Here is a 62,501-nt window from a genome sequence, read left to right on the forward strand (position 1 = left end):
CCACATTATAGCTGTTCCAAGCTTGTTCATTCTGGTCAAGATGGGTTTTTTAAACCTGGTTAAAACTGGTTTAAACCTGATCCTCTGTCCTACTCAAGCAGATTGAACCACCAACAACGTCCTCCAAAATGAACTTGACCTTCCATTACTTGTTATTTTCCCATTAGATTTTCACTCATTTTATTCAGTCTTTTAAATAAGTGGGCTGTTTTTCTCTCACAACAGCTATGAAAAATTATGCTTATTTCTTGGCCATTTCCAGTAGGACGGTCGCCTATAATCACTGCTAAAGTACATCCAAAGACTCTATTACCTATTGTCCACAGACACTGATGAAGGCTTATTAGAGATTATGAGAAGATGAAAGGTATACACAACCCAGCCGGCAGAGAAGGACGAGATCAGATGAAATGGCTGCAAAAATAGTTTTAGCAATACAACTGTTACAAACCATACAATACACTACTTTTCAAAAGTAAAAAAATATATTATTATTATTATAAAATTATACTTAATTCCAGCAAAGATGCATGAAATCACTCGGAAAAAAAGTCAAATAAATGCTGAACTTCTGAACTTCCGATTGAACTGTTTTTGACATTGATAATAATAATAATAAATATTTATTGAGCACCACGTTACGAAATTAGAATGATTTCTGATTTCTGAAGGATCATTTGACACTAACATTTTTTAAATATATTAATAGTTATTTTAAACTGTAATAATAGTTCACAATATTACTGTTTTATTGTATTTTCGATTGAATAAATGTTGCCTTGGTGACAAACAAACATTAAATAGTTTTACCAACCTCAAACTTTTGAACAGTAGTGTAACTTAAATGTGAAATGTATATTGATGATTGATTTTATCCACGGCATGTGAATTGACTTATTTTTGACAACCAAGACAGCTTATCGCCTTACAAAAATGGTCAGTATTTACTATGTCTGATCATTTATTAGAGAATTAGAAAACTAAACTGTCATCGGCACAGAAACAACATAACCAGAAATCTGAATTTTTGTCTGTGGCTGTTCACACCAAGGACGAATTTTACAACGAAAAATTACAACGATAACTATAACCATAAACTTGTAATAATCATGTTTATTCTATGAGAAGAGCCCACACAGTTACAATGTCCACAACACAAATAAATGACGTCAATGGAATCACTTTCAGAATTATTTCTTAGGATAAACGTAACGTTGTAGTCTCTGGATGCTAATATCGTTTTATAGTTTGGGTGTTTCTTTACATGTCAGAAGATTTATGCTACATGATGCTACATGGCCTCTTTCTCTCTGGAGTTGTGTTTACATTACACAATCATTTCATTACCAGCCCGTCCTTGGGTCATTTCACAGTTAATCATCACATAAAAAGCTGTTACTCTTGGATGAGAACAGTGTCCATTTCAGTTTCCTGACAACCTGTTCTGAGAATGGAGACGGATGACCGCTGTGGGAAGCGTTGGGAAATCCGAGGTTCAGTTAGCGCTCCCTCGACCACTTCTGAGCTCGGAAAGCTTGTTTGCTCTGGCATTCGTTAGTGTTGTTTGTTTTCCTCACCATATTTGCTCTAAAGGCCGACTCCAGTTCGAGGGATGAAAGATAGACTGTATATGCATGCATGCGCACATTCCCAAAAGATGTTGCTGATTGATTGCCAACTCCTCTTGCTATTTATGTGTTTTGGTATCATGTTAACTATTTTCACATTTAGTTGGCTAAATATATATATTTAAAAAGTTATAATGTTACAGGGATATTAAAGGTACAATATAAGAATTTACTAATCAAATATCCAAAAATCACTTTCACAGTGTGATATATTTCCTGCAGTTGTGTACTTACAATATCCCAAAAGTCTCCAAAGATTTTTTATTTCAGAGAAATTCCTATTTTAAATAAGTGGCCGTCCCGGAAAAAAATGTCGCCTGTCAATTACGCAATATCAGCGCTATCCTCGGTTTCCGTTCTGCCACAGCATGACGTAACCATGGCGACAGACGTGGACAACTGCGTAGTCCGTAACGTTTAGCGGCACGCAGTTCTTGTTTCTTTCAAACATAGACCATGGCAAGCAGACTTTGGGACAAACAAGGAGAACTAAAATGAGGATCAATATCAGCGTGGCGTTTTTGAGAAGCCGAGAGCTCCACGTCCGCGACTAACTTGGACTCGACAGAGGTTCACGAGTCACGACTTGACAGCTTTATTAGACAGGTGAGCAAATGTACATAAAACAAATCAATGTTATAACGTTAGCTCAACATGATGAAATGTTAGAATATGGTCAGTATGTTATTCTAATGTTGATCTAGCTTACTGCTAGTTTCGTACAGCAAACGAACTAACGTACACGTAGTAAAACATTATAACTTTTCAACACACATTTAAATGCTGTTTAGTGTGATAGTGTAACGTTAGACCAAGTGAAGCAGCGCTGCGTTACCTCACAAGTTTAATTCGTCTAATAAACTGACCTGTGTGAGTAATCCAGCACTTGCGGGTAGTTCGGTAGAATTAAATGTCCTTATTCCTTTATATCCGCAGGACTCGCGTGTGACATCTGTCTCTTTAGCAATCGCGACCTGCTTCATACCACTGTAATGTTAAAAAACATGAATGTTTGCACTTATCCATAAACATTATTAGATCCATCAGCTTGACAGCAAGTCCCATAATTCAGCTCATCACTGCGTCATCAACCTACGCCTTTGCTATGGTTGGAAACTGCGCCCTCTTGTGGCGAAAAAATCTTACATATTGTGGCTTTAACTAAAAGCACCAAAATAAATGTTATCTAATGTCATCAATGTATAAAGATATGTTAACTCTTTCCCCGCCATTGACGTAAATTTCCGGCTTTCCGTGTTTTCACTGTTATACAGTAGGGGGCGCTATGGCACATCTTCTAAAAGAGAACTGAATCTCCTGATCAAAACACAGGGGAAGAAGATGCAGAAATCAGCGATGTAATCATATGCATATGAAAAATAACGCGATCATCAACTTTAAACAGCATATAAATCAAAACTGTCTAATGTTACTGAACGAAATGTCGACCCAGGACGAGCTACAGGACTGTGAAGCTTTGAGGTGTTGATGGACTCGATCGACTCCATCTGTGTTTTGATCATCGTTCTGAATATGATCCATACGTAGACTTTCACAAAAACTTGTTCAGATATTCATACAACAAAAAATTCTGGAGGGCCATGAAAAGTTTGTGAAAATGTTCAAAAACGCTGGCGGTGGCTGACAACATTTACATTTACATTTTACATTTAGTCATTTAGCAGACGCTTTTATCCAAAGCGACTTACAACTGAGGACTAAACCAAGCGAGTCATCGTGAAGAGGCAAAAACAACGCAAGAAGTGCTCAAAATACAAAGTTCAGACATAGCTCGGAGTAGCATAAGCCAGGCAAGCGAGGATTTAGAGCAGGGGTGGGGAACCTTTTTCCTATCAAGGGCCATTTACAATTTTTTAACATTCTTTAAGGGCCATTGTAATGAGCTTCAGTGTTTGGAAGGAAGAAGAGAGGTTCGGCGTGACTGGGACTCGTACGTTTTATTCAGAGGTTGGTAAAAAAAGATGGGTAAACTATAAATGCTGGTGGACCACGACATGGTCACCCGGTAAGGTGGGCCACTGCCTACCGGTGTATGTGTATCCTGATGACATTGCTATAGGCAGGGCTCGACATTAAGCCTTTCATACGCTTGTCAAAAAAGTTTCTCGTCCGAATTTTTTTTATTTTTTTTATTTATTTATTCTGAAACAATATTCTCATCAGTGTTCAATTAGCTTTGATATTTAAATCGGCATATTGTAATATTTGCACCTTTAAAGGGCATCCCCTCCCCCAATATTATTAAATGTATGCTTCATCTTTCATTTTAAATTCCTAAATTTGATCAATAAATTAAATTATTTCGAATAATAAGACACTATAGGGCTGATCAAATTAAATCATTTACACTGAAAAATTACAATTGCATAAAATAATGTCATGAAATAGATTTAAATTTACAAATTAGAAACGTTGGAAAGAATGATCTACTTTTAAACATAACACAAACCGCCAGTAGGTGGCGGCAGGCGACCGTCTTAATGAGTGAGTCATTGATTCATTCATGATTCAAACGATTTGTTCAAACGGTTGATTCATTCAAGATTGAGACAGATGTTTATGAATGGGTCATTGAATCTTTGACTCAATCGATTCGTTCAAAACGCTGAATCATTCAGTAATGAAAACAGGTTGAGTGTTCCTGTGAGATGCGCCGTGGTTCTGCTGTGATTTTTGTTTGGAACTATTTTCGCTGCTGAAACAGAACAAAAACAGCCAATATTGCATCTAAAATGTAAGTGACTTAATTTTAACTGTTTATTGAACTGTTGTTGGAAATTAATGTCACATTTTCAATCGTGATGGTGTTCAGGAAAAATAATTGAGGTTGCTTAACATATGTTAAAAATATAAAAACTCCACATTTAGATTTTTTATAGGCAGTATGTTGTTAACTGAGTGTGTGTGCGCTCATGTGTGTAGATTTCTGCTCGAGAGGCTGCGCGAGCGTCAACAGCGCAACCACCGTCAGTAATAGTCAACAACACTGACAGTAATGCAGCGCAATATGAAGAGTTCGTCTTAGGTTTAACAACCTATGAAACTAATAATTAACAATATGAAACTAAAACGACATAAGCTTAATTTATAGCTATTTAGAGGTGGATAAAAGCACAAAAACCTGGAACCGGCATTCGGCAAACGTTTAAACCACTTTAATACATTAATACGCAAATGACAAAACGAAAGTAAAAGCAGTAGCTCCTCGTGGACGACGACCACACACACATAAAGTAAAGTCCATGCCTGGTCCTCCGCTGTCTTCGTTCCGATCCTTTTACGCGCCCCGAAGCTGATCAGTGAGAAACTTGAAACCGGTGCGGCGCGCGCGCCCCCGAAGCTCATCCATGAGAAACTGAAACCGGTGCGCAGGTGACTCGCGCTACTGGCCTCGCCCTGCTTGCCGCTTTGCCTATTTTGTGTTTTCTGTCACAGGAAAAGTAATGGCTGAGATTTTTGGTTCTGAAGGTCTTTTTTTTTTTTTTGGGAGGATTTGACTCGCGGGCCGCATCAAACTGTTTTGCGTCGGGGGCCAGACGTTCCCCACCCCTGATTTAGAGGAAAGGATTTTTTTTTATTTTTTTTTTATGTTAAGTGCTCCCGGAAGCACTCTTTTTTTTTTTTTTTTAAGAAATGCTGGCAGGGAAAGAGTTAAATGCCATATTCACACACATTATAAAAGCATAATTTGTAGGAAATATGAGCTGTGTGAAGAACCCACACAATATCTGTATAGTCTCAGTCTCTGTTGTATTCCAGGAATATTATAGGCTCTGCTCACTCACGGAGCGCTTCATTAATACTCGGCTTGTGTTAAGGTGGGCCTTGGGGCAAGTGTGATGGACTGAACATAATAAGTAACAGGTGTGTGGGCTGGAGGGGGTGTGAGGCTTCCAGCTGTCCCAGCAGTCTCAGGTCATGTCCTCCCCATCTGCCGCTTCAGCTCCCGGTGTTTCCCAACACCTGAAGGGTGATGCCCTCGTTCCTCCAGCCAGGGGTCAGATGCCCTCGAGAGGGAGCCGGAAACATGATCGTACAACGGGTCTCTCTGGAACATACAGGTGCAACTCGAAAAATTAGAATATCGTGCAAAAGTTCATTTATTTCAGTAATTCAACTTAAAAGGTGAAACTAAGACTCATTACATGCAAAGTGAGATATTTCAAGCCTTTATTTGTAATAATTTTGATGATTATGGATTACAGCTTATGAAAACCTTTTCACAATATTCTAATTTTGAATTTGGGGTTTTCATAAGCTGTGAGCTATAATCATCAAAATTATTACAAATAAAGGCTTGAAATATCTCACTTTGCATGTAATGAGTCTTAGTTTCACCTTTTAAGTTGAATTACTGAAATAAATGAACTTTTGCACGATATTCTAATTTTTCGAGTTCCACCTGTTTGAAACTTCTTCCGGTAACGAACACGGCACAATAATTCTATTGTGGCATATGCAAAATAAATGGACGGGGCCTGGTTGAGTTAGTTAGTAGTGTGTTGAAACTCACGGTTTTGATTAGGGGCGTGTCATTTCAGAAACACACTCGAAGCAGTTGACCAATCACAACACACTGGTCCAGCCGACCAATCAGAGCACATTGCGCTTTTCGGAAGGAGGGGCTTTTAACAAACTGTTAAAATTCAGTAAAATTCATCGCCTTCAGCTACAACAACAGTCAGACCAGAGTAAATGAATGAATCTGTCATCTGTAGCGCTCTATTAGTCTCACAACCTTAATTCAAATCGTGCCTGTTTGAATGAAATCGATCCAAAGAAGCATCATTTCAGACCTGACCAGAAAGCAACCCCTAGCAATGCAATTATGTTCTAAGGGCATTTGTTCCCTTCTTAAACACAGTAATTGCATTGCCTGGTCGCTCTGGCCAAGTATTTATAACAATGCAATGACTGCTTAGGGAGCTATTACAATGTGGAGCCGGCTGTGATTGATGGGATATCAAAGTGACCCCACCAATACACCAATAGCCTTTTGCAATAACTGCAGGCTTTGTTCATGTGACCAAAACTAAGCAGCATTCCCACCTGCAAGTCACAAAACACTGAATTTTTTAAAACGAGGTTAACAGCAAAGTCCCTTTCATTGCGAATTTAAATGCGTCCGTCTCAAAACAGAAACCGGAGCCTTTAACGGAAGCTGCAGTGACGTGATGACTTTATCAATCAGCGATTGGCTATTTTACTTAGAAGGCGGGAATTATTCCACCATATCCACGTTGCACTTTCTCCTGTTCATAAGTAATATCAGTGCACCATCTTTGTATGGCTGCATCCGAAATCACATACAGGTGAAACTCGAAAAATTAGAATATCGTGCAAAAGTTAAAAGGTGAAACTAATATATTATATAGACTCATTACATGCAAAGTGAGATATTTCAAGCCTTTATTTGTTATAATGTTGATGATTATGGCTTACAGCTATGAAAACCTTTTCACAATATTCTAATTTTGAATTTGCGGTTATTATAAGCTGTAAGCCATAATCATCAAAATCATAACAAATAAAGGCTTGAAATATCTCACTTTGCATGTAATGAGTCTATATAATGTATTAGTTTCACCTTTTAAGTTGAACTACTGAAATAAATGAACTTTTGCACGATAATCTAATTTTTCGTGATTCACCTGTACTTTCCTATAGTAGGAGAAAAACAGTATGTGACAAAAGAAGTATGTCCGAATTCAAAGATGTCCTACTACTTCCGGCGAGATTTGTAAAGGCGCTGTGTGTAACTTTTTCACTCTACTGAAGCATAAAAATACCATAATATGTTTGCATAAATTGAGGAAACATGCTAAGTTCACATACTCGTTTCTCTGAAAAACAGTGAGTTGTTTTACTTTAAAAATGTTTCCAGGTTGGAATGTTTTTTTTTTTGGTCTGTGATGTTGCCAATTAGTCAATTATCATTGTCAATTGCGCTCGTTCCTGTTGCGTACGCTCAAACTGGCAACCCGTGTGTGCGCCGTCGAGTCTGAGGAGCATGTGGCGGGAGAAACGATCTCTGATATTTTGAATTTGACTGCAGTACTTATTTCCACCACTAGCTGTCATTCTGACAGACTGCACCTTTAAGTGTGCACATGATGGACACTTTACTATCCCATAAGGCCACGGGAGAGGATTTGTGAATGGCGGTAACGTGACGCAACTGATAGGTCACATTATATCCTTTATTTAATTTTTTTATTTAAATGCTTGAAGAAAAGAAACGGAAATTATAATCATTGTCATAACATAATACATGGCGAAGTATGTCCGGATTACATTCATACTACTCTATATAGAACATAAATTGTTTGCAGTTGTGAAGTAATTACTTATTCACAATATCTACTCAAGAGAGTATGCGATTTCGGACGCATCCTTTTAAAGTCTTTGGTTAATAGACAGGAAGAAACAATTAGTTATAGCACTTGAATATACAAATACAGTGTAAAATATACTTACCATAAATGTGCCATATACAATAGTGCAGATTACTCACTGATTTTGGGCATCGTAATATAATATAATGTTATATACAATTTTATGCAAATCAAATGTCTCCTAATTTTATTCAACCTGTTAGAGAATTGATGCAAATGTAAGTGATCTTATTTTGATTTACAACTGCCTTTCAGAACTTCCAATTAATATTTACATATTTCCAACCAAACAATTTACACCGATCATCCTGTTTACGAACGACTACATCCTCTTGGTACTTAATATGGTTTGTGTGTGTGTGTTGCCTTCTTGAGCATCAATGAATGTTTGCACTCTTTGTACACACTAAGAAAAGTCTGTAAATGTATGTCCCAATGTACCATTTTAATACGAGGGAATTTTCCATATTGATCTTTCATTTCATTTTCTACCAGGACGTGTGTTTCTATGGATATTTTTCTTAAGTGTAACAGTACTATACGCCTCAAAAGGTACCGTTGGAGTCATAAAATGCACTGTCTCATATAGATAAATCTCAATTTCTCATCTTTTTCATATTCGGAAACACAAGTTCTCTCTATTTTTCTGTTTTGGAACAGATTCCTTGCACATTTGTACTCGGATGCCCTGTGAAGAGGAAAAAACGCTGAATGTTACAGTGTATCAAAGGAATCGTGTGCATAATGACACATATTAAAGTGTGTGTGTGTGTGTGTGGTAAATAACTGACTCGGTCTTGGGATCTGCAGGTACAGTGACAGATGTGCAGATGAGACACTCAGCGTGGGGCAGAGACTCGTGCTTTCACTCTCATTCCTCATTTACAACACAAATTTATTATGACTACAAAGCCGGAATGAGTGATGGAAATGAATACATCAAGAAACTATTTACATTTTTACTGTATTTTTCCATAGAACAGAACCTGTCACACATTACATGGAACAGTCTATTATAGCAGGGATAAATGCTACATTCATCTTCAGTATCTTTTTATAGAATTTTTTATTATAGAATCTTTTTTACAGAATCTTTTGTCTTGTTGACAGATGCGCGTCTTGTGCACGGAGAAATACTAAGTAGAAAGCAAGTGTACACAAAAATATCAATACAAGACATAGGCTGCATAGAATAAAATATGTACATTTATGAAAAGGGGAATGTAATGTACCATAGAGTAAATGTATGCATAAATAAATATGAGTTTTATTTTGAGTTATTTACTGGACACAAAATATGTTTATTATGAAATATACCACTCGTGAGGCAGTTTTAATTGTTGATGTGAACTAATTTTTTAATAAAAAATAAAAAACATAATGCTAATATGCTGTTTATTTGTGGCATGGTTGTGTGTATATAACGGTTATATAATATAAAAATTTGAGGCAATAAATGTACGATTTTTTACCTCTGATTTGTGATATTTAACCATTTTAAATGTCAGATATTTAACAACATTTGAATCAGCAGAATCACTGAATAAATTCATATAGAAGATCCACACAAACTTTTCATCTTAAAATTTAAAGTCCCCCATGTAGTAAATAATTGTATCCCTTAAAACATCATCAAAATTACATATTTAAATGTTTTTTCCTTGAAAAAAAATTCTTCATGCCTTAAAATATCTTGAATGTAATGTTCTATGAATATGCAAATGAGCCCCGCCTCCACTCACTCACTCAGCTTAGAGATCCACTGGTTGACGATCACTCGTTGATCTGATTGGTTACAAGGTCGTTTGTGACGTCAGAAACACCAGCGATTTCACACCGTGTTTTTGAGACTGTCTTTGGTTCACTGCAGTTTTAAGGAGAAAATACTCAGCAATGCTGTCGACTTATGAATTTACACATGGATTGTCTTAAAGCATATTAAAAACACCACATAGACATATAAACAACATTAAAAGCTGGATTTTCACCTCAGGGGGACTTTAAAAAATGGTTCAAAACAGATATATCATGTATTCCATATGTACAGGATACTGCTTGACATCTGTTTTTTCTCCTAATGAAACCATCAGTCTGATACTTCCCTCTGCTGGTTACTGGTGGTATTGTATCTTTTTTATCTTAACAGAAAATATTGTCTCCTATAAAGCTAATAGGCTTCAGTATCTCTGTGGAAGAAATTTGATCACATTAACAATCTAACTAAACGCCTTTGTATAAGTAGGTAACAAGAATAGCCTATTAATGTTCGCAATAAGTGTATTATCAAATGTTATTCCATGGTTATTATAAAGTGGGACCAAACCATCATATCTGTTTGCGAATGTCATTAACATCGTGTAACAGATTAGCAAATTTAATTTCAGGTGATTTGAATTAAGCTTGTGAGACAGTGACATGAACGGATTTATTTTTGAGAAATTATGTTTGGATCATGGGATGATGCAATGATTGCACATTGAAATATGTAAATGCTTAGCCTGTAAGGCAACCAATTGTCGTTATTGAACAATTAGCACACATTGCATGCATTTTATTTTATCTAATATTTTTTTTTACAATCAAACTGGTTATCTTTCATGACAGCTTAACAGACGTGGAAGAAAAGAAAGACTTTTGGAAAATCATTTTTTAAGTGAAAAGTTTTTAGTTTGTATGTAACTTACTTAAAGTTATAACCAGCCTTAAAGACAACAAATTAGAAGACCAAATTGTGAGCCTAGTCTATGTAGTTTATGCAACTCTTGACTTGTTGTGAGCGATGAAAACACCCAATGCGAGTCAGTGAACTGAAGATGCAAACTGAACTTCATGCAGAAACACATTCAGGGAATAAACCACAGAAATAGAAATATGTAGATAAACGAAAGAAGATGTTTAAGCTGTGAAGGATGAGAGTCTGTTGATCCTCCACGCTTTTTTTATTATCTGACATTCATGATGTGAACAATGCAAACTAAAGAGATAAAGTCGTTAAAAACTTAAAGAAAAAAAATGTGTCAAGCTAAGCAAACTTTTCGTGGTGAGGCATGAGTCGTTTGTGTCTCCATCGGGGAACCTGAAGGTCTTGTTCCCTCCTTCGTTGTCTTTGGATTATGTTCCTGTTTCTTTATGTGGACTCTGTCAGTTTCCAGGATTGGTGTGTGTGTGTGTGTGTGTTTGCCTCTTGTTATTAAAACTCTGTGCATTTGGATTCTCTCTCTCTTCCTTGTCTATTCAAAACGTAACATCGACGGGTGAACCGCATACATTTTATGTAACGGGTGGAATAATATTTACATTGTCACGGTGTGGTTTGGGAATCAATCGGGACGGGCGAACTGCGGGTCCAATAGCCAAGACTATTTCGACTCAATTCGGTACAAGCTGAAAGGAAGACGCTTTTAAATGGTCCCGTGCTTCTTTGTGTTCGCAGTCTGAAGACCGTCAAAGGTTTCTCTTAAAGGAACACTCCGACTTTTTGGGACTTAAGCCTATTTACCTTATCCCCCAGAGTTAGATAAGTCCATACATACCTTTTTCATCTCCGTGCGTGCTATAAGTCTGTTTGACGCACCCACCGCTAGCCTAGCTTAGCACAAAGACTGGATGTAAATGGTTGCAGCTAGCATACTAATCCAAATAAGTGACAAAATAACGCAAACATTTTCCTATTTACATGTTGTGATTTGTATAGTCACAGAGTGTACAAAAAACAAAGTCACATGAGACACAGACATATTTTAACCGTATAAATACTGGGAACTATATTCTCTGAAGGCGAAGCACTGCTACTTGGGCGGAGTGATAACCGCAGCACCTGAGACGCGGCGTGGTGAGGAGCAGAGAGCGCGTCTCAGGTGCTGCGGTTATCACTCCGCCCAAGTAGCAGTACGGAGATGAAAAAGGTATGTATGGACTTATCTAACTCTGGGGGATAAGGTGAATAGGCTAAAGTCCCAAAAAGTCGGAGTGTTCCTTTAACACACGATCACACACACTCGTACTACGTCATCACCAGCAGATCAAAGTTCAAAGCATTACTAATATTATTATTTCTAAGGAATATCATACAACCAAGAAATTTTTTTTAATCCATGTTTTAAGATTATGTTCTATTGTGCAGTATTTGACAAAAAAAGCAATGTTTTGTTGTAAATTATTTGTTACATTTTCATTTGATTACATTTTAAAAGCTTGATTAAATTGTTAAAGTTTATATAAAGTTGTATTAAATCATAAAACACAGAATTCACACTGGTTGACGATCACACTTGATCTGATTGGTTACAAGGTCGTTTGTGACGTCAGAAACACCAGCGATTTCAAACCGTGTTTTTGAGACTGTCTTTGGTTCACTGCAGTTTTAAGGAGAAAATACTCGAGTATACTCGTAGACTTACACATGGTTTGTCTAAAAGCATATTAAAAACACCACAAAGACACATAAACAACATTAAAAGCTTAATGTTTGAATTACCTAATACAGTACATGATTAAATCATCTAAATCCAACACATTTATTTTCAGTGCGTGAGACAACCAACTCCATGAGGTTTATTTTACACTGTTTGTACAATTAATTTAATTTGTACTTTTAGATGTTATAATATTTTACTATTTTGATGTCTTTCTAATTATTCTATGTATTCCAAAGCTTTGGCAGTAGGCAATTGTACAGTCATGCCAATAAAGCAATTTTGAAGAGAGAGAGAGAGAGAGAGAGAGAGAGAGAGAGAGAGAGAGAGAGAGAGAGAGAGAGAGAGAGAGAGAGAGAGAGCTGGAGAGGGCGGAGCTTAGTGCTCTTTTGTTGATGCTGCTGTTTGAGACTCTATCACTTCTGCCTGTGAGATGCCGAGAGATTCTTTACCACAGACCTAAAAAATAAATAAAAAAACTACATCACATAGATAATAAATTAATTTTGATAGAAACATGGGAATTTGGGAATATACTCTTTATTTGACCACCACAGCCTGCCTATGGAGTGGTAAGAAACCTAATGGACATTTGAGTATATGTGAGCTTTGTAGAATTATGTTCAATAATAGTTCCTGCTTACTTGTAAGATTACAGAGTTACAGTAAATGTCTGCTGAATTTGTATTATAATATTTCAGCTGTGACATCAAATAAGGTTGATGTTTTTTTATGCTTATTTATATGAGGATACAAGCCAGAATATTGACCGGTCTGATCAAGTGTAAGGTCACAGCTTTATGTTGGCAGTTCATTTGCAAGTTTATGTGTGTCTTATATAATGATCAGAATGAGAGTTAGTTTATCTTTATTTTTCTAATTGCAATGTCTTTGCTGTATAATTAGGTTCTCGTTCTGTTACCATTTTTCAGCAAGTCTTTAAATGCGCTTCCATTAGTGCCCGTGAATATGCGGTTACACTGGACACTTTGTGTTTGTGCACAATATGTGTCTCTGATATTGGCAGATCTCTCATCTCTGGTGAATAACAGGTGCATCGTGGAATAAAGGAAAAGCCTGACGTAATCTGGATGTCCTCGGTGGAATTACATTATGAATGGATGTGATCTTAAGTGAATTACACTGGGAGAAAGATCCCTTAGCTAGATGAGAGATGGCGGCGAATGAACTTTAGGAAATAAGCTAGAGTTAACTTTGCTTTTTACTTAAAAAAAAAAAAAAAGAATATCTTGATTAACTTTGCTGTCCAAATCTGGCAACAAAAATAGCTAAAGCTTACTTAAAGGGATAGTTCTCTTTGAAATTAATTTTTGGTATGTTTTAGCTTACCTCAAGGGCATCCAAGATGTAGGTGTCTTTGTTTCCGCAGTATTTTCAATTTTGATATTTTTAGGTCAAACCGTTCTTGTCTGTCAGTCATATAATGCAGGTCTATGGTCACCACCTCAAAGAGCATGACCAGAGAAGTCCAAATTAAACATGATTTAATGACTCGTAAATGTAAGTACACATTGATGGCCTAAGACACGAAACGAGCGGTTTGTGTGAGAAAACGAACAGTATTTATATCGTTTTTACCTCTTGTAAACACAGCCAGGTCCAAGTGATCTCTAACGCGTGAGTATGTCACTCATTGTTTACACAGAGATTTCGGAAGTATACCTTTCACTGTGAAGATCTAAACATATTTAGATATACAGGAAAAATCACAATGGAAGACGATTTCGATATATCAACAGACAACATTGAATTTTTTCAGAGAGATCACTTCCGGCGCTTGCCGGAAAAGGCCGAAGCGCCGGCGCCCTCAGATCACTTGGACGTGGCTGTGTTTACAAGAGGTAAAACCGATCATTTTCTCACACAAACCGCTCGTTTCGTGTCTTAGGCCATCAATGTGTACTTACATTTACGAGTCATTAAATCATGTGTAATTTGGACTTCTCTGTGCATGCTCTTTGAGGTGGTGACCATAGACCTGCATTATATGACTGACAGACAAGAACGGTTTGACCTAAAAATATCAAAATTGAAAATACTGCGGACACAAAGACACCTACATCTTGGATGCCCTTGAGGTAAGCTAAAACATATCAAAAATTAATTTCAAAGTGAACTATCCCTTTAAGGAAAGTGCTTGAGTCTGATCAGTCAGACGTCCTGCTGGAGATTTAATCACTGAAACCCAGCAGAAACGCTTTGCTGAGAGTTTCAGATCAATACGAGTTCGTCTGAATGTCTCTGTTGATTCGCCAGCACTCTCTCTCTTTCTCTTGAACGTCTCACTCACTCGCAGTGAGGGTCAAATCTGCAACCGTGTCACATTGTTCGTTCTCTGGCAGTGTCACTTCAGGGAGAGCATCAGAGGAGACTCTACAGAGACCTGATGAAAGACTATAACCCACTGGAGAGACCCGTGTTCAATGACACACACTCACTCACTGTGTATTTCACCTTCAGTCTCATGCAGATTATGGACGTGGTAAGTTTATTCATTCAATAATAAGAGATGAAACACTGAATATTCGGCGGATAAAGCATGACCATGAACGATGCTTTCGGTTAATCCTAGTAAATTTGTTCTGCCAGCAGGTTATATATCACAAGTCTGTTTTTATTGAATATTGATGGAGCAACAGATTTAGTGTGAAAATAAATCATAAAAGTTGTTTGTTTGTTTGTTTGTGTGTTTGTTTAAAATCTTCTAAATGTTTGAGGTGGTGAGGAGGGCCTTTTACCCGGGGTAAAACCAGCATGGGGCAAAAGACACACAGTATTGATACAAATACTAGCCAAAATAATACGCGTTTAATAATGTTTAAGTTAATACTTAAAGGGTTCCCAGATAGCACACGTGGTACGTATGCAACATGTCTGTTAAAGATCACTTCATCTGGAAAGCATCTGCTGTTTACTAACATCTGATAGACATCTTTAACCCTCTGGGGTCCTTCATTTTAGAGTCACACTCAGGACCTTCGGGTCCAAATGGGCCGGAAGGGTGGGACTAATATTTATTTTTAAAAAATCTTTTTTTTTTTACTTGTTTTTTATAATATTTTTTCTTTTCTTTTTTGGTGTTTTGAGATAATTTCAAAAATAAAAATGATTTATAATTAATATTAATGCAATAATTATGACCCATTTTTTGAGATGGTCCTCACTGCAGAACATGAAATCCACGGGGAGGAGTCGGATCCAGATCCAACTCCTCCCACCTTACATAGACCTAAACCTACCCATCTCCGCCCCCTGATCCCTAAACACACCCCTAATCCCTAAACCCACCCCTAATCCTACCCATCTCCGCCCCCTGATCCCTAAACACACCCCTAATCCCTAAACCCACCCCTAATCCTACCCATCTCCACCCCTTGGATCATGATCCGACTCCTCCCCGTGGATCTTATGTACTGCATTGAGGTGCTACTGCATTTTTTCCCCATTAAATATAATAGAATTTTTTTTTTTTTTTTTTTTTAGCTGTATTTCATTTAAGAGTCAAGCCTAGGCCTCATGAAAGCAATTTTTGAAATGAGATGGATGCCATCTGGTGGACAAACTGAGCATTTTAAAAATTCAAAACCCATATGTAATCTGAATTTATTAGTGTGTATGTGTATAAAAGTGTGTTTGTGTGTGTGTGGATGTGTCTGTTTTGCACTCTTGATGTTTTATAGATTCACCCCTTCACTGTTGTGTGCTTTTTTTTTCTGGATCGTGGCTAATTTGTAGATTGTACGCACAAAAAAACTCTGTATTTTCACATTTTTGCCAATTTCCCATTCATTTCCTATGCGGGTCCATTTGGACCCGAAGGTCCTAAATGTAACCATTTTTTTAGAACCACTTAGACTATTCAAATCCTGTCCCCAATTTTTTTGGGTGTTCATATACCAAGTACCAACAAAGTCACCAAATTTCGGACCATTCCGAAGTGACGCACACACGTCAGCAGCGTCTTACGTCAGCGGCGGCACTGAACGCGGATCCACAACAGAACCGGAAGACAATACAATGCTGAATAAAGTCCTAGTTTTTGTTATTTTTGGACCAAAATGTATTTTCGATGCTTCAAAACATTCTAACTAAGCCACTGATGTCACATGGACTACTTAATAAAATAAAATATTTAAAAAGTAAAGTAACGATTCTGAAAGCATTCCAATATGATGGTTTCATTATAAATGTGGTGATTATCTCTAAGGTAGAAACCCAACTTAATATATGATATTTCCCATCTGAATCTGTCATGTCAACAACTGGAAAAGTCCAAAAAAGGTATTTTGTGCCTTTTACCCCAAATACCATACTTTAACATATTCTTCTGTTATTGAAAAACTGTTGCTTTTATTACCTTGAACAGAACTGAAAATCATTAACAAGACCTTTGTCTCAAAATATAGACAACAATTTTTATGTCACACAAATCTAAAATATTTTTTAAAACATTAAATATTACATCAAATTAGCCTCAGAATCAACTTCGCGATCGCGTATCAGTCAAATTTCAAAAGTGATTGTTAAGAAAAGTGCTGAATTTTTGTGCCATGCTAATTTAAAAGAGATTTATAATATGTATAATGTATAAAATTAATACCCCGATGTACCATTGAATTGTTTCTGATCACTTCCACATAATTTTCCCCATCATTCAACTCTTTCATGGAGTTTTTGCCAATACTGAAAGATGTTTCATCAGCTAAACAACTGGCATTTTCTTAAACAACAGTACAATCCATATTTGTATCCCTGACAGCCTGTTTTTAATTCCTGTCAAAAATTAAATATGATGCTACCCTGACTTCTATAATTTCAGTTGATTTTAATATCTTTCAATCTGTAATCCAGATAACTTAAAACATATAATATAATAAACTATAATATATTTTCATTTATTTGCAGTTAATGTGCAATTTAGTGTGTGAAAACATTACATCCAGTTCTCACTTATATATTTTATTAAGTATATTATTTCAGTAAAAATATGCTAAAGTGTACTCTTCTTGACCCTTGTCTGAAGAGTTAAGACTATGTAAATTATGATTTTAAAACATGTCTTGGAAGCGTTTTTTCTCAGTTTTTATCTTATCGGTGCATCTTTGTCCATCTACAGGATGAGAAGAACCAAGTACTTACAACCAACATTTGGTTGCAGCTGGTAAGACAACAACACACACGTCAAACGCTTTCACAATACACATCTTTCAAAGCAGCTTTCAGAAAGTCATGTTTAATGTTCATAAAATCTTAATGCCTTGTAGTCACACTTAAGCGATAATATTCTTTACATTTTGTGATGATACAAGCAATCAAGCACTTGAGATTCACATGCTGTTTTACATGACTATAATCTATGTATGTGGATATACTTGTGTGTGTGTGTATATATACAGTATATATATTCTGTATGGTGTGCCAATGAATTTGAATACCTTATTAACGGTGTTAGAAGATCTCAGCAAGTTCTTGACTTTGCTCCATAAAATAATTCTTAACAGAATTTATGCATTATAATTCGTGGTCATGTTTCCTGAATACAGTAATATATCTGCCCTAAGCTCTTTAGATTCTGAAGGGCATTTGACATTTGATTCGGGTTCAGATTCAAGTTCACATGCCTAATTCAGTTTGCACCAATCACACATTTTAAAGTTTGACTTCTGTGCGTTATGTGACCTGCAGTTTGTCTCTATATCTTAGTACTGGTATGACTACTATCTTCAGTGGAACTCCTCTGAATATCCTGGAGTGACGAATGTGAGATTCCCTGACAGTCAGATCTGGAAGCCTGACATCTTACTTTATAACAGGTTTGTTCTTTACACAGGGAGATATCGAAAAATTCATACGTATCATTAGCAAGAAAAGGGTTCCATAAAAACCAAACGTAGCTTTTCAAGTGTAAATCCTGTACATGAAGGACTTCTTGAAGAGTGGTAAATTGCCTGGAAAGAAGTGCTGGGAATGGACACTGAGTTTGCACTGTGTCATGGAAAAAAGGTTTGGCCTCATTTGTTCCTGTCTGGAAAAGCAGGAGTAGATGTAGTAGAATCTGCCACAGAAAATGCAGAATTCGCCTCTACTTTGAGGTCAAATAAATCAGGTCGGTGAATCACGAAAATGGAAGCTAAAATGCAATCAAATTTGACCACTGGTGCAAAGTTGCAATTTCATTTGATTTATGTATTGGTTGTGTTGGTCCGGACAATCATGGTGTTTTCCTCAGGGATTTCTGAGACTGAATTCTTTATTCTTGAACATGCCTCCATTACCTGAATGAGAATTAATGTAGACGAACACATTTGTGAAATTGAAACTGCAAGGCAATTTTAATTTGACATTTTCCAGAAATCCTGTGCTTAAAAATTGCATTTACTTTGCATTGGACTTATCAGAAGTGTTTCTAAGTGTTCCCCTGAGATGTTCATGTCTCACACTCTTGTGTTAAAATGAGTCTTGTGTTCTCCACAGTGCCGATGAAAGGTTTGACGCCACATTTCACACTAATGTGCTGGTGAACTCCTCTGGTGCCTGCCAATACCTCCCACCAGGTACTGTTCAGATGTGTGTGGTGCCACATGTCATATTTACCACTTGGTCTAGAAAAAAAATTATATTCTACAACAGTTGGATTGCTGTGGACGCCCATTTCAAGCACAGAATGAACAAATAAAATGGGTACTTGTAATATAAAATTTAAAATAAGGGGTAAAGTCACAATGAACAAAGTCACAACTTAGGATGTGTTCGCAGTTCGCACTTACAGTTTGGTTCTCTTGATCCGGACCAAAGAAGAAAATAATAGGATATACATTTAGTGCTGGTTCACTTAACATTCACAGTCATTTTTAACACCAACCCTAAAGATACAAAACAACTTTTTTTACACTTTTTTTTTTTTGTCCTGACCGAACCAAGAGAACCGAACTACAAGTGTGAACACACCCTTAATCGAACACCCAAGTTTGTTTTAGTGGAACCAAACTTGACGAATGTGAACACACTAAAATAGGCTAAACTGTGTAAAGTCACAATTACCTGGCAGAAACGCATCACTACTCAATCTCGATAAGCTTATTCAGGGGCGGCCTGACCTATATGTTTCACCCGTTTCTATTGAAACAGGCCCCGCCCTCCAAGGGGGTCCCCAACAGACCAGCAAAATCCCATTCATTTTCTCCGTAGCGTAGGATATTGATTTTCAGCCATAATGTCTAAACCATTCAAGGTCTAAACCATTCTAAACCATTCTGCTCCTATAAAAGCCACAAGGTATGAAATCAACCTTGTTATTTGCAATCTTCTGGAGAAATACTACACTACCCACAATTCTAAGCAAAACACATGACGTCTCTGATTGGTCAAACTCGCGGTTACCATGGCGACGTTTCCCACCCCCGCGAACGGCTTAAGCGATCTGAACTATAATATTGGTGCCTATTCCTTGCCTTTTTTGCCGTTAGGTTAAAATGTTATTTTGAGCTGGAAATGAAACGTACATATGCCAGTGGTGCTGAAAAACAAAAGATATCGGACAACAAAAGAAAAGCTTTATTCAGTCTACCAAAAGTGAAGTGAAGTTGCCCTGCGTGAAAGGGCGAGGCTTATGCTGCGTTCCAGGCAACCTGTAACCCGTGTTTTTTCAACTCGTAACTGGGAGTACATCGATCTAGTACGAATTCACGGGTGGGAAGTCACGGCTTTGACTGCCGTTCCAGTGCACTTTCACGGGTATAAGGTTGGAAAAACACGGGTTACAGGTTGCCTGGAACGCGGCATTATTCCAACGTAAAACGCTGTATAATTGTATATAGTTTTAATCAAATAAGGTTGGATTATTTCTATGTTGAGCTGCCTGTTCATGAAGCTGAAAGTGCACGTAATAAAATAATATACCATTGATGCAAACCAACAGGAATCCTTGCTTAAAGGGATACTCCACTTTTTTTGGAAATAGGCTTATTTTACAACTCCCCCAGAGTTAAACTGTTGAGTTTTACCGTTTTTGAATCCATTCAGCCGATCTCCGGTTCTGACGGTACCACTTTTAGCATAGCTTAGCATATGCAGCAGCAGGCGCAATTATATGACGCAGCGCCTGAAAATAGTCCCCAGCTCGGTAACTTCCAACGTGACCGGGACTAAGTGCCTGCGCCTGCTGAACGCATGGTACGGCAGTAAAGTTTCTTGATTATTACGCAGGAATGAGAGTATAGTTCCTAGCCATATCAGCCTAGAAAATCGCAACTTCACATTTTCCGTCGGTCTTAGTGCACAATGTAGCTACAGAAGTTTTAAATAGGAAAAATATCGAAACTCTTTGGTCATTTTTTTTTTAGAAATGCTAATGGTCTTGTCCACTTCAATGATGTATGCTAAGCTATGCTAAAAGTGGTACCGCCAGAACCGGAGATCGGCTGAATGGATTCAAAAACGGTAAAACTCAACAGTTTAACTCTGGGGGAGTTGTAAAATGAGCCTATTTCCAAAAAAAGTGGAGTATCCCTTTAAGGCCACCGCTGAGCTTATTATAACACTTTTTTGTTGTGGAAATAAAATAGTGACAAATAATCATGTATGACAAATTGGATATTTATGCAATAATGCTTTGCTTTAGCATGATGCTGCATCCACATCAGTAAGTGTCAGAAGAATGAAATCCAAAACCACTTTTGTATTGGCCAAAAGTTACGTAGTTGTGATAACCTCTTTGATGTGAATGTAGATTTGCCCGTTCAGCATTCGCCTCCACTACTTCATTTAGTTTTCTCCTCTTGTTTCTCGCTGTGAAAGCTGGAGCCGGCTCTATCCCGAGGTAGACATTTGATTCATGAGGAGATGTAGTCCTGGCAGTGAGTTTGCAGTAAATTCTCGATGTAGTGACATTAAAGAGATTGCCTTCTCCTGAACCTCCACAAAGCTTTATCAGAAGCCTAGTTATGCTTTATGGGAATGAAAGCACTGAGGCATCCATGCTAAATTACATGCGTATGTCTTTACTGGCACCTTCAATTTATGTTGTGGCAGCCGCCTCATTGAACAGTTCCCCAAATGTTCATTTTCATCACTGTTATGGTTCATATAAATCGAATTTTCACATTTTTGCATGAGATGTAAATTTATAATAATAATAGTAGTGATGATCAATGATAAGCATTTGTTTTTTTTATTATAGTTAGTACTATTATGGCTTAAAGTGCTCTCAGATGAAGATTTCCCTCCACTGAAAATCACATTTATGTTCACAGGGATATTCAAGAGCACCTGCTACATCGATGTCCGCTGGTTCCCCTTTGACCTTCAGAGGTGTGATCTGAAATTCGGCTCCTGGACGTATGGCGGGTGGTCTCTGGACCTGCAGATGATTGATGCTGACATCACAGGATATATCGCTAATGGAGAGTGGGACCTTGTGGGTAAGGTGATGTACTGTAAAAAAAAAAAAAAAAAAAAAAATGATGCATGTTGTTATTGGTATTTTATTGCTTTCCTTACTGAGACTTCCCTTGTGAAAAAGAAGTGCACTTGTGCCATTAAAATCTATTTCAAAAATTATACTTGTAGATAATATAATATTAATCAAATTAAAAGTTATGTAAGAGAGTACACTTTCATAACTGTTTCTTTAAAAAGTGCACTTTTGTAATAATGTTTTAAAATGAAAAGTTTACTCTAAAATGCATTTTGTTTAAAGACGCTTGACACTTTCTTGACACGTTGACTAACATGCCAAAGTACTTGATTCTAATTTTAACATGCAATACATCAAAAGAAAGAACAGCCCCTCTGCTTTAAAAAAAAAAAAAAAAAAGTTTTATTCTACAGTAGATTCATGCATTCTTTTTTTTTTTTATCAACACTTATGTGGGTAAGTTTCATTCAGCAAAACGTCTAGTGGTTTAAAAGAGAATACAGTCGAATGTGCCTTTTACCCTGGTGCGCCTTTAGCCCTGTTGTACCCTACTCTTTTTTTTTTTTAAGTTTGCTAAAGTTTACTTCTTTCGGGGAGGGGTTGGGTTGTTTAAAGGGTTAGTTCACCCAAAAATGAAAATTATGTCATAAATGACTCTCCCTCATGTCGTCTCAAGCCCGTAAGACCTCCGTTCATCTTCAGAACACAGTTTAAGATATTTTAGATTTAGTCCGAGAGCTTTCTGTCCCTTCATTGTAAATGTGTGTACGGTATACTGTCCTTGTCCAGAAAGGAAATAAAGACATCATCAAAGTAGTCCATGTGACATCAGTGGGTTAGTTAGAATGTGTTGAAGCATCGAAAATACATTTTGGTCCAAAAATAACAAAAACTAGGACTTTATTCAGCATTGTATTGTCTTCCGGTTCTGTTGTGGATCCGCGTTCAGTGCCGCCGCTGACGTAAGACGCTGCTGACGTGTGTCTGGTGTGTGTGTGTGTGTGTGTGTGTTCAGGTTCTGTTGTGGATCCGCGTTCAGTGCCGCTGCTGACGTAAGACGCTGCTGACGTGTGTCTGGTGTGTGTGTGTGTGTGTGTGTGTTCAGGTTCTGTTGTGGATCCGCGTTCAGTGCCGCCGCTGACGTAAGACGCTGCTGACGTGTGTCTGGTGTGTGTGTGTGTGTGTGTGTGTGTGTGTGTATTCGGGTTCTGTTGTGGATCCGCGTTCAGTGACGCCGCTGACGTAAGACGCTGCTGACGTGTGTCTGGTGCGTCCGTGTATTCGGGTTCAAATAAATATGGTCATAAAGTCTTCCTCTGTGTGGAAATCCTTAGACATGTTTGGGAAGATTGTTTTGTTTCCAGCGTGCGTCTCCCTCAGACTGTGAACGAAGCTCAGGCGCACCAGACACACGTCAGCAGCGTCTTACGTCACACACACACACACACCAGACACACGTCAGCAGCGTCTTACGTCACACACACACACACACCAGACACACGTCAGCAGCGTCTTACGTCAGCGGCGTCACCGAACGCGGATCCACAACAGAACCGGAATACACACACACACACACACACACACACACACACACACACACACACACACACACACACACCAGACACACGTCAGCGTCGTCACTGAACGCGGATCCACAACAGAACCGGAATACACACACACACACACACCAGACACACGTCAGCAGCGTCTTACGTCACACACACACACACACACACACACACACACACACCAGACACACGTCAGCAGCGTCTTACGTCAGCGGCGGCACTGAATGCGGATCCACAACAGAACCGGAAGACAATACAATGCTGAATAAAGTCCTAGTTTTTGTTATTTTTGGACCAAAATGTATTTTCGATGCTTCAACACACTCTAACTAACCCACTGATGTCACATGGACTACTTTGATGATGTCTTTATTTCCTTTCTGGACAAGGACAGTATACCGTACACACATTTACAATGAAGGGACAGAAAGCTCTCGGACTAAATCTAAAATATCTTAAACTGTGTTATGAAGATGAACGGAGGTCTTACGGGCTTGGGACGACATGAGGGAGAGTCATTAATGACATCATTTTAATTTTTGGGTGAACTAACCCTTTAACTATGACATTATCACATTACACTTTCTATTTATGGCGATATTAAGTATTGGTGCACTGACCTTAAACCTTGTGACAGTCACAGCCCAGAAACAATGTGAATGTACAGTAACAAGTTTGAATGGTCATTGCACAAAACATTAACTTTATAAGGTTACCACTTATCTGTGACTCAGAGGTTCCAGGTCGAAGGAATGAGAAATTCTACGACTGCTGCAAGGAGCCGTACCCAGATGTGACGTTCACCGTGGTGATGCGGAGACGGACGCTGTACTACGGTCTGAATCTGCTCATTCCCTGTGTGCTCATCTCCACTCTGGCTCTGCTCGTCTTCCTGTTGCCGGCCGACTCGGGAGAGAAGATCTCTCTCGGTGAGATAGACACTCTGTCATCATTTTAAAATGTTAATGAATTGTGTTCATTCAAGTGTGGATTTACAACTCTGTAATTAGTTTGAGATGTCATGCTTTCCTAAACATCCTTGCCTTGAATTTTTGGGAAGGAAAAACAGAGTTTCTACAAGGGACGCAAGATATATCGGCCACCATATCGGTATCGTCTGTTATCATCCCGATAAGAAAATTTGGCTGATATATTAAAGCCGATAAGTAATGTATTATTTCCTTCAGCTGAGACGCCTCAGATGCGCACTGTTCAACATGATGGTTTTGCATTGCTTGAAATATGATTGGAATCACGTAAAAAAAGGAAAAATGCAGTAAAGTGCAACATGTGCAGCGCAAGTCTGTCATATCGGCTGTATAAAATTATAATAAGAACATTGTAATTGTGTGTTTGAGACATGGCTTTTAATGGTGAGATTTATGTTTTTGTAATTAGGCTGTAAAAAAGATTTATCAGCTAATATATCGGTTATCGGCTTTCAAATCTAAAGAATTATCGGTATCGGCCAAAATGTTCATACATGCGCATCTCTAGTTTCTACCTTCCACTCCACGTGGGAAATCATCAAGACATGAGCCGCATTTCCACCATCAGGCCAAACCGTTTTCGTTGCTTAACCGTTCCATTGCGTTCGGTTTCAATTTCCTCCTCCTTTGGTGGAAAAGCAGCTTTTAAAAGAAATTACGCACTTCACCTTTAAAGGGATACTCCACTTTTTTTTGGAAATAGGCTCATTTTACAACTCCCCCAGAGTTAAACTGTTGAGTTTTACCGTTTTTAAATCCATTCAGCCGATCTCCGGTTCTGGCGTTACCACTTTTAGCATAGCTTAGCATACATCATTGAAGTGGACAAGACCATTAGCAGTTCTCAAACAAAAATCACCAAAGAGTTTCGATATTTTTCCTATTTAAAACTTGACTCTTCTGTAGTTACATCGTGCACTAAGACCGACGGAAAATGTAAAGTTGCGATTTTCTAGGCTGATATGGCTAGGAACTATACTCTCATTCCTGCGTAATAATCAAGAAACTTTACTGCCGTACCATGAGTGCAGCAGGCGTAATGATATGAATGAGAGTATAGTTCCTAGCCATATCAGCCTAGAAAATCACAACTTTACATTTTCCGTCGGTCTTAGTGCACGATGTAACTACAGAAGAGTCAAGTTTTAAATGGGAAAAATATCGAAACCCTTTGGTGATTTTTGTTTGAGAAATGCTAATGGTCTCGTCCACTTCAATGATGTATGCTAAGCTATGCTAAAAGTGGTACCGCCAGAACCGGAGATCGGCTGAATGGATTCAAAAACGGTAAAACTCAACAGTTTAACTCTGGGGGAGTTGTAAAATGAGCCTATTTCCAAAAAAAGTGGAGTATCCCTTTAAAGGGGTTTATTATGTGAGCCTCACTCTTATACGGCTGTAAACATAAGAGCATAAATGTCACATTTGCCATTTTAAAAATCATTTTATTTCTCACATCGGCAGACTTATCCTTCCTTTTTTGCTGACTTAGTGAAATTTCCACATTTAAACCAACACCAAATGAAATTCACTTTGGCACAGGCACACGATTTATGCGGCCATCGCTGTAAGCTACTGTAAGTGGCGTGTAGTGAGATTGATGCAGTCGGAGAGCTCTGAAGGACCAATGCCTCTGTTTATCAGGCCTGCTGGATTTATTGTAAAGGATCCTGCCACAGTGAGTGAGGGAGCGCTCTGGAAGAGACTGAACCTCAAATCACAGCAGAACACGATTTATTTTTTTCATTTTGTCATTCCTAAATGGTATTAGTGTGATGAAGCTGCCAACATTACTTTGCACAGAGTGAGTCGTTGGCCGTTGCTCTGAGAGTTATTCAAGATCAATACTCTAAATACCAGCAATAACGACAGTACATTTAAGTTTCATCTGATATAGCTCTTCTTATTTTATCTTATCTACTGTGATTAGGACACTAAATTATGATATTTTATAGTAACCAAAATATGATTTAAGCCTGACTGCTTTTTTGCATTCTCTTGGATCATCTTGACAGTAATACACTATATGGGACTAGTTGTCACATATTTCCTCTAATTGAATATTTCTCATAGTGGGTCTGTTTTTTTTTTTGACAGTTACTGTATAGACAAATATTATAGTGTACACTAGCTGTTTCAAACTCGCATATTAGATGCATATGTATATACATACATGTATCTAGTTCAGTGAAACTCTAGATGGCACAGGCTGATCGGTCCTTTACATGCAATCTGCAAGCAATCACATCAAGGGTGTAACTTTGGTTTGAGAAGTGGGGGGGAAACAAAATGGGGGAAATTTTTTTACGATTTGAATCCCATTTCCTGCATTTACATACATTTAGGGACAATGGTGATACAAAATCCAGGAAATAATTAAGTTGATTATAATGATAAATTCTGCCAAAAATAAAAGTAGGCTACTAAACTATGTATAACCAAAAAATTCCTTACTTTTTTATTGTTTAATAGGGGCCGATTGCCAAGACTTGAGAGAATCATTTTATAAAGTCAAAATTTTTCATCATTAAAGGCACAATATGTAAGAATTTTTTAATAAAATATCCAAAAATCACTTGCACAGTGTGATATATTTCCTGCAGTTGTGTACTTACAATATCCCAAAAGTCTCTAAAGATTTTTTATTTCAGAGAAATTCACATTTTAAATAAGTGGCCGTCCAGGAAAAAAATGTCGCCTGTCAATTACGCAATATCAGCGCTATCCTCGGTTTCCGTTCTGCCACAGCATGACGTAACCATGGCGACAGACGTGGACAACTGCGTAGTCCGTAACGTTTAGCGGCACCAGAGCCCGTCATTCTCTGGCGGCACGCAGTTCTTGTTTCGTTCAAACATAGACTATCCATGGCAAGCAGACTTTGGGACAAACAAGGAGAACTAAAATGAGGATCAATATCAGCGTGGCGTTTTTGAGATGCCGAGAGCTCCACGTCCGCGACTAACTTGGACTCGACAGAGCTTCACGAGTCACGACTTGACAGCTTTATTAGACAGGTGAGGAAATGTACATAAAACAAATCAATGTTATAACGTTAGCTCAACATGATGAAATGTTAGAATATGGAAATAATTAATTCACTTGATTCAGTAGAATTAACACTTTCTCTTTTATTAACACTCTTCTATTCAAAAAAAAAAAAAAAAAAAAAAACTGCACTAAAATTAAACTGAGAGGGGTTATAGCACTTACGTATTGTTGTCCTACTGTTAGTTTAACTGCTTCTATTGTTCTCATTTGTAAGTCGCTTTGGATAAAAGCGTCTGCTAAATGAATAAATGTAAATGTAAATATGGTCAGTATGTTATTCTAATGTTGATCTAGCTTACTGCTAGTTTCGTATAGCAAACAAACTAACACGTAGTATAACATTATAACTTTCAACACACATTTAAATGCTGTTTAGTGTGATAGTGTAACGTTAGACCAAGTGAAGCAGCGCTGCGTTACCTCACAAGTTTAATTCGTCTAATAAACTGACCTGTGTGAGTAATCCAGCACTTGCGGGTAGTTCGGTAGAATTAAATGCCCTTATTCCTTTATATCCGCGGGACTCGCGTGTGATATCTGTCTCTTTAGCAATCAAGGCCTGCTTCATACCACTGTAATGTTAGAAAACATGAATGTTTGCACTCATCCATAAACATTATTAGATCCATCAGCTTGACAGCAAGTCCCATCATTCAGCTCATCACTGCGTCATCAACCTACGCCTTTGTTATGGTTGGAAACTGCGCCCTCTTGTGGCGAAAAATTCTTACATATTGTGCCTTTAATGTTTTGTGTGTAAATAAAATTGAAATTATGTGAGACCCAATTTCCACTGTAATGTAAAAACAACATAAAGACAGTATATTTTTAATAATTGTTTAATAGCATCTTTTTATGAATGAAGGCCAGTATCATTGATATTAATATAGCTACTGATGTCTTGATGAAAAGGATTTTCCCCCCCAAATTTGAAACATTTATTAGGCTTCAAAAATATAACTTTTAATTTAAGTGAACTTTAAACAATCCTCACATAAACCCATAATAAATGTCATATTTACCTGTGCGCTTCCTGTCTAACAGGTACGAAATATACAGAAATTGAATAAGGTTATCAAATAGTCTGCACTGCATAAATGATAAATTATATATAGATTAATCCTTATTAAAGCTACAAACGTTCTTTAGACAAGATCAGTGAGTAATTTGCTCTATTCCCCTTTGTTCTTAGGTCAGATTTACTGACAGAGAGAATTGGCTGCTGTCCCTTTAAGATCTGTCGCTGATGATAGGATCTTTCGCATTTAATTTTCTCATTTACTCTTGACGTTCATTTAAGATTTTATTTTACTCATTTATGACTGTTCTTGTGAGGATACAATTGACAAAACGGACATTTTGGCATAAATGTGTGTGTTATTATTCAAGCGCGAAAGAGAACTGGATTCTGGAGCGCTGTCTGTGAACAGTTCTCTTTCACGCTTGAATAAGCGCGATACCTGTTTATTAGAACTTTCAGTGAGCTATGAGTTTAGAGTGTAGACTATGGTGTGTGGACGCGACGTGTGTGGACGCGGACGCGCGCATCGCACAGACTATCTCCTGCACCTCCGTGGCGATGACGGCGTGCGGTTAAAAAAATCATAACAAACGAACTTGAAAGTAGGGGGGACACAAACGGCATTTTGAAAAGTGGGGGGGACATGTCCCCCCTGTCCCCATAGGAAATTACGCCCGTGAATCACATCATTACTGCATGGCACAAGCTGATTGGCCTCTGCTAATTCTCCAGCCAATGAGATTGCTTGCTCATCATTAGGGCTGTCAACGAATATTCTAAATTCGAATATATATTCGAATAGTTTTAAAAAACAGAACTTCGAAGGTGAAAATTTAAATTCGAATGTGGAAAAACACGCCCGCGATAGAGGCGCGGCTGTCTGCTTTGCGAGTGGAAAAATTCTGAAGCTTAAAATGTAAAACGCATTTTCCAGCAGCACAGCCATAGACAGTATAAGAAGTGGACAGAGCCATCTCATTGGAACTCAGTTGAGACAGTTGAAGCCCATTTTTAGCGATTTTTGAGCACTTCCGTTCCTGACGCGCAGACTCAAACAGACTCAAACTAAGCTTGATGACGTGAGCAACCTGTCTGACAGACGTAAATCTTCTAGTAGCTGTGCGTGAAAATTGCCAACATTAATCTTGCAGAGACGGGGAACTTGAGCAAAGAGTTCTTTGGCGTGAGTGAGCAGGAGTAAGTTTTCCGTTGCTTTTATGGACTCATTATCTATGGGCTTCTCCCTTGACGGGACGTCCCCCTGATTGCCTGCGAGCTTCTCCTCCTGTCTGTACGGTAATTTCTGTACAGCGCGACAGAGAGTCGAATGGTTATGATGCAAACGTTAGCCTATTTTTACAAAATCTGTTTCTACGGGGCCATAATGTAACATAGAAGGTAATGGAGCCCTTTATACATTGTCGTGTTTCTTTAGAAATAAATAATGGACAAATGGAGTCTTTAAACGCCTCAGATGTAAAGTTATTCGCTGTCAAAGTGACGCCAAAATGAATGGGAGTCAATGGAAATGCTAACGCAAGTGAAGTTCTGCTACAACATGGCGGCACCCGGCCGGCTTCAACTTCCGGTCGATGGATTACCCCCTTGAGCACAGCTAGCACAGTGAGTGTCTGGCTTACTCATTGGCTGTGCTGCGGCAGCTGCACATCCAATGGGACGGGCGCCTCCAACGTGTGCGCCAATGAGCTAGCATTACATCATACACGTCAGAGCCCGCCCCGAAATAGCCGCAGCACAGCTCGCTCGGAGCGTTCAATGTCGGTTCTATATACTGTAAAACTTCAATTAATGTTAATAATATTTGTTTCAATCACTGAATGAAGCCTGCTATATTTAGGACAAGAGTCGCGACCTTAAATTGCTTGCACAAAACTCTTGATCAGCACTCAACATTTGTTAATTGTTGTTCATTTAAACCGTTATGCGCAGACAGCGTGAGCTGAGGGGCGAGAGAGAGAGAGAGAGAGAGTGAGTGCCTGCGAGTGCGAGCGAGAGTAAGGTCTGCGGTCTTGGCCATTAGTTGATTTACTTGTTTTTGTGTAAATTAAGACGTTGTCAAATATGTTTAAACTTAAATAAACTACCTATACAAGTATCTCACTTTGTATATTAATTTGTCCTGTTATTGACAAAATGCGCAACCAGATGTTCAAATAGTTGGAATATATGTGTTTTTTTTAGAGGGAATATTCGAACGTCATTTTTGAGCAATTTTGACAGCCCTACTCATCATTTCAATAGTCTGGTTCAGTGTTCACTGGTCCTGCAGTGCTATCAGAGCTCCTCTGAGACCCTCCACCTCCCCAGCTCCACCTGCCTAGATGCTAAAACTATTCAGAGAGTTAAAATAGCTCTTTTGAGCACTAACCCAAGCAAGCTTCACCTTTATCTGTCTTCAGTGTTGTGATTTCATATGAAAACTGTCACAGTGTTGGAGGGAGTAATATATATATTTTGTATTATTGTCAGGGATCACAGTCCTGCTCTCACTGACAGTTTTCATGCTTCTGGTAGCAGAGATAATGCCGGCGACATCCGACTCTGTACCCTTAATAGGTAAGTCCAATATGTAATGATGATTTGTAATCAAATCGTTTTGTTGTTGTTGTTGTTTTAACTTTATACCTTCATACTTTATAATAATTTAATTGGTTTAACCACTCTGCAAAGCCTTTATAAATCACTGTAAAGGAGAGCTTTCTTTTAGGAGTAAAACTGTGAGTTTGGAGCTGTATCTGTATAACTTGGACAAAGACATTCAGGAACACTTATAAACAATGATTTAAATGACTCCGTTAAAGCAGTTCATTGATACAATTCAAATCTTAAAAACTGGACTTGCAGATAATTTAATATTAATAAAATAAAAGGCCACTACTTAGAGTACACTTTAATCACTGTTTCTTAACACATTTTTAAAAAGTGCACTTTGTAATAATGTCTAATTATAAAAAAGTGTTTTACTTTAAAGTAAATTTAAATTGTTTTAATAATCTTTTGTCATGCTTAAAAGTACTAAACTAACGCACGTTAAGTACTTGATTATAATTGTTACTCTGTACATTTGACATTACATTTAAAAATTTAAATGTACTAAATTGCAACGTAGCTAAGTCGTTTCATAATTGATGAATTTTGCAACACTGTTATTTTCCTGTTTGCTTTGAAAACATCTGTATTGTATAAAGCACTATACAAATAAATGTAACTTTAGTTTTTGTCTTAATGGGTTTTTCTTTAGTTTGTTAATATAATTCTCTCTATCCTCTGATTAGCTCAATATTTCGCCACCACCATGGTTATTGTTGGACTGTCTGTGATAGCCACAGTCTGGGTCTTACAGTATCACTACCATGATCCTGATGGAGGAAAAATGCCAAAATGGGTGAGACTCTTGTGCTTGCTTTTTATTTATTCTTACCATATAAACCCATCTGGTTGACTTATGGTTACTTCCATGTTTGTGTTTGGAAAACAGTGTTAAAGGAGAACTCCGGTCAATTTTAACATTGAGCTCATTTTTTTGTACATTTGGCAGTAAGGGTAAAATCTTTCCGTGGCAGGGACAGCTGCCACCGAGACCTGTCACTCCACCCGTCACCGCTATTGGCAGCTGTCTCTCGACCTGTCACCGCTATGTGCGCCTGCCACTCGACCCGTCACCGCTATATGCGCCTGTCCCGCAGACCGTCACCGCTATATGCACCTGTCCCGCGTTCAGTCACGGGTATGCACGCCCGTCCCGGCGTCCGCCACCGCTATATGCGTGGTGTCACCGCTGTCCCGCGTTCTGTCACGGCTATACACGCCTGTCCCGCCTTCCGTCACCGCTACATGCGCCTTTCCCGCGCCCTGTCATGGGTATACACGCCTGTACCGCGACCCGTCACCGCTATATGGGCCTGTCCCGCGCACTGTCACGGCTACGTCCCGCTTTCCTTCAGGTCTATACGAGCCTGTCCCGCGACCCGTCACGGCTTTATGCGCATGTCCCGCGACCTGTCACGGCTATACGCGCCTGTCCTGCGAGCCGTCACGGCTAAATGCACCTGTCATTCCACCCGTCACGGCTATACGAGCCTGTCCCTCGACCCGTCAGGTCTATACGAGCCTGTCCCGCGACTCGTCAGGTCTATATGCGCTTGTCCCGCGACCCGTCAGGTCTATACGAGCCTGTCCCGCGACTCGTCAGGTCTATATGCGCTTGTCCCGCGACCCGTCAGGTCTATACGAGCCTGTCCCGCGACCCGTCACGGGCACGGCTATGGTGTCTTTTTGTCATTAAATCTAACAATGTTTACGCTAGATTTTTTTTAAACATCAATGTTAATGATAAACAGTTAGGCTATTATATTGCATTAAAGAGGCCATATTTGTCTAAAATACACAGTAATGTAGTTGCTTTGCAACCGAGTTATAACAGTAACCTAAAATGCTGCAAAAAATGCAATATATGTATAAATACAAAGAATGTTTATTAGTTTTTCACTTACAATTTCTTGTAATAAAACTTCAAAAAAGTCCCCTATTGAAATTTGCATGCGTATAAGAAATATTTTATTTACATACATTTTTATAAATATATTTGTAAATATATATATAAACATGTATTTAAATTAATATTTCAATAACAATCTTTACATAAATATGGATCTTCTTTACAAAAACATAATTTGGAAACAGGGCATGAAACAGATTTTGTACGTTTGAAAGGTCCAAGGTAGTGCGCACTGCGCACGCACTGTAAATCTCTTGGGTAGGATTTGGGGTGTGTGGAGTGCGTGCGTATTACACGCCAAAAAGTGCGTATCATATGCACGCGAAAACTGCGTATCATATACACGCAAAAACTGTGTATCATATAGGCCTACGCAAAAACTATTTTTGGCTTATAAATGGCACGAGAAATTAAATTCGTGGTATAGATACGCACTTTCATAGTGCAACATTAGTGCAAGTTTACCTTAAGATAGCATGCAGTGAGGTTGGCTTGACATAGCCTATAATAATAATAATTATTATAATAATATAAATAATTATTAATAATTATAGCAATAACTAGCCCATAGCATAGATTTAACCGTGAGTGACAGGCGCGTATAGCCGTGACAGGTAGCGGGACAGGCGCATATATCCGTGACGGGTCGCGGGACAGGCGCGTATGGCAGTGACAGGTCGAGAGACAGGCCCATAGCCGTGACGGCTCGCGGGACAGGCGCGTATAGTGGTGACGGGTCGGGGGACAGGTGTATTTAGCCGTGACGGAACGCGGGACAGGCGCGTATAGCCGTGACAGGACGCGGGACAGGCGCGTATAGCCGTAACAGGAAGCGGGACAGGCTCATTAACGGTAGAGATCCACTTTTGCGACACGACTGTAGCGTGGTGTCGCGACGCCTCCCCACATTTGTACTTTGATGGGCGTTCCTCAAGTTTACCGCTATGGGTGTGGTTTTGAGCCAGCGGCCAGTCTAGAACAGAGGACCTGCGAGAGACTTCCCCCCGTCTACATATGCTCTACTTCTATTGGATAGACGCTTCGCGTTTGACGGATTCATTTGCATAAAGCTGGGCATTGTAATGTTCCAATAAAGCAACTTAGTTTCTCAAAGTCTGAGCTTTATTAACATCAAGCTTTTCTTACTGTAACTTACATGCAAACACAATGTGACTAACGTTACTCTCTAGATAAATGTCGACTCGCGTTTTCTTCGGATGTCTGCAACTTGACCCTTAGCAAACACTCGATCGCCACCTAATGGACTAAAACATATTACCTATAACAACGATATAAACTGTTTTATATCACATCACCCTTCCCTATGAGTTACTTAACAAATGTAACATTGAACTGTGAAATTACAATAGTCAGAAAACAACATTTGTTTACTTTTTTTTTTTTCTCTCAAAGTCTTTCTTTATCTTGCAAAGTCCTTGAATCTCTTAGGAGTAGTGACAATTCGTCCAGACCTTGTTTGCACTCTTTTTGGTGAACTAACCATGGTGTGGCTAGAATCAGACTCAGGCAGATCAGTTCCTGGTTGTTCATACTGCACTGTACTGTCTGGGACGTTATCCGGCTCAGTTACAAGTTGATTTTGACCACGAACTTCATTTTTCCTCTGAGTTTGTTGAACTGAAATAGATGCTGGTTCAGTGTCACTGACTGTAGGCATCAGGTGTCGTCGATTTCGTCGAAGTACTCCAGTTTCAGATTGGATGAGGTAAGACCGTGGTGATTCACACTTTCGGAGAATAGTCCCGGATCTTATCCAACCTCTTTCAGCATCCAGCTTGACTGCAACAGAAGTTCCAGGTGGAATCTCTGGTAATGTTCTAACACCGTTTCTTTTGTTGTAATACTTCCTGTAGGTCCTCTTTGCATTTTTATCAGCCTTTCTTACTTGCCGCAGATCAGGCCATTCAGGTCGCAGGTGAGACTCCAATGTGGGAACTGTAGTTCTTATTTGTCTTCCCATCATCAGCTGTGCTGGACTTACGCCTGTAGCTTGAATGGGTGTGGCTCTGTAGCTCATCAAAGCTGTGAATGGGTCAGACTGTTTCAGGATCCTTTTAGCTGTTTGCACAGCCCTTTCAGCTTCTCCATTTGACTGGGCATAATAAGGGCTCGAAGTAATGTGCTGAAAATCATAGTCTCTAGCGAAGTCTTTGAAAGCACTTCCACTAAACTGTGGGCCGTTGTCAGTAAAGAGAACATTGGGACAGCCCCATCGTGCAAACATGTTCTTTAGGCAAGCACGTGTTGTTTCACCTGACAAGTTTTGAAGGTGAGCAATGTCAATATATCTTGAAAAATAGTCCACGACTACCAAGTAATTTTGCTTATTCACCTCGCAGATATCAGCACCGATTCTCTCCCATGGACGGTCCGGCAGTGGAGTGGTTAAAAGTGGCTCCTTCCTTTGGGTAGGTCTTGATTCCAGACAGTCCTTGCAGCTGTTAACTAGCTGCTGGATTTCCTGACTTAAGCCTGGCCACCACACACTACATCTGGCTCTCTCTCTACATTTCACAATGCCTTGGTGACCGCTGTGCAATCTTTGCAGTATGTCAGACCTCATATTTTGGGGAATTATGATCCTGTCATCATAAAGCAGTAGATCCTGGAAAATTGACAAATGATGGCGTGCACTGTAGTATGATTTCAAGGCTTGAGGGACATTAGCTGCATACCTGGGCCAGCCATCAGTCACATACTGCCTCACCTTTTGTAGCTCAAAATCCATCTCTGTCTCTCTTTTCACAGATTCCAGCTTTGTGGGAGAAATTGGCCATGCACCACTGACACCATTCTCATAGGTTTCCACTTCTTCGACTAATTCAGAGACCACTGATGAAATGGTTGGCTGAGGGTGTCGTGAAAGCGTATCAGCGACCACCAGTTGTTTGCCAGGTACATATTGTGCGACAGGATTGTAACGCATCATCCGCAGCAACAACCTTTGACATCTCAGTGGAACGGAATCAAGATCCTTTGCGTTGATCAGTGGAATCAGTGGCTTATGGTCGGTTTGCAGGATGAAACTTTCCAATCCATACAGAAATCGTGAGAATTTTTCACAGGACCACACGGCCGCCAGACACTCTTTTTCGATCTGGGCGTACCGTTTTTCAGCATCGGTCAGCACCCTGGAACAGTAAGCCACTGGTTTCAGCTGTCCACCATGGTCCTGCAGCAAAACGCCTCCAAGACCGTAGCTGCTCGCATCTGCGCTGACGACTGTGGGCTTTGTAACATCATAGAATGCTAGCACAGGAGCTTTAGTGATTAGGTGTTTCACGTTTTCAAAGGCCTCTTCTTGTACAGCACCCCAGTACCATACTACATCACGTTTCAACAGCTCGTTGAGAGGTCGAATAACCTCTGAGAGATGAGGAACATACCTGCCCAGGTAATGAATCATTCCTAGCATTCTCCGTAGGTCTGAGACGTTCTTTGGCTTTTCAAGGTGAGTGATAGCTTCGATTTTTGCTGTGTCTGGGCGAATGCCCTCTTTGTCTATGACATGTCCCAGGTATCTGAGTTGACTCTGACGTAACAGGCACTTTTCCGTGTTCAGCGTGAGACCAGCCCGGTCAATGGCTTCCAGAGCCTTCTGCAGTCGCTGCTCGTGTTCCTCTGGAGTGTTGCTAAATACTAAAATATCGTCCATGAAGACTGCAACTCCTTCAAGGTCTTTGAGGATTACCGACATTTCCCGTTGGTAGATTTCGGGTGCGCTGGTGATACCGAACGGTAGCCTGCGAAAAAATATCTACCAAAAGGAGTAATGAACGTTGTCAGTTTAGCACAGTCCATATCCAGTGGAAACTGCCAGAAGCCACTAGCTGCATCAAGAAGTGAGAAAACTTCGGCGTGTGCTAGCCTAGGAAGGATGTCGTCAATTGTTGGCAGCACAAATTTCTCTCTTTTTACAGCTTTATTTAGTTGTTTTAGATCCACACAAATCCTTATTTGCCCTGTCTTCTTTGGAACGGCCACCATAGGGGCGCACCACTCAGTAGGCTCAGTGATCTCCTCAACAACACCACATTGTACCATTCTCTCTAGCTCCGCCTTGACTTTTGGAAGCAAGGGCACGGACACCCGTCTTGCAGTGTGCACACTGTATGGTACAGCATCCTCTTTCAGGCAGATTTTAATGGGTTTTGTCTTCACTAATCCCAGTTCAGAAAAATAAATGGGTCGGAGCTCTTCTAGCCTCTTAACTATACCCATTTCACTTGCTGCATCACGACTAAGGAGATTGTTTACATGAGGACCAGTTACCACAAATGCTTCAAAAATATACTGCTCATCTTTAAAGGTAGTCTTAGCTCTGAACTGACCTTTGCATTGCAATTTTCCCCCTGGGCTCTCAAGTTTCACATTGACTTGTGAAAGTTTTGGTTTATACTTCAAAACTGAGAAGGTTTTCTCGGAAATGACACTTATGTCAGCGCCTGTATCAATTTTAAAGTCTATGTCGGTACCCTGAATTGGGAGTGTGACAATCCAAGCTCCACTTTTGTCATCAATGTGAGTTAACTCACCCAGGAAATGCGTTACATTGCTGCCCTCTTGTGGTCTGCTGACATCATGGATTTCCCGGGTCCTACAAACTGCAGCGAAATGACCCTTTTTCCTGCATTTGCGACACTCAGCACTTTTTGCTGGACAAATTTCACCTTTTCCATGATTTCTGCCACATCTTTTACATCTCCAGTCAGAAACATGCTCATTTTGGTTTCGTTTTAAGCCACGGTGCTGTCTGCCTCTTTCACTTTGGTGGAATTTCCCCCTCGCGCCGGCGACCTCGCTGATTTGAGCACTGACGCTGGCAGCCTGTTCATTAACGTGTCCACGGACCTGTTCAGACTGCCTCACGAGCTCTACGGCATTTCTGAGTGTCAATTCGGGTATTAATTGTAGCTTTTCTGACAGCTTTCGGTCCTGAATTCCGATCACGAGCCTGTCGCGAATATTTTCATCTTTAGCAGCACCAAAGTCACACGTGTTTGCTAGCTCGTGGAGGCTACGAATGTACTCTTCGGCCATTTCACCTGGCTTTTGAGCCCTCGTGTGGAATCGTGCGCGCTCGTGAATAACATTAACTTTGGGTACAAAGTAGTCATCGAGCTTCCCGATCACAGTTTCATAGTCCTCTCGTTCTTCCTCCCCAAACGTAAATGTCTGATACACTTGTTCAGCTTCTTTTCCCAGTGAATAAAGCAGTGTATAGACCTGTACGTCCGCCTCTTCCTTATCAAGTTTAGTGGCGGTCCTGTACCGGCGAAATCTCTGACGCCATTCTGGCCATCGTTCGGGGTGACCAAAATCAAAACTGTCCGGGGGCTGAAACTTTGCCATGGTGCTAACAGCGCTCCACTTCTGACACCATGTAATGTTCCAATAAAGCAACTTAGTTTCTCAAAGTCTGAGCTTTATTAACATCAAGCTTTTCTTACTGTAACTTACATGCAAACACAATGTGACTAACGTTACTCTCTAGATAAATGTCGACTCGCGTTTTCTTCGGATGTCTGCAACTTGACCCTTAGCAAACACTCGATCGCCACCTAATGGACTAAAACATATTACCTATAACAACGATATAAACTGTTTTAAATCACAGGCATCGGCCAGCTTTTTGACGCGCAGCATTTTTCTAAAGGTGTGTTCGACATCGGCTGCGGCTGGATGTAAGCGATCGGCGAGAGTAGCCGCGTGCAGGCGGGGAGGAGCTGCAAACGGAGACGTGAAGTCGGACACTTTCTGGTTCCCGTAGTGACCGCTCACGTGGTGTTTGTATACTTTAGCACAGCTGAAGTGAAATAAATGCAATATTTGCCAAATACACAGATGTTTCAGAGACATTTTCATTCAATACTTTATGTACTGCTTCATACAGCGTTTGTTTGAACACGAATAAAGTTCAACATAAGCCTACAGCTAGGCCTACTATCAATGAAGTGGAATCAACGTTTTTTAATCAGTTTTATTTTGATAAACATAACACAATAAATCGCGACTACATGAAAAGAGTGTTTACTGTTATTAAAAAAACTGATTTGTGAGCTTTAGTGGAACTAAAGGTGTGAGAATAAACACGAAACGCACGTGATCGTTGTCATGCGGTGAATCCGGCCAATCGTGGAACAGCTGTGTCGTCATCACAGCTCGTGCAGCCCAGAGCAGCCGCTCTTCAGAAGCTGCGCTGGCTGAGTTCTCCGGCTACTCTCGAATCGCTCTCGCGGTACTTTGATGGCATACGTCACAGTCACGTGGCGTCGGCGCTGTATCAAGTCGGACAACATTTCTAACCGGCATGCACTGCTTCAAGTCTGCCGCCGATCGGTCTGCGCAGAGCTGCATGAAGTCGAACAAGCCTTAGAAGCGCCGCCTTCCCGGGATGCTTTGCGGGCGCGTTAAAGTCGCGTGACGTCACCCATAGGAGTGGAGCGCGGCGCAACAGAAGTGTCGCACGGACAAGTGGATCTGTACTGTTAGCCGTGACGGGTAGTGGGACAGGCGCGTATAGCCGTGACGGTACGCGGGACAGGCGCGTATACCCGTGACAGAATGCGGGACAGGCGCGTATAGCCGTGACAGGTCGCGGGACAGCCGGGTATAGCCGTGACAGATAGCAGGACAGGCGCGTATAGCCGTGACAGGTCGCGGGACAGCCGGGTATAGCCGTGACAGCTGTCCCTGCCACGGAAAGATTTTACTCCCTCTCACATTTGGAGTGCTGTCAGTACAGACAAAAACGGCAAAAACGCGCGATCATTGGTAACTAATATAACTAATGATCGCGCGCGCGAACTCGACAATCGACTACTGTGGACTTCGAACGAAAACAGGAAGTAAATACAGGTATGTGAGCTGGCTGAATTAACATCATTTTTATTAATATCTTGCACATCTACTGCAGTCAGATTCACCGTGGTCACTCTTAATAACACCACTCACATGGCTGTGCACTTGTAATGTCACATTAAGGTTGTTAAGAGGCTAAAATCAGATTTAGAACTTGCCCCATTGAAGTCAACAGGGTGCGAATTTTAAAAAGAGGATAACACGGTGTAGGCAACACCGATTTTTGTCGTTTTTGTCTGTACTGACAGCACTCCAAATGTACAAAAAAATGAGCTTGATGTTAAAATTGACCGGAGTTCTCCTTTAATTACAGGGTTCCTGCACATTTTTACCAATAAATTCCCATGACTTTTGAGGCAAATATTCATGACCTAATGTTCCATGACAGTCTATGTATACATGTAAACTAAAAATGAACTCTAAACCAAAGCCTAACCGAATCTCTATAAGTACATGTATTTATTTAATATTACTCAGTACTTATTTGAGTAAGTACAATGTAACTACGTCACCTTAAAATAAAGTGTAACCGAATAAAGTAATCAAATGAAAAATAACACAGGATAGTCTACACAGTAAATAACAAGTTAAAGTTAAAAATGAAAAACAGATTAAAGTTACAAAAGTTATTCAGTCAAGAGCAGTGAGTGATTTTCTCCTGGTCTTTCGCTGTTTGATCGACATTAATGACAGAAAGCAGCCGGTTTATGAGGCTGCTGTCACTTTAAATGTCCAACATACCACTACACATTTTCTCTCTCAACCTTTTACACCACTTAAGACATAACCAACTTTTTTTATGAGGATACTCACCAAAGACGGGCATTTTGCTGCATTTTTATCCGCATTAACCCGTTTACGCGCAATAAGCCGTGAAAATAACTCAATTTGGCACTCGCGGGCTGTTTGCAAGGCAGCTTTATGTGCACACGCTTTGATTGTGACTGCGCACAGAAAACCGTCTCTCTGAGAGCATGCAAGTATACCGAATGGTTTAAAATAGATTGAATGTTCAAATTGGTTAGACTTACAAAGACTTGCAAATGATAAACTTTTCTGATGATGCAACACAGTTGTCAAATCCATCAAATGTCCCGGAACGCAAGTGGAAGCCTTGTTTCATTTGTAGTGCAGATGCAATGTTCTGATGTGAAGACATTCGCGTCTCATAAGAGAGAGAAGACACTGTCCATGTACGTTCATTCATTTTTCGATTTAAAATTGAAAGTAGAAAATGAGAAACTACTCATTTATTAGTTTTTCATTTTATCCAAAAATAAAATAAAACGAGAATTCAGATGCGAGATAACCTATACTTAATGTTTCTGAAATAATCAGCTAATATTTTTCTGGCACATAGGTTGTCGAACCCATGCCGATATGGCTAAAATTAAAATCCATGACTTTTCCAGGTTTTCCATACAAACCCTGTATTTAATGGCCATTTTTCCTGTTAGACCCGTGTGGTGCTGTTGAACTGGTGCGCGTGGTTCCTGCGGATGAAGAGGCCCGGCGAGGACAGAGTTCGCTCAGCTTGTCACAATAAGCATCCGCGCAGCAGCGTCTCCAGCGTGGATCTGAACATCAGCACTGGAGCCACACAGTCCACCAATGGAAACCTGCTGTACATCGGCTTCCGTGGGATGGACACTCTTCACTACGCCACTTCCCCGGACTCAGGGGTGATCTGCAGTCGACTCGTCGCCTCGGGAGAGGAAGATGTGCTTCTCCCTGGAGCTCCGGCGTCTTCTGTTAGCAGCGGTCCTAGCGAAACTGAACTCTCCAAAATCTTGGATGAGGTTCGGTACATTGCCAAACGCTTCCGGGACCAAGACGAGGAAGAGACTTTGTGTAACGAGTGGAAGTTTGCAGCTTCTGTCATTGACCGTCTTTGTCTCATGGCCTTTTCCCTGTTCACCATTCTCTGCACCATTGGTATCTTAATGTCTGCCCCGAACTTCGTAGAGGCCATATCCAAGGATTTCTTCACCTGAGGCCAAGGCCCTATTGTAGTTATTTTTACTTCTCAGAACCTCTTAAGTGTAACGATATACTTCTTTTATAGATTAACTCTCTAAAATTTGACATGAAGGAAATCGTTCACCCAAAAAAAAAAAAAATTACGTTGTTTTTGAATGGGAGTGAACATTCAACTCAACATCTCCTTTTGTTTTTCACTCAACAAAGAAAATTAAACAGGTTTGAAACGACATGAGGGCGAGAAAACGATTCATTAAATGATGAACCGGTCCTTCAAGACTAGTCTCAACGTATGTTTGTAAGTGTTTGTGTAGTAGTGGCTTTATAAATTTGATGTATCAATTGTAGTGTAGACCAGAGACAAGACTGTAGCCTCATATGCACTTTATAAAAGTTTCTGTTTTTATTAGTTAACTATTTGCTCCACAAAAAAACATGTATCTATGAATTTCTGTCTTGCTGTGTCTGCCATCATGCTTTGTCTGCCATCATGCTTTATCTGTAGTATCACTGCTGTTGTATATCTTCATGCTCGTGTCTTTATTCCAGTGTGTAACTGCTGGTGAATCAGTCAGTGTATGTGATGATATGAAGGTGGAGATTTCGACCTATTTTTTTCTTTTAAAATATTGTACAGTATAATGACAAATAAACTTATTTTTGTAGGTTGCATCTGATTTCTCAGACTTATGAAATGTGTTGAAACAGCAAAAAAGTTCCACTCTGATTTCCATTTAGACAAAAAAAAGCAATATTCTACAGCACGCACAGAATATGTTTATGTTTACGTTATGTTTGTTTCCCTTATAACAGATTATCTTCGTTGTTCCTAACAAAGGCTTTCAGCTATGGTGATACTATATTTACATAGCACACATAGTTTCATGTAAATTGCTTAAAAATATTCAATAATAAACTGAGATATTTGCCATCAGGCTTTTTATTTATTTTTAAAGGTCCGTTAGTTTAACTATTTCTCTTAAAGGGATACTCTACTGCTTTTTCATATTAAACTATGTTATTCCCTTAACTAACACGAGTTGATACATACCTCTCTCTCGTCTCAGCGCGTGCACTAAATCGCTGTCTTGCCGCGAACATTTGCTCGTGAAAAGTCCGCTCCCGTTGAAAAGAGAGGGAGGAGGAGAGCGGGAGCGGACTTTTCACGAGAGATGATATTACTGCGCCGAGTCGAAGTGCTCCCAAGCACTTGCTATGGTATTCTGCCATACAATATAGTTATCCATTTTACACGCTTAGAAAAGCGCAACGTTTTATTTTGTGTCACCGTTCTTGGCCGAGTTACACTACTCTAGTAACTGTATTTAAAAGGGGAAAACGTGGAGGTGTTTGGTCGCTTCTCTTCTTGGCCCGTATTGAATGAGATAAGATCTAACAAATGTTCGCGGCAAGACAGCGATTTAGTGCACGCACTGAGACGAGAGAGGTATCAACTCGTCTTAGTTAAGGGAATAACATAGTTTAATATGAAAAAGCAGTAGAGTATCCATTTAAAATCTATCTACAATGTGTGTGTTTTCTCGAGTAGGGGGAGGCTGCAGACCTGGAGCCGGCAGATATACGCCCCTGGCAGTTTTACGCCCCGGCAGTTTTGCGACCCTGTTGTTCCTGATGCGTCCAGTAGAGGGATATACTGCGAAATAACATCATTAAATCGACGCTTACGTAATAACCCGTCCATAGACTTGACAATTTTGTGTTTTTTTTGTTAATTTAAATATAAACGTTATAGTCTGCATAGATCTGCACGGATTAAATTATCTGTTTAACAAAAAAACAAGGGGGGTAAACGGACATCAAAAGAGATTGAATTAGGTTACACAAATCAATGCAATATTACATTTTGTCAATATAAAAACATGTAAGGTTCTTTACAACATACTCAATGATATTATTTGTTTTATAAACCGTTGAGTTTAAAGGTTCTGACATTTTCTTAAAGGAAGAAAAAAATGAACTTTATATCAGAGGAGAATATTCTAGAATCAGATTAGGCTACTTTGAATGGTTCTGTCTTTATGAAGATGAAACTTGCTCAGAAGACAAAGTAATAATACCGTATAAGCAAGTTTAACATCGTTAGAATTAAAATCTGACAAAAACAGATTCTGTCATTTTTATGTTAAATAATCTGCTAAAGTTATTGTTTTTTTAGCAATGATGCAACATTTATTATTTATAAACGATTAGCTCGATAGAGCTAGGGTAGGTAGATATCAATTCATTTATATATCAATGGATGGGTCTATAATGTATTTTGACAGGTTTCTGTTCTATCTGGCTTAAACTTAGCTAACCACGTGTAGGTTTAGCTTCCCCTATCTTCTGTACTCAATTTAAAATTAAAATTTTAATTTTCTTTTGTTGCCTGTCTTTAGCTTGGCCTCTTTCTGGTAAGACTCTGTTTACTCCTTGCATTAAAACATACTCCACATGGTTTATAGAGCAATATTACAGTAGATAATGGAAATATGTTAAAAAAAAATTACAGTCTATGGTGTGAACACACAAAAGACACATTTATAATAGGTATGTAAATCTCTCTCTCTCTCTCTAAGTAGAGTTAAACTGCACACTCACCTCAAATACGTTAAAACACATTAAAAACTTTCCCCATATGGTTTGAATGTAGATTCTGGTTTGAGTTGTTTCTTATAAATGAGATGATCTAATTATCTCATTTATATCTTAATATACATTTTTTCTTAAAATAGCTTACTGATCTGGACTCAAAGGTATGTGCACTTTAATGTGGGTTTTATCATACTCTGTCTTTACCAAGTTCTCTTTAACTTGGATCTCATAAAGGTGTGTTTGCTTTAGCTACTTAAAGAAATACACACACACACACACACACACACACACACAGGACAAGGTCAAATTCACTATGGATGTCCTTTTTTAACTTTTTTAATGTTTCATTTTTTAATGTTTTATCAGTGAGCGGAGCAGTTAAAGAAAAAAAAAAACGGTTAAAGAAGAGTGGCAAACCATAGGGGAGTCATCATAATTCATAAATGGTGTTAATAAATATTTTTTTGTGAACAACAATATTGTCTATATCTTCTAAATGGCCCATGGAATTTTAGAAAAGGGATAAATTGTGTTTGTCTTCATAAAATGCTGTGTAGGACACTGTTTTGTAGCTGTATGATGACCAATAGAATAGTAGCCTACAGCAGATATTTCATCAAGGATCCATGATTACACTTGTAACTAGCATGTCTAATGGGCTAAATATAGTTAATATCTAAATGTGATTTTATATAAATTCACAAAAACATATTTCACTCAGGTCTCCTGTATATAAAAACCTACGGTGAATTGGCCTATAACTGCAGTAGGTCATAGCATCACCTGTCATAACACATAGTTGATCCAACTATGTGTATTTTTAATTTTCAATTCACAAAAACAAATAGTCTTCTGTAGGTTGAGTGAAGAGAGTGAAACCCAACTGAATATCTACAGAAAATTTAATCCTGTGGAGATCTACACTGTAACGTTTATATTTAAATTAACAAAAAACACAAAATTGTCAAGTCTATGGACGGGTTATTAATGTGTAAGCGTCGATTTAATTATGTTATTTCGCAGTAATATCCCTCTACTGGACGCATCAGGAACAACAGGGTCCTAAAACTGCCGGCTCCAGGTCTGCAGCCTCCCCATATAGGTTTTCTCTCTCTCTCTCTCTCTCTCTCTCTCTCTCTCTCTCTCAATCTCTCTCTCTCTCTCTCTCTCTCTCTCTCTCTCTCTCTCTCTCTCTCTCTCTCTCTCTCTCTCCTCTCTCTCTCTCTCTCTCTCTCTCTCTCTCTCTCTCTCTCTCTCTCTCTCTCTCTCTCTCTCTCTCTCTCTCCCTCCCTCCCTCCCTCCTCCCCTCCCTCCCTCCCTCCTCCCTCCCTCCCTCCCTCCCTCCCTCCCTCCCTCCTCCCTCCCTCCCTCCCTCCCTCCTCCCTCCCTCCCTCCCTCCCTCCCTCCTCTCTCTCTCTCTCTCTCTCTCTCTCTCTCTCTCTCTCTTCTCTCTCTCTCTCTCTCTCTCTCTCTCTCTCTCTCTCTCTCTCTCTCTGCTCTCTCTCTCTCTCTCTCGTCTCTCTCTCTCTCTCTCTCTCTCTCTCTCTCTCTCTCTCTCTCTCTCTCGAAAATTATTGTTTGCATTTGGATAGCAAGTAATGCCTCCATCTGGTGGCTGGTAACGAAATGATGTAACATGGGACATATTGCAAAAGCTCTGACCACATTTGAAAAATCTTTGAGAAATTTGAGAAATATTACTATAGTTTAGAAATATTTGAGAAATATTAGTATAGTTTTAGCCTCCTGACCGCATCGTAACCCAGGACTGGATGTCTAAGAGACCCACTGAGTCGGACGACGTCTCGCCCCTTAAGAACAATATCATTTGGGAATAAGATCTCTAGCGTTTCACTAACCAGACAGACTCCAGACGATGCCTTTGAATATGCTTTAATCATGGCCGAGAGGATCTTCGACCAATCACAGAGAATCCTCATTACAAAAAGAGTACAACATTTTTTTTTTTTAATAAGAGCCCGGCAAATGTGATGTGATTCATTGCATAATTTTTCTACAATATGATTGGTTCTTTGCATGTATAGTTCAGCAAATTCTTCTGTTAATAGGTAAAAGCAAATCTGAATTTCTTGATTAATTCACCTTGTTACTATGAGGTTATAGGCATACATAGTTATGCTGCTGTCTAGTTTTGTTTCCCCTTTTGTTATATTCAGACACACTTAGTTTGGCCGAAGTGTTGGAGACATTTAGTTTTCTAAAGCACATAAATGTTAATCCTGCAAGAAAAGGATATCCACTCAACCACTGACTAAAATTGAGTTGGCCCAACTTAAAAATGTTGTAATTTATGTATATATTCACACACACATCACAATTCAAAAATCACACATCAAAACCCAAAAGGAGTAATGATTATATTCTAATTTTGAACTCAAAAGAATTTAGAATTCTTATATTAGATTAATAATATTATTATTAGGACAGTAACTTTAACACAACCGTTCAAATCATTGTTGAAAATATTCAAAAAGTGAAAATAAAGTGACTAACGGGTATTTAATAGGCTTATAAGTTTAATTAAATGTAGATAGGCCTACTTTTTTGCTACAATTTTTGGTTAGATGCTTTGTCTTTTGAGTAAAACAAAGTACCTGTCCTTTAACCCAACTATCATATCTCCATATCTTTTACACCCCTGATATTTCTAGATCACACACAGTTTCACTGATGATCCACATGTAACCGTGAACCCGGGATAGAGAGGGTCAGTGAATGTGGTCTGTTCTCTGTGAATGAGGGTCATTTTGTCAGAGACATTGTGCCGGAATGAACAACTCCAGCGAGTACCGGACAGTTTCCAGGACTGACCATTACATCCAAGCAAAGATTCATCAACTGCTCCTTTCCTGCTAATGCTCTTATATGCCACTGATACAGCCACATCATTACTCAACTCAACCTCCCAGTAACAGCGTCCACACACTCTCTCTCTACACAAAACCTGCTCACAAGGATCAAATCTGTCTGGATGATCAGGATACTTCTTGCTTTTCTTATTTTAAGTAGCCTTTCTGTTCCACTCAGACAGGCGGAGTTTTTTGTTCACTGTGTTTGGATCCAGAGTCAAGAGACTGCGATCTAATAAAAGTAGAAAAATAGAATGCTTTAGGGAAAAAGGTTGCCACCATTGTGTCTCACCGATATCGATATGGATTGAATGTGTACGTATTATTTGCCAGAGTTGCTATTAGTTGCAAAGTATAAATAATAGCCCATCTGTAAAAAAAAGAAGAAAAAAAAGAGGACCAATTATAAAAAAGGTCCTTAAAAAAAATGACAGTGGTAAATGTTGCCATGAATTTCCTCAATAATATGCTAAATGATATGAGTATGATATTCTGTAAATGCATAAACAACAGCAGAATGTCATGTTTCAGACACCGGTAATGCTGGAGACATTCCCCATAGCGCCCTCTAGTTCCCTTTCAAGTTTTTCTCTACTCTTTTTTGGCCTCCATATGATGATTACAATATGGTTAGTTAAATTTAATTTTTATATTTAGCATGATTTTTTCCCTTGTCCAAAAGCTTATAAGAACAGACATTTTTTGAGGCACTGGTAAATCTATATTTCTGTGTTTGTATATTTTCATCTTGACTTACACTAGAGGAACTCTTCCCTGGTCTTGGGTTCAGGAACGGTGAAGATATGGGTGCAGTTCACTATGAAAAACAGTAAACAGTAGATATTAGTGCATTATAAAAGAATCAACATGAATTTTATATTAATTGCATTGTGTTTTTACATATTGAGTTTTTCTCACAACAACAATCACATTCTTATGACTAATTATCCATAATATAACAAAAACAAGCAATATCCTGATATCCTGTTAATATCCAAACATATGAAACATGAATGTTATGGCAGCTTATTCATTGTACATGTCTCTTCATTTTGATAATAAAACTAAATGTAGTTTTATTGTTTCATGCAATCAGTTCTCTTACGAGAGGTTCTCTCGTACTGCGTAATATCTTACGCTAGGGGAAAACCTCTTTTCCACGAGATATTGAAGCCAAAAATTATCCTTAATTTTGAATTAATGTAAAACGCGTTGCAGCAGCATGCAGACATAGGCAAGACGGCTCGCGTGCCTATTGGCTGTCCTGCGGCAACTGCATAAGCCTATCGAGAGAGGCCCTTGGTGACGTCAGATCCAATGGGGGCGCTTCGCGCCCACTACGTCACGTCCCGCCGAGACGGGCGTGGCCTGGGCCTATAAATACAGCTCGATGGGCTGATATAATCAGATTTTTCATCTCTTCAGCGAAGCTTACGCATCGCTGGATCCTGAGTGAAGAAGCCGCGCCGTCTGAGAACAAGCCTTCTGCGGGACGAGCCTTTGCATCTGAAGCCGCTGGCCTTCATCTCGCTGTACTCAGTCGCAGTACCTGCTACGCTTTCCGGCATTTATATCCTTTTACTCTACCGAGTGTGTGTTCGCCGCTGCGACTCACACTCTCTCTCTCTTTCCTAAAAGAGCTAGCGTCTTTTTAAAGATGCCTCATTCCTGAGGCTCGTGCCGCGCCGCACTCAGCGACGGGGACCGCCATGTAATCTGCGTTTCCTGCCTGGGTGAGAATCACGCAGCTCTCGCGCTCGCTGACGGTGGCTGCAATCATTGCGAGCTATTGCCTATGGCGTCTCTGAGGACTCGCCTGGCATTCTTCTCAGAGACTGCACCTCCACTTGCTATAGTGCCGAGCCGTAAAAAGCGCCGCACTCAGTGGGTCTCCGAGCCTTCTCCAGCCTGCGAAAGCTCCCTGGTTCGCCCGCCAGCTTCGCCAGCCTCACTCGGATCGCTCAAAGACGGACAGCGCCCACCGTCCGCCGCTTCCGCCATTGATGTCGACGAGGTAGCTGCATCTGCGGAGGAGGCCTGCTGGTCTATCCTGGGGTCGGACAGTGAGGATTGGGCGAGCTCTGTGGATCTCCTCCCCTCTGCCTGTGAGTCGTCAGGGAAAGCCTCGGCCTCGAGTGGGAGGCGCCCGCGCAGCCCGCGCACGACAGGCTGGATGTTTCCTGAAAAGGGACCACGCCCCGCCGTCTTCTAGGCCCGCGCCTTTTCTTCCGGAGCTTCACAAAGAAGTCGCAAAGTCCTGGAACGCCCCCTTCTCAGCCAGAGTGCGTACCTCTGTCTCAGCAGCATTCTCCGTGCTGGACGGTGCTAAAGACAGAGGATACCTCTCTCTTCCTCCAGTGGAAGAAGCTGTACCGGCCCATCTTTACCCGCCCTCTGCTGGACGGCGAGCTAAGACGGCGCTACCTTTTAAAGCTTGCCGTGTTACTTCCTCCATGCACAGTTGCGCTTATGCCGCCGATGGACAGGCTGTATCGGCATTGCACTCAATGGCCGTGCTGCAAATCTTCCAGGCCGACCTTCTCCGTAAACTGGATGAGGAAGGACAGGAAGCTATCAGCGTGCCGGATTTGAGGAGCGCTACGGACGTGGCTCTTCGCGCCACGAAATCCGCTGCACAGGCCATGGGGCAGAACATGGCTTCTCTCACCGTTGCTGAGAGACACTTTTGGTTGACGCTATCGGAGATGCCAGACTCGGAGCGCTCCGTGTTCCTCGACGCGCCCATCTCCCCAGCTGGCCTCTTCGGATCATCCGTCAAGAATTTCGCGGATAGATTCGCCGAGGTACAGAAAATGTCACAGGCTATGAAGCACTTCTTGCCGAAGAGCTCTAGTTCCGCAGCAGGTCGCCCAAAACAGCCGTCTGCTCGAAGCTCCCAGCCGCAGCCTCCGCCGCCGCTTCACAGTGCCGTCAAGCCGGGGACCAGAGACCACGCTCTCACTCTGCCGGCCGCCGCCCACCTCCGCGTGGGCCCCGGCCAAAGATTGAGAAGAAGCCCGAGGCCTCAAAGTCTTCCTAGCCCTCCTAGGAAAACGACGGTGTTCAAGTCTCGCCACGGCCAGACTTTCACCGAAACTTTTCGTTCGTTCAGTTCCAGAAAATGCGACTGTTCCAATGTATTCTGCAGTAAACAAGCCGGTAACACGGCCCGCTTGCCTGCACACAAACGCCATTTTTATGGCGACCCAGATAAATCACATAAAGAGTGTAAATTCTGGTATTCCGGCCACAGCCGATGGTGTTATGAGTGTAATTTCAATGCCCACGACCCAGTGTTCATTTCTACACACAAGCACAGCCCGCCACAGTACAGGGCTGTGCTTGTGTGTAGGACAGGACAGGTGTGTAGGACAGGACAGCGCACAAATAAAATCGACTCATGTCGGTTGTGCATTAAACGTAGTGTGTGTGCCCACAACCCAGTGCCCACAAACACAACACACTGCATGTCCCACGGTTTCTGTAAAAACCAACACACATACAGTCAGCTCAGGCCGACGGTGTTTTCAGTGCAGTAAATGTGCCCGCTGTCCCGCGCCCACATTCACTCACAGACATGTTAAGCCCCACAGGGTTTGCTCCGCTCGCTCTTTCTCAGCAAACTGCCATAAGGGAGTCGAGCGCGGCCAGGCTGCCCGCCGTGATCGGCGCGCCCCCCGCCTCAAACTCTGCAAGCACAGCGTTTACGTTACAGCACACCGAAGCTCTCCGGTCGCCACTATGTTGCGACCAGAGCCCAGATCTCATTCTACCCCTAGCTATTGCCCCCTAGGGCAAAGCTTCCCGGGGTATCAGAATGGGTGCTGAACATTATAAAAACAGGCTATTCGCTGCAGTTCGCTCGATGTCACCGCCGCTACACAGCGCGGGGCGAAACTACGGTAAAAACCGAAATAGCTCATCTACTTCGAGCCGAAATAGCGAAACTATTGAGCAAAGGGGCCATAGAGCCTTTATCTCAAGCTCCAACATGACATCATGACTTTGCGTAAACATACACGCCACTTTCAAGTCAAGTGGCGTGTTATCTATACGTATTTTGAGCTATCCGCGTGTATGTCCACACCGAAACGAACCGTCATCTTTTGCGTGTATGTCTACGCCGTTAAACGTCCGAGCGATTCCGCGTGTATGTGTACGCCGTTAAATGTCCGAGCGAAACGAAGCAAAATTCATATCTACATCTCTGGAGCAATATTTTTTTCCTAGGATGGTAGGGGAAGACTCATAAATAGTATTAACCCCAGCAGGGACGTACTGGGACTGAAATTCAGCCCGGGACTTTAAGATGGAGAGGCCTTTTACGCGAGTGCCCTTGGTGCACGAGCAGAAGGATTTTTTGCAGTTATTTTAATTCTAATAGTGTTTTTATGGTATAAAGAGAATCAGATTACACTGAAGACCTTCAAGAAATTTTAGGATGACAGTTGCCTCTTCAGGTTGTATAAGTAAGTCACCACTGCACTGAACACAACCAGGTCAGCAAAACCTAATCTCGAACAATAAGTCACAGTATACTGCTAACTACCAGCATGTCGTATACAGTCAGTCGGAGTGATAAAATAGTTACAAATACTAACAAATATACATATACAGACATACAGATTCCTTGCTTATAGAAGGATGTTGTCTGTGTGTGACGACAAACTGCAAACTGCTGTTTATAATATATAATATATCTATAAATATATAATATAAGGGATAATGTATAGCGAGGCGGTTGTTATAGCGTTTGTATTCGCTATAGCAACCGCCTCACTACACATTATCCCACTTATTACATGGCTACCTACCAAATTAATTAATAATTTCACACAAAATATTGATTTAAAAAGCAGTTTATTTATTTAAAAACGATTGTATTGCTTCCTCTAAAGAAAATAGTCCGTTCCGTCTCTGAACTGCGTCCATGGCAACGCTCTGTTTTTCATGGCAACGGTGTGTTATACTTGGCAGCGGTCTATTATCAAGAAATAACAGACCGCATTCTACATTGGAATTCTACCAAGCCATGTAATAAATGCCTATATTTAAATGCAAATATAAACAATTTCAGTGTATAATAAATCACTAATCCCTAATCGTGCACCTGTCCTGTCCATGCTGCTGGGTCCTTCCTCATCTGCATCTCCGGCTGCCACAGCACTCTTTCCACTACGGAAAAGTTCTGTTAATTTGGCGCATTTAGCTGCCTCTTGTGCCAAAAATCTTTTCTTTTTAATTCTTATTTTTTCGGCCCCGCCCATTTCTTTCTCTTCTTTTCGCCATTTTTACCGTCCGTCTCTGTTGCATTGCATTCACACAAACCCGCCAAACATGACCAAAAGTAAACTCCTTTGATCGGCGCCTAGTTTGAGCCAATCGGATGTCAGGAAAAACGAGGATCAGTCCAAGTTGGGAGGGGCCGCTCGTATCCCCCCTCAGATTGAAAGTATTGGTTTGGCCCGGTCTGAATCACACACACACAGCGTTCTGCTGCAGCTGAGCGGCCGGTTAGGCCGGTTGCGTATCATTAAAAAATAAACAAAAAAACAACGCTCTTTGACCACCGGCCGGTCTTCGGTCTGAAATGGACCGGCCGTTCAGGATTGTTCCCGGTATTCCAGATGGCCAATCCGCCCCTGAACCCCAGTGACGGGTAGGTTTAGGGACGGGGTTGGGGTAGGTCATATATTTATATATATACAGTAATGTAACGTTAAGTCAACCGCGTTGATAAACACGCTGAAAAGCGATTATGCGTGTTGATAGCACGCCAAAAATGGAAATACGAATTGGCGTGTCATACATACGCCATTTCATGAGATCAGTCTGCAAGCTCAGAGCGAAGGGGGCCTATACAGCAGATATTTTCTGGTACCGAAAAAAGACGGGGGTCTCAGACCCATTCTAGATCTAAGACAGCTGAACAAAGTGCTTGTGAAACGCCAGTTCAGAATGCTCACAACCAGGAAAATCCTCGCGCAGATTTGCCAAGAGGACTGGTTTATGTCAATAGATCTGAAGGACGCGTATTTCCAAATACAAATAGCGTCACGTCACAGGCGATTCTTGAGATCGCCTTCGAGGTCCAGGCATATCAATACACAGTCCTACCGTTCGGCCTGTCCCTAGCACCCCGTACATTTACAATGTGCATGGACGCGGCTCTCGCACCCCTGAAACTTCGGGGCATGCGAGTTTTGAACTACTTGGACGATTGGCTGATTCTAGCTCGATCACACTCAGAGCTCATAGAACACAGGACCATATTATTCGTACATCTCGAGAATCTAGGTCTCAAAGTCAATTGGGCGAAAAGTTCGCTGTCTCCCAGTCAGAGAATATCTTTTCTGGGCAAGGAACTGGACTCGCTGTCTATGACGCTAGAGCGCAGACTGAACATTCAGCGCATCACGAAATCCTTCTGCTGCGGCACTATAGTTCCGCTCAAAAGGTTTCAGAAAGTGCTGGGTCTCATGGCCTCAGCATCATCAGTACTCCAGTTGGGTCTGCTTCGCATGCGCCCGCTGCAGTTATGGCTAAAAGCGCGAGTACCACCTCGGGCATGGGTCTCCGGTCTGTTTCGCCTCAAGGTCGATCAGAAATGCGTCACAGCTCTGAAACCTTGGAGAGCAATCGACTGGTATCAGTCAGGTGTAAACCTGGGGACTTCTTTGAGCGTGAAGGTGGTGTCCACGGACGCCTCCACCTCGGGATGGGGAGCGCTGCTCGAGGGCAGACCGTTCTTTGGACAGTGGTCAGAATGGGAGAAGCTTCTACACATAAACTGTCTGGAAATGATGGCAGTCGACAACGCGCTGAGGCGCTTTTATCCCCAGATAAAATATCACCACGTCTTGGTCCGTTCGGACAACATGTCAGTGGTGGCCCATATAAATCGCCAGGGTGGCGTCAGGTCCCGAAACCTTTACAGGCTGACGGAACGCCTCCTGGTCTGGGCTCAGCACAATCTGCGCTCATTGAGAGCAGCACATGTGCCTGGTCACCTGAATTTGGGACCAGACAGACTGTCCATAAAAAATGTTCCAGCAGGAGAATGGTCTCTGCACCCGCAGACGGTCCTACTGCTGTGGGAGACATTCGGCAGAGCGCAGGGAGACCTGTTTGCGTCCCAAGAAAACGCTAACTGTCCGAAGTTTTTCTCCAAGACCAGGGATGCGCTGGCCCACGTCTGGCCCCGCTCCCCACTCTATGCTTTTCCTCCCGTCTCGCTCCTGCCTCAGGTTTTGGAACGAATCAAGGAAAACGGATGCTCAGTGCTACTTGTGGCTCCGCTCTGGAAAAACCAGGCTTGGTTCCCAGTTCTGATGCAGCTGACAAGCACTGCCCCATGGCCAATAGCAATGAGGAAAGACCTCCTCTCTCAGGCCAAGGGCTCGATTTGGCATCCTTGCCCGAGCTGTGGTCCCTACATGCATGGGGCATCAACGGGTACCCGCTAACCTCCCGGAGGGAGTGTTAAACACGATCACGCAGGCTGGAGCCCCGTCTACTAGACGACTCTATTCCTCAAAATGGTCTGTGTTTTCTGGCTGGTGCAAAGCTCGAGGCTTTTCACCCCTAGACTGTGGGGTTACGGAAGTTCTTTCCTTCCTTCAAGAGCTACTGGATAAGGGCAGAACCCCATCCACGCTCAAGGTTTATGTGGCGGCCATAGCAGCGTTTACTAAACCAGCGACTGGCCAGTCACTGGGGAAGAACGATCTAGTCATCCGCTTCCTTAAGGGAGCTAAGAGGCTGAATCCTCCCAGACCCCCTTCAGTTCCCATGTGGGACCTTTCTACAGTTTTGGAAGCCATGAAAGGTGCCCCGTTCGAGCCAATCCATTTATCAGACATGAAACATTTGTCGTTCAAGACAGCGTTACTTATGGCTCTTGCTTCAGTGAAGCGCATAGGGGATTTGCAAGCGCTCTCAGTGAGCGCGACGTGTCTGGAATTTGCCAAATGACTCGAAAGTCATACTCAAAGCAAGACACGGATACGTGCCTAAATCCCTCAACACACCGTTCAGGGCTCAGGTTATTTCCCTGTCTGCCCTGCCGGTTTACAACGAGGAAAAGGACACGAGCTTCCTTTGCCCAGTCAGGGCATTAAGAGCTTATGTGTCTCGCTCGTCCGTTTTCAGACAGACTGAGCAGCTCTTCGTTTCGTTCAGGAGACGTTCTAAGGGACTAGCCGCATCGAAACAGAGCATATCCAGATGGATAGTTGATGCCATAGCGCTGGCATGCACTTCTAAAGGCTTGCGGTGTCCTTTGGGTGTCAGAGCGCACTCCACAAGAGGCATGGCCTCGTCGTGGGCTTGGTGTAGCGGGATTACCTTGCAGGATATCTGTATGGCGGCAGGCTGGGCCTCCCCGTCTACATTTATAAGGTTTTATAACCCAGAGGTTCCCGCCTTACAGGCTAAACTACTTTCGGTCTAAAGATCAGTACTGTCTGCCCCGTTGCTTCGGCTCAGAATAATGAAACCGCTTGAGCACCGCTCGCTGATCGATAAAATAACTCCATGGGCAATAAGTAAGACCCATACCGTTACCCAGTTCAGGCCGAACATTTTCACCCTGACTGTGTGGAACACTGTTGATGTGATTGGCTCCCTTAGGATGCTACTTATTTGGATGACGCTTCTAGCCTCTCTTCTCAGACTCTCTGTGAGTCCCTGGTGTTTATGCACTATATGAGCCCCGGGCACCTGCCCTTGGGACTTTGGTGTTGGATCCCAGCACGCACGGCGTTTTACACTGTGTTCCCCTAGCGTAAGATATTACGCAGTATGAGAGAACCTCTCGTAAGAGAACGTACTCGGTTACTAACGTAACCTCGGTTCTTTCTAGAAGAGGGAACGAGTACTGCGTATCTTTGCCGTGCCTGCAACACGCTCTGGTTCGCTTCGGCGATGAAAAACCAGATTATATCAGCCCATCGAGCTGTATTTATAGGCCCAGGCCACGCCCGTCTCAGCGAAGCGCCCCCATTGGATCTGACGTCACCAAGGGCCTCTCTCGATAGGCTGTTGCAGTTGCCGCAGGACAGCCAATAGGCAGGCGAGCCGTCTTGCCTATGTCTGCATGCAGCCGCAACACGTTTTACATTCATTCAAAATTAAGGACAATTTTTGGCTTCAATATCTTGTGGAAAAGAGGTTTTCCCCTAGCGTAAGATATTACGCAGTACTCGTTCCCTCTTCTAGAGAGAACCGAGGTTACGTTAGTAACCGAGTACGTTTTCTTGTTATGTCCGTTTTTTAAAAATAATTTTGTATGCATTTTCTAAAGGCATCGTAAGCCTACGTAGATTATAGAGACCATAGGTGTCAAAATGTACATGTAAAGTAAACACTCACTGATAGATGTCTTATCTATATTTGAGAGTAAGTATATGTCTTATACAATACACTTTGTAATTTCATCTTTGTATTTGCACATTGACCTATTTCTGAGAGTGAATATATCATCCAGTACTTTACCTCTACCAGATATCATTGTTATCTCCTTTTGGCAGAAATCCTCAAGCTTCATTCTCAGATGAGAGACAGATTTTTGTACATTATCAAAGGAACGGAGAGAACTAACAATGATGGAGTTGGGTGAGTCCATAGGCAGGACAGAGAGAGACTGGAAACTCTACAGACACACAAACAACAGGGTAATTTCACATGAAAAGTGGAAATCCTCACTAAATTGAGCCTCCAGACTCACATTTAACAATAGCCTAATATGTTAATGCTGATGGGCCATACCTCAATACACACTTTTTTCTTTCTTTATATATTTTATTAATAAACTTCTTTAAAAATGTAAACGCCTGACATGCCCTGTGATTACACAGTTGCCAATAAGTGAGATGATAACAGAATGAGATCATGTGGCATCACTTGACAGAATTCCTGATATTTCATTTTTAAATCAGCAAAAGCTTGTGTAATTACAAGACATTATTAAAGACCACTGTCCCATTTATCAGAGCTCTTGTTACCTGGAGGAACTGGATGTCTTCTGAAAGTGAAAGCTGCTCTAGCTCAGCTTCTGTCCCTCTCAGATCATCAATCTTCTGCTGTAGTTGCTTCAAGAATTCTTTAGTTTGACTAACTGCAGCTTTTTTCTGATCTTCTATCAGCTGTGTCACTTCAGAGCGACTTCTCTCAATCGAGCGGATCAGCTCAGTAAAGATCCTCTCACTCTCCTTCACTGCGGTCTGAGCAGTGCACTGTTAGGAGACACTTCCATCCATTTAAAAGGGATTTTCACACCGCACTTAACCCTTTGTTATCATCGCTTTTACATTTATTTAAATTAATGCAATGAATGCAATTTAGTTCACCCAAAAATTTACATTTTGCCATTAATTACTCACCCTCATGTCGATACAAACCCACAAAACATTATGTTCATCTTCGGAACACAAATAAAGATCTATTTAATGAAATCTGAGAGCTTTCTGTCCCCTCCATTGGCAGCCTAGGCAACTATGCTTTGTTTGCACACAAAAATAAAAACAATCTACCACTTTATTGTCAGAATATTAATCTCTGACGCATTAACGAGAGCACCACAACGAACGTGTTGAATGTTGACGCAAGATCACACGTTGCGCAAATGTGCATTGGAGATTAATGTTTTGTAAATAAAGTGGTAAATTATGTTTTTTTGTGCAAACAAAGCTGTTGCATCACTTCATAAAACTGAGGTTAAATCATTGGAGTCACATAGATTAAATTTATGATGTTTACCTTTCTGGGGCTTGAAAGTGTTGCATAGCTGTCAATGGAGGGACAGAAAGCTCTCAGATTTCATCAAAAATTTGTTTTCCAAAGATGAACTTACGGGTTTGGAACAATATGAGGGTGAGTAAATGATGAAATAAAATTACATTTTTGGATGAACTAACCCTTTAAAAGCAGGGTTAGCAACACTTTTTATAAAGCCCAGCTCTGTAATATGTAGTTGCAGTGCAAAACTTGTGCAGTGTAATAATGTTAAAGGTGCAATAGGTGATTCTCTACAGAATTGTTTTTGTTATACTGGTTTGAAGCAATCACTATGTTAAACCATCTAAGTTTTGTAGGACAATAGGATGTAGGAAAATAAAAAAGGCGTAGGACAATAAATTATAAATCCAATCATTATATTAGGTCCGAATTAAATAATACGATGTGCAACCTGCCTGTCAACGTTTGTTTTTTTACATATCCTCGCATACTGTTCACGCAGACATCACACGTCATCAGCGAGTTTCATGCTATGCAGAGTACAGACGTCGGTAATGGAGCAGCAGTCACCATTTACAGTTCCCCACACCATAACTACTGTAATTAAGAGATGGTAACCTGTGACGTTCTAACCGTAGTTGTTCACGTCCTCAGAGTCGGAATTATGTGTTCCATGTCAACAGTATCAACACCGCAATGAATCTGCAGCAGTCAGGTACAGGCACTCTAAGTTGTTTACATTCATTAGTATTGTAATGTTAAGTGCTTTGAGACATGAGGTAGTTTAACGCAGTCTCTTGTGATGCTTTGCCGAGAGCAGCTGTGTGTGTCCGTGCGCCTCTCTGTGTTTTGGAGGAGGGGCTTTGGATGGCAATTTGCCAATTTACCAAAGGGTGGGACCGTATGCTTTCAATGCTAGCAAGCTAACGTTAGCATTTCTCAGAACACCTACATAAGAATGTAAGAAGGACAGCTAGTGGTCTAAATAGGTACTGCAGTTCAAATTCAAAATATCAGAATTATTATTATCAGTACTCCCATCAGTTATTCTTCTCAAAACTGACCTCATAAAAGATCTCAGCCAATATCAGCTCCTGCATCTCATTCTCTATCTCCTGAATTTGCTGCTTGATTCTCTCTTTCAAGTGTTTCTGCAGGACAAAAACAATGAAATGTGACAAAAATATTGTTTATATCTACAGACAGTCATGTTTTATGTCTAGTGACATCATTTTGTGTTGTAGTGTTATGGATGGTCGATAGTACCAACAACTGATAGAGCTATTGTATTTCTTAGATTTTTTGCTATTATTCTTAGTCTAATGCATTGTAAAGTGTATAGCAGATCAGAGAACAATTTTGACCCAGTAATAGTCAGGGTAGGGACCAAATTAAATTTAACGCTGATGAAAAAGAGGCCGTGAGGGATAGACGTACAGTCTTTACAATGGCACACACTGTATAAAAGTTTATTTTCACAACCCACAAAAATGTTTTATGGAGTTTTCGTCTACTGAATCTTTTTCTGGAAAGACGTTTCATCAGCTTCGTCAAATTTCATTCGTCAGATTCTTGTTAAACAACAGTAGGCTACCATCCATTGAACGCATTGTATCCCTCACAGCCTCACTTTCATTCCTGTCAAAAAAAGGTCTCCTTTATCAGTTTGGTGGTCCACTTCTCAACCCCTATCATACCTCTTTCTCTATCCTCTGTGCTGTAACTGTGACAGTGTCATGATGTTTATGTTCATTCATCATACACAGGACACATATACACTGCTGATCTGTTTGACAATAAATCTCTAAAATCTTATCATGCTTATGACAGATCATCTCCTGGAGTCGTCCTGTGGCATCGGTTATTTTGTGTTGCTTTCCTGAACGAAATTCCTCATGACGTTCAAAATGGCGTTGACAGTAAGACTCCAAACACACAAGACAGGACTTGACAGCTTTGCACTTTCTTCCGGTACAGACGTCACACTCAACTTCTCCAGGTCCAGCATAACACTGAGCAGGATCCACAGATTGGAGTTTTAGCTTCACCAGTTTATCTAACATTTCGGCAAGCACTACATTTTTTCCCAACACCGGTCTCGGAGTGAATGTCTGTCTGCACTGAGGGCAGCTGTAAACTTTCTTCTCTTCTTCCTGATCAAAGCAGTCTGTAATGCAGTGCATACAGTAACTGTGTCCACAGGAAAGAGTCACTGGATCCTTCAGGAGATCCAGGCAGATTGAACAGCTGAACTGGTCCTGAGAAAAAGTAGTATCCGCCATTTCACTGCAAGTACACACAGATGAAGAGCGACAAACAACAGTTCAATAACACTAAAGTTTCGGTTTCTCTCAACTGATCACCTGATATATTATAGCCTACGGCTTCTGTGTTGGAGAGATGTGTGCAAAACGGGTGTGTCTTTAACACTTTTCCAGTTGAAGCGGTTCAGAAATCAGGATCTTCAGAAGGATCTTCAGAAACTCCAGTGTGCTGAAGAAGATTTGACTAAAACAGGAAGGAATGTTACTAAAATACACAAAATGAGCTGCAAACATGTAAAGGAAAAATTGCTTTGTTAAACAGCAGCATAGATTCAACACACACACTGTGGTGTAATGGGAAACAAGTTATTGAGCGATTTGTGAATTGCATTTATTTGTACATCTGGTGGTGGTGGAAAAAATGTGGGATGGGAGAAAAAAATATTTTTCAAATCTTTTGCATTCCCTCGCAAAATATATTATAATATATTTTATATTATAAAGCTCGTTCTGAGGAAAATTGGGTTGTAGCTCGTTGTCTACGTTACTATGATTAACAACTTTTAGCTCAAAAGTTATTGATCAGGGATGTTCGCATCTGTGAATGTATTGCCAACTTTACTGAAATCCTTGAGTTAAGCACTAACTGCATTTCTTTATATTTGAGTCCAAGTTCAAACACTATGAAACGCTTCATTGATAACATGCAGAGCTGTCTGAAACACTGCCAGCGGGACATTAAACAGAAAGCGTCTGTCCGAGCTCACAACAGTTCCCTTTCAGTCGGTCACGTTCGACGGTACGTCGACGTGCCGACGTAATTGGGATCACTTCAGGGCCCATCCTGTGCTCAGGGCGGAAACCGCAATCCTACTGGCGAAGGGCGCGATAGAGCAGGTCTCTCCAACCGATATGAAGACCGGCTTCTACAGCCCGTACTTCATTGTACCCAAGAAAGACGGTGGGTTACGGCAAATCTTGGACCTGCGAGTCTTAAATTGGTCCCTTCACCGGCTACTGTTCAAGATGTTAACGTAGGGATTCATCTTCAGGTACATCCGTCCCCAAGATTGGTTTGCAGCGATCGACCTGAAGGACGGGTACTTTCATGTCTCGATTCTCCCTCGACACAGACCGTTCCTACGCTTTGCGTTCGAGGGACGGGCATATCAGTACAAGGTCTTACCCTTTTGGGCTGGCCCTGTCGCCCAGTGTCTTCACGAAGGTTGCGGAGGCGGCAGTTGCTCCCATGAAAGAGCGTGGTGTTCGCATCCTCAACTACTGGCCCAGTCGACAAAGCAGTTGTGCGAGCACAGGGACATGGTGCTCGGTCAGGTCAACTGGGAGAAAGAGCAAACTCGCCCCAGTGCAGAGGATCTCTTTTTTTTTGTTATGGAGTTGGACTCGGTCAACCTCGGTCACAGAGGCCCGTGTTCAGTCGGAGTTGAACGCAGTCGGAGAGGCAGGCACGTATTGGTCCGTACGGACATCACTGTGACCGTTGCGTACATCAACCATCAGGGTGGTCTACGCTCCCGGAGCATGTGACAACTAGCCCGCCATCTCCCCCTATGGAGTCAGAAACATCTGAGTTTGCTTCGTGCCATTCACATTCTGGGCCTGCTCAACTGTGCAGCAGATGAGCTCTCACAGCAGCAGGTGCTCCCGGGAGAGTGGAGACTTTATCCCCAGGTGGTCCAGCTGATTTGGAGGAGCTTCAGAACCTCACAGTTAGATCTGTTTGCTGCCCCGGACATGTCGCACTGCCAGTTGTTTTATTCCCTGACCGAGGGGACCCTCGGCACGGATGCACTGACACACAGCTGGCCCCAGGGCCTACTCATGTATGCGTTTCCCCCAGTGAGCCTTCTTCACAGGCTCTGTGCAAAGTCAGGGAGGACAAGGAGCAGGTCTTGCTAGTTGCCAGCTCCTCCCTGGCCCATTCCTCTGAGGAAGGACCTGCTTTCTCAGAGATGGGGTACCCTATGGCATCTGCGTCCAGACCTCTGGAAACTCCATGTCTGGTCCCTGGACGGGACCCGGAGGATCTAGGTGACCTACACCAAGCGCTGATAGACACTATCACTACCGCTAGAGCCCCCTCTACGCATTGAAGTGGAACCTGTTCAT

General features: G+C 41.0%; 2 protein-coding genes across 4 annotated transcripts; one reads left to right on the forward strand and one right to left on the reverse strand.

The window, feature by feature from the left end:
- Positions 1–12,966: 12,966 nt before the first annotated feature.
- On the forward strand, positions 12,967–42,030 carry chrna7a (cholinergic receptor, nicotinic, alpha 7a (neuronal)). Its single transcript, XM_056233187.1, has 10 exons — positions 12,967–13,031; positions 14,823–14,962; positions 17,597–17,641; positions 18,184–18,293; positions 18,955–19,034; positions 21,732–21,899; positions 24,198–24,392; positions 31,015–31,101; positions 31,821–31,930; positions 41,383–42,030. The coding sequence occupies exons 1-10, from the start codon at positions 12,977–12,979 to the stop codon at positions 41,917–41,919; spliced, it is 1,527 nt and encodes a 508-aa protein (XP_056089162.1). The 5' UTR covers positions 12,967–12,976; the 3' UTR covers positions 41,920–42,030.
- A 5,255-nt stretch (positions 42,031–47,285) lies between these two features.
- LOC130069352 (E3 ubiquitin/ISG15 ligase TRIM25-like) lies at positions 47,286–60,541 on the reverse strand. Of its 3 annotated transcripts, none has more exons than XM_056233192.1 (6): positions 59,805–60,538; positions 59,172–59,258; positions 57,375–57,605; positions 56,866–57,022; positions 48,128–48,187; positions 47,286–47,602 (listed from the first exon to the last, which is right to left on the reverse strand). In XM_056233192.1, the coding sequence occupies exons 1-5, from the start codon at positions 60,387–60,389 to the stop codon at positions 48,129–48,131; spliced, it is 1,119 nt and encodes a 372-aa protein (XP_056089167.1). In that variant the 5' UTR covers positions 60,390–60,538; the 3' UTR covers positions 47,286–47,602; position 48,128. The 3 variants fall into 3 exon arrangements, 1 of the variants encoding a protein (XP_056089167.1); XR_008803751.1 differs by having other exon boundaries at positions 47,588–47,602; positions 56,972–57,022; positions 59,805–60,540; XR_008803752.1 differs by lacking the exon at positions 56,866–57,022 and having other exon boundaries at positions 59,805–60,541.
- Positions 60,542–62,501: the final 1,960 nt, after the last annotated feature.

Source organism: Rhinichthys klamathensis, unplaced genomic scaffold (genome assembly GCF_029890125.1).
Source record: "Rhinichthys klamathensis goyatoka isolate OS25496 unplaced genomic scaffold, OSU_Roscu_1.1 h1tg000362l_1, whole genome shotgun sequence".
Classification (NCBI taxonomy): domain Eukaryota; kingdom Metazoa; phylum Chordata; class Actinopteri; order Cypriniformes; family Leuciscidae; genus Rhinichthys; species Rhinichthys klamathensis.

Excerpts from the sequence above, each read along its gene's own strand:
- LOC130069352 (XM_056233192.1), bottom strand. The coding sequence starts at position 60,389 with ATGGCGGATACTACTTTTTCTCAGGACCAGTTCAGCTGTTCAATCTGC. Across the intron at positions 59,259-59,804 it reads CACAGAGGATAGAGAAAGAG|AAACACTTGAAAGAGAGAAT; the intron begins GTATGATAGGGG and ends TTTGTCCTGCAG. Across the intron at positions 48,188-56,865 it reads AACAATGATATCTGGTAGAG|TGAACTGCACCCATATCTTC; the intron begins GTAAAGTACTGG and ends TGTTTTTCATAG.
- chrna7a (XM_056233187.1), top strand. The coding sequence starts at position 12,977 with ATGGGAATTTGGGAATATACTCTTTATTTGACCACCACAGCCTGCCTA. Across the intron at positions 17,642-18,183 it reads CCAACATTTGGTTGCAGCTG|TACTGGTATGACTACTATCT; the intron begins GTAAGACAACAA and ends TCTATATCTTAG. Across the intron at positions 18,294-18,954 it reads GACATCTTACTTTATAACAG|TGCCGATGAAAGGTTTGACG; the intron begins GTTTGTTCTTTA and ends TGTTCTCCACAG.